At 31.8% G+C, this 72,089-nt stretch overlaps 1 protein-coding gene across 2 annotated transcripts; it reads left to right on the top strand.

Annotated features, from left to right (window-relative positions):
* The first annotated feature begins 15,965 nt into the window (after positions 1–15,965).
* Positions 15,966–70,372, top strand: LOC145257381 (peptidyl-prolyl cis-trans isomerase E-like). Of its 2 annotated transcripts, none has more exons than XM_080115658.1 (12): positions 15,966–16,036; positions 18,891–18,989; positions 21,896–21,939; positions 27,253–27,279; positions 28,882–28,963; positions 31,850–31,944; positions 35,281–35,425; positions 37,823–37,902; positions 44,582–44,687; positions 58,159–58,234; positions 68,873–68,939; positions 70,261–70,372. In XM_080115658.1, exons 1-12 carry the CDS (start codon positions 16,006–16,008, stop codon positions 70,327–70,329), a joined length of 921 nt encoding a protein of 306 aa, XP_079971784.1. In that variant the 5' UTR covers positions 15,966–16,005; the 3' UTR covers positions 70,330–70,372. The 2 variants fall into 2 exon arrangements, with proteins under 2 accessions (XP_079971784.1, XP_079971783.1); XM_080115657.1 differs by having other exon boundaries at positions 35,278–35,425.
* Positions 70,373–72,089: the final 1,717 nt, after the last annotated feature.

Raw genomic sequence — 72,089 nt, 5'->3', positions numbered from 1 at the left:
GTAGCAGTAGTAGTAGTAGTAGTAGTAGTAGTCTTGGCTTTACTGCAATTGTTCTTATGTTTATCAACAGGTTAAAGTTGTTTATTTGTAAGAAAATAGCGACAGTATAGTTGTAATAAAGAATAGTTGCAAAACATCCCCACTCTTCCCATGTTAAATAATAATTTCGAAATAATAACATTAATATTTCAGTGTGCAGGTCAAAATCTGCAAAAAGCAGCGATTTGTGTTTATTTGTTTACGTTGTTATGGGTTAATGTTTATGTGCGCATGCGCAACTGGATGTTGGAAAAAGGAAAGTGGGTTACATCACTCGTTACAAGGTCATTTGAGTTTTATAATTATATAGATAACACTTTTGAAGAACATCGAACATAGTGTCATAATTAATTGCTGAGGGTTTAGTTTTTTGGGGGGTTTTTTTATCGTTTAAACATGAACCATTAAAAAGAAACTTTCGAAAAAGACCAAAATACACTTCTAAGGTATATTTCTCCTAAGCATAAATTAAATAAAGAGGATGAATAAGGGATGGGGCAGAAAAAAAACCCATCAAACCACGCATGTTCAGGCCACGTGGGTCGATCACGTTTTTGCACACACGTATGACGTCATGGCAGAAATGAATTCTCAAAGATGAGTTAAACAGAGTTGGAGACGAAGATAGGAGACAGAGCTGACACAGTCAGAGGAGGGTCCCCTTGGAAGCGTGGTAGAAAGTTTTAATCATGTAGTCGACTTTGAATTCCTGGATGTCATCATCATTTCACCCGGTCAAATAGAATAAAAGAACATCTCATAGTTATGTAACTGCCGCCTTCGTGTCATCATTCTACCAAATTGAAAGTAATGTGAAACCATCGTTATTAATGAACATTATTCCCACTCATCGTTTAATTAACATTGCGTATAACTCATCTAAGTAATGTGTCTCCCCTCTCCATCTAAGAAATGTGTCCCCCTCTCCATCTAAGTAATAACTGTCCCCCTCTCTATCTAAGTAATGACTGTCCCCTCCGGTGTTAAAGAACTGATCACTCTCTCTCTCTCCTCCTACGATATATATATGTTATAAAAAACACAGACTGTAAAATGTTATAAATGTCACTTCTCTCTTCCATCTCCCCCTCATCAGCGCTGTCTCATCAATATGAAATCCCCTATGCAACAACTATGCAAATTAGTTAAACCTTTACTTAGGCATTCGCATATTCATGAGAGGTCATGCATCATTTTCATGAGTCATTTTCTATTTAGAAATTATTAAAACTAACTTCTTAAGAAGTTAGTTTTAATAATTTCTAAATAGAAAATGTAGGCTTTTAATATCAATGTAAGTGCTACGAAAAACTTATATATATATATATATATATATATATATATATATATATATATATATATATATTAAAAAGACATCTTTCTCAGGTTGAAGATTTCAATAGAAAAACAAGAAGTATAAAGGTATGGCGACAAAAGTGGAACTACTTGACTTTGAAAATATAGGATTGAATGTAATTAATTAATCAAACTTTATACACTCCTCAAACAGCTGGAAAAACTAGGACAAAAGTCTGTCGCTTTAAATTTTGGTATTCATGCAGAGAGTGATCCAGACGTAACTCAGCGCACGCCCGGTTTTCCCGAGAACATGACGTCAACAGCCAAAGGAAGCCGAGCGTCGCCGAGGAAATTAAGCTGTCTGACGTAACATAAAGCTGAGCCAATGACAATGTAGCACGATGGTTTTCAATGTGACGCGCATTTGCGTGAGTTGAAAATTCACAGAGCAGACGACAATTTGGAAGAGGAAGAAAAGAAAACAAATTAGTAAAAACAAACAAAAAAACACACCATTGCATATTTTCACGCCAGAAAAAAAAACAAAAAAACATGAATTTTACAGCCTTAAGCGAGCAGCTGAAAACACCAGCCAGAGTACTCGATTTTTGTCAAGAAAAAAATTACTGGCACGGACGAAAACTTGTGTATCATGTGGACACAGGTGTAATCTTATTATAAGAGGAAAGGTAAGCGATGGCTGTGCCTGGAGGTGTCAGGCTACAAAATGCCGAACCTTTACATCCATCCAGACTGGTACCTTTTTGCCAAGTCTAGGCTGACAATTGCCATCATAATTAAAATAATCTCCTTGTGGGCCTTCGAGCGAGCAACACAGAAGTCCGGACTGGTACCTCCAGCGCGAATGCAGAATACAATCTACGGACACCATTAATAAAACAACGGTCTGAGGAAACAACAACAACATCTGTTTTAATATGAAGAAGAAAAAAATATATATCCCACCCAGTTTTCTTTCAACCTTTCTAAAAAAAAATACATAAATAAAATAAAAATAACACCCCAAGAGACAAAAGAGGTTAACCTGTATGGATAGGGTCCCGACGTCCCGCCTTGTTCCGATGCAAGCGATGTCGAGGTGAAAAATTACCCCTTCAATAAAGTGCCGAGTTGTTAACTTAAGAAAAAAAAAAAAACAGTTCAAATAATTAGTATTTTTTACCCCCTTATAAATTCCACAAATAATTAGAATTTTTGGTATACCGAATTTTTTTAAATTAACAGTTCAAATAATTAGAATTAAAAAAAAAATAAACAGTTCAAATAATTAGAATTAAAAAAAAAAAAAAAAAATTCTCTCGTATCATGCGCCCTCGGTTGTATTTTCTTTTCGTTACGACACTGACTTTCATCAATCTCCACAATTATTTCGGGGCCCCTTAATTTTGCTGGGGTTGCTAATAATTTCTTCATGTGAAGAAGGGCACTTCCAACAATAATTTTTGTTCCTTTTTACTTCTGTCATTTGTCTTTGACAAATAACGCACATAGGTCCTTCTTTTCGTAAGATGTTATTTTCTCATACGAAAATTTTTTGCCTCATTGTAACATAGGCACCGCCCAAACTGGGGGGGGGGGGGGCAGGTAAGTACTTTTTGACGGACTGTCTTTTTAAAAATCTATCAAAAATCAGGTAATTATCCAATCAATACGAAATTTTCAAAGATTATAAAGAGAAGAATGAACTTTATAACAGTGTACTTATTTTTCATAAACGATATTTATATATATATACATTTTTTTTTGCTTACAACCCCCCCCCCCTTGTTTTGAGGGGGGTTCCAAATATGCTTAAAATAATCATCTGAAACTGAACAAAACATATTGTCTTGTTGTAAGGGACAGGATTATAGATTTAAAAAACAAAACAAAAAAAACTTGTTTGCATACCTTATTTTGACGTCTGAATATCAGAAATTCGATTGTGTTTAATTATTCCGCTTTTGAGTTTTGAAGTGTGAAATTCAGTGAATATGTTAAGTAAAATAATTAATTTAAGTTAAGCAAAACAAAAAAAAAAATTTTTTTAATATTTATACGAAAAAAGCCATTTTAAAATCTTTGATAAATAAATTAACAATTTTTTTTTAGCGAGCCGAATAATGCATGACCATTATTAAACAGGGACTGCTTTGAAGAATCGATACAAAAAAAAATCGATAAATAGTGTGCCCTTTGTGTTAAAAATGTCATCATTTTTTCGATCTCGTTTGAAAACGTTTGCTGCCTTTCGACTACGGTGGACCGAACGTGCTGAAATAATTTTTTTTCTGCTTTAAATTGCCCCCCCCCATTTTGGGGAGCCTGACCCCCGACACACATACACATTAAAAACCAAACTCATAGAAATGGTCACCTATCTGGTACTGGCCAGCCTCAGCGTTAATAATACATTGAAATTTTCGTCACTGAAAAATAAGTTTTGGGGGGCCTGTTTGGTCTTCAGTAGTTTTGCTTTTTATCAAGTACATATGTAAACATTCTCTCAAATCGACGCGAAGTAACTGGTTCCCTATATGAATAAGTGGAATTATTTGAAATCCAGGAACTTATGTTATAATATTTTTGCATATTCTCATAGAAAATCACCCTAAATCTTAGACAAGAAATAAACAAATTAATTCTTTCAAAAACCTTCTTTTTTTTTTTTTTTAACTATTTATATACGTTTTTTTTGTGCAGGACAAAAAATGTCAATTGTTAACTTTTGGGGAAATTTTAACATTTAAAATTTAATTAAAAATAGTAGAAAAAGTTTTACATTATTCTGCTTTCTATATGATAACATTCAGGGCTTTATCTTTCTGGAAAAAAAAAGTTACTCAGAAATAATGGATTTTAATAAATGTAATTTCGTTTTAAAAAAACAACAACTTGATTTTTCGGCCATTACTTCAGAATTTGCTTTTCCCCGAACTCAGAACGAGGCGGGACATCAGGACCCTATCCGTACAGGTTAACCACAAAGAAAAAAAAATTTTCTTGAAAAAAAAAAAGATTCCTTGAATGTATTTATTTGACTTACCTTTGAACCTTTAAAAAATATATATATATATATATATAGCAAAAAAAAAAAATTAATAATAATAAACAAATATTGTTATAACATTTTTCTTTACAGTTAATAAAACTTAAAATTTAAGGTAGGTTTTCATTTCTTGTTATGCTTTCATCAGCGACACTCAACTTACTCCGGCCGTTGACGTCATGTTCCGGGGAAAGCAGGCCGACCCTGAGGTACATCTGGATCACTCTCTGCATGAGTACCTAAATTTTAAACGTTTGATACAAAAACAAATTTGGTTTCCCCTTTTACCAGATTTGGAGATATCTCGTATTTTGGATTATAGTTTGTTTTTTTGTATATTTATTTTTATTTGGGAAAACACTTATATGTTACAAAAAAGACTGGTAAAGTAATATCCCATGTTTTCTCTAGGTGGTCACATCATTTTTATACACGCAAACAAGATGCCTTGAGAATTTTATAGCTCTTCTAGCAAAGAATCATAGAACTTTCTTTTTTTTGTTTAATTTTTTTTTGCCAGTTTGCACTAGGAGCTTTCACATACTTTTCTGCATGTTCCTATTTACTTGCCTTTCCTTAGGGCAGAGTTAGACAAAGGATTAGTTTTTAATGTAAGGAAAATACAACTTCACAAAATAGGTACTGTATCGGAACAATTTTGTTTTTAATTCGTTTATCTAGAAGGAGTTCTTCTTAACTGATCGATGACAGAATAGACCAAATGAGGATATAGTTTTTAAATTATAAATTAAAAGTTTTTAAATTATATTTACTATACTATCTACTTTTTGGATATCTGTGATAGATTTAGTGATTTCAATTGAATTTCCTACATGCTGATTACCACATCACTCAGTTTTGTTGTTCATTGCAAAGAATATGAACTTCGATGAATTGATAATTACGAATTTTCCATTGTTTCACTCTATTAATAAAAGCTGTGTGTATATGCGTAGAATTATGTTTAGCTTTAGTCAATTACTAGACTACCCGTGACCCGTTGGGTCAGTATGTTATATTAGCTATGGAATTCATGTATGAGTGTGACACTTGTGACGTAAAGAAAATAGTTTTTTTTTTACATAACAGAAACATTTCTATGAAAGTATATTAAAATTAAAAATCACCGACCGATCACTCAAACATGAAAAAACAAATCCTCTCAATCCGTGTAAAGTTACCTATTTTTCCAAATAATCGCTCAAAAAGCGAAAATTAAACATGATTTTCCTATGAATCGAACGCCGATGAAAGTCATTTAGCAGAAAAAACTCACATGAACCCACTGATGAGAAATATAAGAATGAAAAACCCATATTGGAATCCTTCAACCAAGTTATAGAAACTTAAAATCTAAAAAAAAATAATTAATAAATAAATAAAATAAAATAAAAATAATATTGAAACAAATTAGTAAATGTGTCAATAATTTCACCGTTCTCACACAACTATTTTGTATCTAGAAATGTAAACAAAAAATAAAAAAAGAAGGAAGGAAGGAAATAAGACGGATAGAGAGTAGTAGTAGTAGTCTTGGGTTTACTACAATTGTTCTTATGTTTGTCAACAGGTTAAAGTTGTCTAGTTGTAAGAAAATAGCGACAGTATAGTTGTCATAAAGAATAGTTACAAAACACTCTCACTCTTCCCATGTTAAATTATAATTTTGAAATAATAACATTAATATTTCAGTGCGCGGGTCAAAATCTGCAAAAGCAGCGATTTATGTTTATTTTTTTACGTTGTTATGGGTTAATGTTTATGCGCGCATGCGCAACTGGATGTCGTAAACCGGAAAGTGGGTTACATCACTCATTACAAGGTCATAGAAATTTCCCTGATGGAGTAGGAGTAACAAATCCTTCACAGTAATAAGCCTTTAACTTTATCCCAGAGTAATCTGAAGAGTTTCAAGAAAATTAAATGATATTAAATTTAGAAAGAGAGAAACATGTGCTAGGAAAATATCAACTTACATAACAAACTACCCCCACCCACCCACCCATGTTCCATGTTTAAAATTGAAAAGGTCCATTGTTTTTAGGCATGGTCTGAAGATGTTGGTGTTAAATCAATATTAATATTACTCATTTTTGAGCCAGTGCTATTATTACATTTTTTTTTTCTTTGTTGTTTAAATGATGCATATTTTATTGAGAAAAATTACTAATTAAATAGCAAACATAATTTAAATGCATAAAAACTTAATTAAATATTAGCAACAACCGTCAACCATTATGGCAACTAGTTTCTGCTGGAAGTATTTTGATGTCAATCTCAAAAATAAGAATACACCTGTCTGCAAGTTATGTCAAGCCATCATACCAAGGGATGACAAACCAGCAAAAACTTTTACAATGACTAAAACTTTTTACAATGACTAATATATTAAACCATCTAAGAATGGTTCATCCAGAAGAAGTAAAAGTTGTAGATAAGAAAAGGAAAAACACAGAATGTTCGGGGACAGACATTCCAGGATCCTCCAGCAAAACACCAAAGTACTATAGAATGAATATTGGCCAAGAAGAAAATTTGGGAAATAATGACCACAGGTCACTGCAGACCCATTATATGATGAGAGAAATGATTGCTGTTGATATTCAATCATATTCTACAACAGATGATATTGGATTTAATAGGCTCATTGCAAAACTTTGTCCAAATTACAGTATTCTATCAAAAGAGTGCTTCACTTAAAAAATAATTTCAGATATATTTGCAAAAGTAAAGCAAAAATTAAATCATCTGTTCATGAAATTAGCAGTATTTCCTTAACTACAGACATTTGGACAGCCACTAAAAATGATGCTCTCTTTCTGAGTATACAGGTCATTGGCTTTCAAATGACTTTGAACAGTGCAGAACTGTGCTTAGAATTGTTCTATTCCTTACTACACACACGGATGCAAGAATAAGTGAAAAAATTACACAATATTCTGGATGAGTATAAAATCTTCAACAAAGTTTTTTTTAGTCTTGAAGGATTCGGAGCAAATATGATTGCTAGTATCAGAGAGTGTGGTTTAAAGTCACTATTATGCTTCATACATACATTGCAACTCTTAATAAATGATTCATTATTTTCCCAACAGGCTATGAAGGCAATCATTACAATTAACAGAAATATAGTATCTAACTTGTATTGCTCTCTATTAGAAATTAGCAGATTAACTGAAATACAGGATATGCTTACTCTGGAAAAACATAAACTCATTCAAGATGTAACCACATGTAAGAATTCAATATCCAGTAGAACCCCAGGATACAGCATTAAAAATTAGTAACAAAATACAGTACAGTATATAATGCACATGTATATGATCAAATAAAATTATAAATAACACCATAAGGCAGGGCAAATACCGTACCCAAGGGTCGGAAAAACATTCGTAACCTGAAAAAAAAAAAGTATCCTAGGACCACCGTATCCCGGGGTTCTACTGTAGTATAAGCTGAAAATTGAACTTAGAACAAAAAACTCTTGCAATATATGCTGTTGATAATAAGATTCCTACCTTAACAACTTACCAATGGGGTCTTGTTCAAAAAATTGTCCAATTACTGAGTCCATTTGAAAAAAAGTCACCAAATAAGTAAATAACAGAACTTCAACCATATCAATGTACCCACAATTTTAGTCCTAATGTTATTTTTGTCAAAAGCTGTCTAATCTAATTCTAATTCTGATATTTCTTGGTGGAACAATTCAGTGAATTAATGGAAACAAGATTTTCATTCTATCTAAATGATAAAAACTTGTATGTGTCTACTTTTCTAAATACAAAATTCAAATTTAACTAAAAAAAAAAACGACATGGAAAACACCACTTAGAATTGAATTCTACAGCTTCTACTTTCTACTGATGATAATGAAGTAGAATCAGAATATACTTCTTCAAGTTCTGCTGAGAGCCAACTACTCGTAAGAGGTAATGATCCATTTCTGTGATGGAAAAAACTGGTCTCAAAATATTTAAGTACACCACCTTCATCTATGGAGAGTGAGAGTCTCTTCAGTACAGGTGGTAATGTGTATGAACCTATGAGGAACAGGAACTTAAGAGTATTCAACTTGAATTACTGGTGAGTCTATGAGAGAAGAGGAGGCAGACAGCAAGAATAGAAGAGCAGAGTTAAGCACCGAAGTATGCTCTAGTAGAAGCAAAACTTCAGCTTAGTATACAGGAAAGAGAAAAGTAATTAATTGATTGATTATTGATTAATTGATCAATTACCAAATTATTCATTTTAGAGTTGGAATTTATACTTTGTAATTTTTTTTATTTTTGTAATTTCTTTTTTCTCATCTAGTTGTTTAATTACATTCATTTAAGAATTGGAAATTGTACTTGGTAATTGTATTTTGTAATTTCATTTAATAAAGCAAAAGAATGGCAAAAAGCCATAACAGTAGCCTGACACTTAGCAAATGTCAAGTTAAATTGGCAGTTACTGTGTTAATGAGTCAAAGCTATTTGATGTCATTTGGCATTAATGGAATCATTTAAATTTAATAGGAAAGAGAAAAGTAATTAATTAACTGATTATTGATTAATCAACCAATTACCAAATTATTGACAAAGTGACCAATAAGGCAGATTACGGATTCCCTGGTGATTAATCAGTGCACGACTAGTTGGACGAATTATTGGAACCAGTACTTTTAACAGGTTATGGACTCTGAATAAATTGGCTTCATTTCAGTAGAGATTTTTTTTTTTTAATTACATTTTTACCCCAAACAAGGCAAATTGCCACTTTGGTGTAGGGGGCTACTATCAGGGTAAACAACTACTGGGGTACTATGTAGGGATTTGGGCAGCAAGATGTCGGTTCACGTTACACTTGAACTTCTGCACGTCAGTACTGTTGGGGAAGCAGGGACCTGCAATGGAATTCCAGAGTCTAGCGGTTCTGGGGAAGAAACTATTGGAGTAAAAAGATCTTTTACATCTAGGGATCTCTACAGTGTGGGGTGGGATTTAGCAGCCTGTCGGGTTTGTCGAGGGTGCTCACGTCGTGGGGGCACAAGTGATTGCAGTTCGTCAAAGCATTCACCACTAAAATATTTGTAGAACAGGCAGAGGGATGCAACATTTCGTCGATGGGACAGAGGCTGAAGCTTAGATGCCAGTTCAGGGCCTATCAGGTTTGCGACTCTCTTTTGAACCTTGTCAAGGAGCGAGAGACTAGTAGCAGATGCACCAGCCCAGATGTGACAGCAATACTCCATACATGGGCGAATGGTGGCCTCATAGAGGTACAGGATACTTTCGGGTGTTAGTAGTTTTCTAGCACGGTAGAGAGAGCCCACCTTTCTTGCAGCGGCCCTGGCAATGCCTTCAATGTAATTGTTCCAACTCATGTTTCCTGTGAACATTAGGCCAAGGAGTTTGAAAGATGGACTCTCAGATAAAGAGTCGTTGGCCATTGCTATTGGTGGTAGAGAGGGTTTCTTGTAATTATTGAATGAAACTAGTTTAGTCTTGGCAGCATTGAACGTGACCAACCACTTTTGTCCCCATTCCACCACAGATTGGAGGTCTTCCTCTAGTGTTTCTGCCATTTCTTTAGAAATGTGTTCATTCGTCTTCCTGTCGTGCCTGCCATAGAGTGTAGTGTCATCAGCATATATACCCATCTCAGAGGCAATTTTGTCGGGGAGGTCATTTATGAATATCAGGAACAATAGAGGTCCAAGGATAGAACCCTGGGGCACCCCCACATTTATATAATATTGTTTAGATGTACGACCGTCGAGAACAACCTGGATTTTTCTCTTATCTAAGAAGGATTTAATTATGTTAAGTATTCTACCAGTGATACCGTATGATCTAATTTTCCTGAGGAGACCCTCATGCCATACCCTGTCAAAAGCCTTAGATATATCTAGAGCTACCGCTCTGCCCTCCCCCGCTTTGTCCAGTGAATGGTATATACGTTCAGAGATCACAGTCAGGATGTCTGCTGTGGAACGGGCTTGTCTAAATCCATATTGTTTGTCAGTCAGAAGTTTAGCATCTGTAAGATGATGGACTAGAGCATGGTTAATTAAGGTCTCAAATATTTTGGCAAAAAGTGGGAGGAGGCTAATGGAGCGATAATTTGATGGGTCAGTCCTTTCGCCAGAATTCTTGAATACTGGTACAATAGAAGCAGTTTTCCAACAGCCCGGAAAGCAAGTTTCATTAAGGCATTTGTTGTAGAGTTTGGAGAGAACTGGAACTACTTCGGCTGAGCACTTTTTTAATAGCACAGCTGGGATAAGATCGGGTGCACATGCTTTTGAAGTGTCAAGGTTTTTTATGATAGCATGCACCTGAGCAGGGGTGGTTTTCAGATCGTCTAGCGTGGCGTCTGTCCGCATAGGAAAGTCAGGTAGGGGGTGGTTGGAAGGGCCCAGTGTGGAGTTTGAGGCAAACCGACTGGCAAGCATGTTAGCCTTGTCGGTTGCTGAGGAGACAACCTCGTGATTGTTTGTTAGTGGGGGAATTGTTGATTGCCCATTATTTACTACATTGTTTTAGATTTTCCAGAAGTCTTGAGTTCCTAGTTTTTGTGCTTCGATGCGCTTTTTAGTGGTTTCCGTAAATTCTCTCTTAGTTGTCGCTATTTCTTTCTTAACGTTATTTCTAGCTTCTATATACTTCAGTCTGTTTGAACTGGACTTATGTCGGTTAAACCTATGGTATGCATGCTGCTTTTGAGCAATGGCAGTTGCACAAGTCGACGTAAACCATTGGGGAGAGTGGGGCTTACTATAAAATTTCCGCATGGGAACATGCGCTTCGATTGCAGTTTTGAACCAGTCAGTGGTCTTGTTTGCATACTGTTCAGCAGGGAGAGAAAAAATATTTCTCCATGGGGCATCTCTGATTAGTTCCCTGATGGCTTCTCAGTCAGCCTTTTTATAATATCTCATTGTTTTGAGTACTGGTTCTTCAGTTTTGGCACTAGAGTTTAGGGCGATTTCAACCATTATCACTGCATGATCAGCGTTCCCGAGTGGGCTGTGGGCCTTCATTATGCAGTCATCGGGAACTGTGGTCAAAAACAGATCTAGAAGTGATGCGTGTTGTTCTTCCTGGTCAGGGAAATGGGTTGGAAACGTAAAAATTTGTGATAGGGAGTGAGATATAGTGAAGCTATGAGATGTGCTGCCTGCTACATCTGTGTAAGTAGAGAATCCAAGCCAGTTTTTGTGGTGGACATTAAAGTCACCAAATACATGTATTTGTGCGCTAGTGTCAAGGGACAGTGCCGTGTCTATGCTATCAGAGACTTTGTTTATTACGGTGCAGTCCTGAGTCAAGGGAGAGCGGTAGAGAAAATAATAGTAGCTAATATTGTGTTGCATGTTTAGTCTAAAACACATAAAGGCTTCATCATCTGTTTCTAGGTTTGTTTCTCTAGTCAGGGGGAGGGTATTACGAATGTAAACTCCAAGTCCGTGCATGTGTCTGTCAGAGTCCTTACGGCAGAGTGGGAGATATCTAGGCATGTTAAAGTGGTTAGAGGAGATGGAGGAGTGTAGGTTAGTCTCACTTAGTGCTAAGATATCCGAGGTATTTGTTAAGAGAAATGCTTCAACATCAGCTAAATTAGTTCTAAGCCCACGGATATTTGTGAATGCGAGCCTCAAGGGAGGAGGCAAGTTGAATTTGTTTGTCCCTAAGCCTGGTTTAAGCTTATTTTTATCAATTTTATCTATGGAATTACCTTATTAATTTTTTGGTTTTTTTTTTCATATATTTGAGGTTAGAAATTTTTAAATTAGTGTAAATACATGATTTTTAATTTTTCATAAAATGTTCAATGCCACTGCATCTATGTTTTCATCCAAACATTATTTGAACTTCTATTGAAAGCTGGTTACATCCGATAATGATAATATTGAATGCAATTTATTTACCTGTTTCTCACCACAGCAAAGTTATGCAGCATATAGCGCTCTCAAAAAGATTACACTTTAGACAGGTGCAAATATTTAACTTGCCAGCATTTTAAGTGAGAGTGCTTCAGGTCATCGACAATAAATCAATTTTAATGCATCCAAACCCAAGTTTCTATCTTTTCACCACCAATCTTTGATCCCCATTGGGCTATAACTGAAATAAATGGCTCTTGTCTTGAGGACGTAACAAGCTTTGATAAGCTCCTGGAACTAACCTTCACTCCTAACCTAAAATGGATGCCAAGGTTGCTGGTAAATGGTTGAATTATTCTACCACTCGAAAAGGTATCTCACTCTCAATGCAATCCTCTATCTGTATAAGAGCCAAATACACCCTAAAATGCCACTGTAGTCTGATGTAATTTGCATATTAATGAGGCTACACACAGGAATGAGGTAATATAAGGCTGACAGTCAAGATGACGACAGTCGAGTTTGGGAGAACCGGACTGAATGAGTCGTAACTTAGAATGTTCAAATGCTAACACGAATCCATTTCTTTTTTTTTAATTATAAGCTATTTTGGCCTGAAAAATAAAGTCGCTGTGACGAGATGAAATTTGAAAGTGTTGTCAAAAGGAAAATTAAACGAGTCACATAAAAAGATGAAAGTGTCAAGAAAGCGAAAGATTAAACAAGTCACGTTGAGATTTGAAAGCCTCAAGGAAAGGAAAGATTAAACGAGTCACGTCAAACTGGGAAAATTGAAAGTGTCAAGAGAATGGGAATATTAAATGATATGCATCGAATTTTAAAAAATTGAACAGATTAAAATGATTTGCGTCGAACTTTAAAAATTTAAAGCGTTGAGAAAGGGAAAACTGAAATGAGTTGTGTGGAAGAGTTGCTCAAAGCACACTTTTCTGCATAGAGAAAGTTCAAAACTGGCCTTGAAATCTAGTAGATGATACCCTTTTCCTTTTCTTATAACCTCTTTCTCACAGAAGATATCACATGATAAAACTTGATAGATGATAAACAAATAAAATCATGAATTCAAAAGCATACATTCACAAAAGAGATATTTTATATATGTTTAAAATAGAAGTTAACATAGAGAGTTAAACAAAGAATATTTGTTCATATTTTGCAAATAGGTGAATTCTTTAGCTGAGATATTGAAGAAGCATGATTTAAGTCTGATAATTTAAGAGCATTTATGTCTGCAAACTCGTAATCAAAGTTTCCGCACTCAATCACACAAATTATATTAAGTTATTACTAATGTTCATTTGTTTTCACTGTAGAAAGGAAGTTCATTAAGAAAAGTTAGGAGTATTTAAAATGAATAAGATCATTTGTTTTTGATGAGCAGACCATAAAGAGAAAAGTTAATGAGTTGTGTGAATGTGTGTTCATTAATGTCTGCATGTGTATGCTTATGACTGTGTGTGAGTGAGTTGAGATAGCAACCCCAAATGCAATAAATGGGCCATGGAGGGGAATAATGAAGACAATGAAAGGCAGTCTAATTTTACCATTTAATAAAAAAAACTTTACTTGTTATCTTTGTTAGTAACGTGTAGATGCATACAAGAGAGAAATGGGTTAGTATGAGAGGTCAGTGTTCGTACGCACACATGTTTTTATTTTTATAGTAGTCGTGAAGAGTTCCTTATGTGGGGACGAAGATTAGATATCCGGCAATTAGATAAAGGTCAGGTCTGTTGAAGGAGAAAGAAAGAGACAGGTGTTCTGTGTATATATGTATGTAGGAGCATGCGTTCAATAGTAGAGACAGGGCAAAGGGTTAGTGTCTCATGGTAGTAAGAGAAGTATGAAAACAGCGAAAATCCAGGCCAGATATTAGAATTTTTCGTACACTAAGAAAGTGTTAACTTTTTTTTTTAGGCTGGTGTTTTTTTTTTTATATGTAGCCATTGTGAAAGAAAAGATGTTTTTTCTTTATTTTGTTTTGTTTTGAGGAAACATATCCAGTTGAAACGTTTTATCATTTTCCGTGAAAATGTGGGATGTATTTGAAGTGAAATGAATTTCCGCTATAATGTTTTTAGCTTTGTTTATGTGACACGTGTCTTTGAACATGTTTCAGCTTTTTTTAGTTTATCATGTTTGACGAAAATGTTTTGTCTTTCTTTTCGGTGAAAACAAAAAGTCCAGTGTTAGAACAGTACTCTAGAAAATTCTCAAGTGATGGGTAAGCGACACTTGATGGTTGTTTTCGCTCGTCAGTATATTTTGGCAGTTTTTTTGTTTTTTAAATGCTCCTTTCATGACGAGTATGCGCGCAAACCGAATTTTTGAAAGGAAAAAAAAAACTTCGGCAGAGTGAAATGTAGCATTACTGAAAGCTTGTTGTTTTTAAGCATAACAAAAATAAGAAATAAAGATTAGAAGGTTGCATATTCTGGGGTCACAATTTTAGTTAAAAAACGGAATGGGGTCTCATTTTAACATTTAATAAATAACTTTATTTGTCATTTTCGTTAGTAGTGTTAGTTGAAGAAAGAGAAAAGTGTTCAGTGTGCTTAAAGATAGATTTAATATATTGCTGGCTTGCTGAGGCTTGTTGAGGAGAGAACAGTTAATTTCTGTTTATAGCTAGTAGTTGCCGGGGCAAAGCAAGGCGATTACAGGAGAAAGAAAGGGCAAAGTCTTCAGTGTGTTTGCATGTTGTCGTGGGTGAGTGTGAGGTGTATCAATGAGAGTAGCCCTGTAGAATGATAGCTTGTGTGGGTACATCACGTGAAAATAAAGGATAGTTTGAAAAGAGTCATAGCTAGCTTGTTGTACTCACATTCTACTTGGGGCCAAAGCCCCAGGCGATGTCTGCTCCCAGGCAGGGTCAGATTGAAAGAGGATTGAGAGTTTCAGATTCCGCCTTTTATATACTCTGTCACGTGATAAAGAGCTGGCTTGTGATTGGATAAGCCAGGTAGAAAATGGATTTCAAATCTCATCGAGAGAAGTAGCTTCTGCCTGTGATGTAGCGAGTGTCGGCTGCTACAAGGGGGTTAAGGCAAAGTACATCTTAGCTCTGTTGTAGATTTTGACTCAACTGTTTATTGAAGAAAAATCTAGTTTTTTATGCATTCAGGTTGGATCAAAAGCGGCAAATTTTATAAATTCAGATTTACTTAGAATGTTTCTATTTGTTTTTATTAATTCAAGTAAGTGTATGTGCAGAAACCATTTTAAGCATTTTAATTTCGGACACCAAAGAGTAAACTCTGCAAACTACACAATTTCTTGTCAAGTTGTCCTCTTTAATGATCAAAATTTACCATTTCACACTATTATGGTGTTCTTTCGCCGACCATCTGACACTCATTAGTTCTTATCCTTGAGCTGCCTTTAAGTCTTGATAAGCGGTGACTTCCTCAAAAAAAAAAAAAAAAAAATGGAATGGCCACCTACTAGAACAGCTACTACTATTTCATCAAACTGAGATGCCGGGCATTTCCACTTGTTGAAATAGTAGTAGCTTAGTACTAAATAAGTACCAAATATGGAAACGAAATGTATTTTAATAATCTAATCTTGTGTTTTTAATTTCAAAATATGAATTATGAAATTATGTAAGCATGAAATAAATACAAAACTTTTTAAAATTAACAGGGGTTTTTTTTTTTGTTATTGTTTTTTTTTTCATGCCTAGTCCGTCGTTTCGTACATTTTTCTACTTCCGCCATTAATAAACATGGCGGCTAATAAACGTGTTATCTACGTTGGTAAGTGCACTCTAACTGATAATATGCTTTACCAGTCCAAAAATTAGATTCGTAAAATGTAAAAGAAGCTAAATTTATTGATAGCTGGTCTTTTTAAAGGTTACTATATTAAAATACAAATAAACCGATTTTAATTTGACATTATTTTAAAATCGCTGCTTTGTTTTGATGGTACTTCTACAGAATTTAAACCCGACCAAACCAACTTTTGTCAAACTGAGCCTTAAACTTAGATTTAAAAAAAAAATAGCTTGATACAAATTATTGTAGAAATACCGTTTTAAATAAATTCTTCGGTACTTGTGAAGTTTATGAATCTTACTATATTTTAGATAGAAAGGGTTTGTTAAAAAAAATATATAGTCGAATAAGTTTTTAACGTTTTTACTTCAAAACATTTATTCGCTTAGAAAAAAACAAGTAGTATCGAGCGAAAACAAGACAAAAATAGTCGTGATGGGACTCTTACATCTTTGAAGTCGCAATAATGACTCAAAACTAGAATATACTGGTAGAAATCAATCCAGTAAATATTACCGAGATATTTATTGGGTGGTTTGTGTAATTTTCACGTAAGTAAAAATGTTAAAAACTTATTCAGAATGGGTTTCTAAATAATAGCATTATTTATTAACCCATTCTTAACATGAGGAGAGGGTGTTTGTTTTGTTTTTTTTAACTCTTCTCTTCCTTACCGAGATACCGGCTATTATGTATTTAAAAAAGTTGCTTTTTTTTCTTAAACCATAAATATAAAAGAAAGAAAAAATAAATTAATAAATAAAACAACAAAATATACTTGACCATCTGTAGTTAACAGAAACATTTAAATTTTTGTAACTGCTTTTCTTAACATCTAACAAGGTATTTTCCGCCATTTAATTAATTTTGCAATAAAAGAATGAACAATAATGTACTCCTCTTCATTCATTCTATCTTTTCCACGTGTTAATCCGTCTTCATTCTCCTGACGAATATTTAAATTTAGTGCCCTTTTTTTTTTGGTTCATGTGAACTGAAAATTATTTTTTTTTTAAAGGGAGACAACTCAAATAAAACCAAAAACAAATGATTTAACAAGCACTACAGTTTCTGGGCTAGTAGCAAAATGTAGTATCTGTTTTAATACTACAATTCATCTTTTCTGTCTTCTGGCAATGAAAGAGAGATCTTTCTAGACTAAGATAATCCAGAGAATAGGTGCTGGATTTTCCACTCATTAAAAACTGTCCCAAGTAAATGGTGATGCTCCCATTTAATTTCATTAATTCTTTTGCTTATTTAAAAAATACTTTCTTTATATTTCATTCATTATGGTAAAACCTATTTAGTAGCAATTTAGAATAATGTAAGGATCTTAATTTTATGAGAATTTGTAAAATTTAAAGGATGTTTCTATCAAAGCAACCATTAGACAAATTCTATCCAAAAATGAGTTGTCTAGTAAATAGTTACATCTTATTCTAATATTAAAATTGTTGTATATTTTGTGATGTAAGATTTACGATTTTATTCTAGATTAACGTGACTACTTGGTGCTGGCCAATGTATCTGTAATTTATGTAAGTTTCAGAAGAAATAATAGAAAAACTGGTACGCATGCAGAGAGTGATCCGTGCTGAAATAATAACGTTATTATTTAAAAAGCCATTCTTAACATGGGGAGGGGAAGTTGTTTTGTACCTATTCTGTACTTTAACCTTACAATTGAATAAAAAAACATATCATAAAACTTTAATTAAACGTGGAAATATGATTTAAAAAATAGCGTGGATCACTCTTTGAATTAGCACCAAAAAAATAAACAATCTACTTAATAAGCAATACTAATGTATATTCTCACAATTGCTTAAAAAAACAATTCTCCAGTTAAATTCTATTTTAATGTAAGTTATTTAAAGCTAAATGAATTTCAGCATGATACCCAAGCAACGTATGTAGACTTGTTCCCGTAAAAAAACAAAATAAACAGTAATTAAATTGAAAAAGGAAATGTTTTAGACAAACAAAACATTCATAATACTAACTTATCGTGAGCTTCATAATACACATGTAATTTTGAAATTTAAATTTAATTAGATTCAAACAAATTCAGTTTTTCCTTTCAACTAATGACAAAATTTTAAATTACTGATGTAAAAACAAAAATGCATGGGTCTTAGTACTTTATGCAGTTGCATTTTTATTTAAATATAAAGTAAATAATAGATTTCCAACAAAGAAAAAGACAACAACAAAAATTGAATATCGAGACCACACAGTGAAAAATGAGACTATTAGATTTTCTGATGTTCTGCCATCTGAATTATTTATTGTGTAATTCTAAGCAGTTTGTTTTTATTCACTATTGAAAAATACTTCTATTTTAACAATCTTTCTAGGGAGATTAATTAAAAAAAATTTTTTTTAAAAACTGAATACATTTTTTTCTTGTTAAGAATATATATTAATATTTCACAAAAGAAAATGATAAAGCAGAGTCAAATGTTGATTCTTGTAGGAAGAATAAAATAGATTTCTTTACTTTATTGTTTAGTGGAACAGAATTTTTCTGTAAATTTTGATTGAAAAATGTGTAGCCATTAATAAAATACTGATATTTTGGTATTTATTCAGTTGACAGACCATGCAGAAATAACGTTATTATTTAGAAAGTTATTGTTAACATCAGGAAGGAGAAGCTTTTTTATTCTGTACTTTTAGCTAACAGTTTAATAAACAAAAGATGCCATAAAAATTTAATTTGGAAATCCTATCTAAAATAGCATGGGTTGTAAACACCACAAGCATTGCTATTATTTTAATTCATGTCGATATAATTTATTTATGTTTACAAATGAATTTTTCTTTTCAGGAGGACTTGCAGAAGAAGTTGATGAGAAAGTTCTTCAGGCAGCTTTTATTCCATTTGGAGACATTGCTGATATACAAATTCCTTTGGATTATGAAACGGGTAATGAGATTAGCAGTATTTTAAGCTGTTTTTCAATAACTTAAACATTTAAAGGGTGTTCATAATAAATTGGCACATTTTTGGGGAATGGGGGAGAACGTCATATCTTGGCCAATAGTTGATGTATTCTTAAAATTGAAAGTAAATCTCTTAGAAAAGCTTTTACTAAATACAGTTCAATCAAAGAAGCTGCCCTGGGCTTTCAGACAAGATCTAAACCTGGAGCATGTAACCTTCAAAGTGTCACCCAAGCACTAGTTTGATTCTGCCAATAATCTCATCCTTGTTGTTGCAGAGATTGTTAGTATCTTTCTAAACTGCACTCTACACATGATAGTCTATAGATTGCAATTAGGCAAAGGACTTTGTATGGACTTTAGGCTAGCCACCTGTTGTTTTGTGCCTTGTGCAACTGGTGCTTTTCAGTCAACCATGGTCTTCAGTTGTATAAAGCTGCCAATGGAACACAACAATAACTATTTGTTGCACTTTACTCTATTAAATATAGGGTAGAATGATAAAATTGTGACTCTAAAGAAAACAACACTACAGCTTTATTTTAAAACTTTTATTGAAAAAATTAATTCAAGTAACTTGCTTATGTAGTAGAGCTGACATTTATTCAATGTAGCTGCCTTCAGCCTCAATCACTGCCTCAATACGGATCTGGAACTGGGAACATGTCTTTTTCACAAGTGCTGGCAGGAGCTCAGCTAGCAGTATCAGAAAGCGTCATTAAAAATTTCTGGTAAACACTGGAATATTTAGACTTATTGTCTTTCGAAGCTTATAACTTCTTGAAAAATGTCATTTAAACCCTATTTTTTTTTTAAATTAAAGAAGCAAAGACCAAATTTTAAAAAGAATAACAAGTTTAATAGCAAATTATGTAATATTTGTTCTTTTAAATCGGTTTTCTTTAAAAAAGATTTAAAGAAAATCCACGAAATTTTACTTCGATTATAAAAAATATATATAAATTCCAAAAAATCACTTACCTATAAAAAATACTATTCAATGTGTACTTCCATTGTTCATTGTTAAGAATTTATCCATATTTATACTTATATTCCATGTCTTTTTTAAATAAAATACTTTTTTAAACAAGAATTAAAAAAAAAAACGAACTCAGATTTTTTGATTGTTCAAATAAAGGGAGACAAATCTCTGATTTTTTTCTCGTTTATCCTACGGTGGCTTATAAACGTCACAATTAATATTTCTTTCTATTGCGTGCTGTTAACCAAAATTAGTATTTTGGGGCCTCCGTAGGTCAAAAATGCACACATTCACTTATAAGTTTTTGTCATTAAACAAAAAACCTAGTCAACCGATTTTTTAATATTTTTTTTATTCTCTTAATGAAATACGCAAGTTTTTGATTAATATATTTTATTTCTACTTTATTGAGTGAATTTTTTTTTTAAATATCTAAAAAAAGAAAACATTGAATAAAATAGAAAAAATTGTCGTCAGCATCTGATATTTACTTGACAATATAAGCATAACATGAGCTTTCATTTAAAAAAAAAATCAACGTGGTTTTTTAAAAAAAAAGTTTTTACACTTTGGATTTTACAGGTAAATTTCCAAAAAACACACCTTTTTTTTTGTTTTAAATTAGAATATTTTATTTATTGATCTTTTATCTTCAATTTGTGATATATAAAACTTTGGTGAGTAAAGTATTTAAATTTTAATAGACATTTCAAAAGAGGTGTGGGGGGTTGAATTTAAAAAAAGACGTTTATCTAAAATATTATATTCGGTTTATTGGAAAAGCATAAAATTTCACATTGACCCTGAAAATATCGTAAAAATTGAACCAATAGAAAAATTTTGATAAATTTTTTAAGTTGAAAAATATTTACCTTGTAAAATTCAATTTATTTCATTACGTAAAAAAAAAATGGCTGCATGAAGGCAAGCCGGCACTTTGTAAACACTGTTTTTTAAAAAATAATATTTTTATTATTTTTGAAACAACTTTAATAGTTTATTTTGGAAGTATATTCCATAAAGAAAATAAACAACCCATTACGAGTTTTTTTATATTTTATTCGCAGTTTTGTGTTAGGGGTGTCAAAAAATTAAAAATTACCCAAAAATTCTGATACACCTAGAGCTCAGCTAATACTCAGCGGATGGCAACAATCAGGCTGGCTTTGGTGTTGTGGGAGGTCATGTTGGTGATGTTCTCAACGTATGATCAAATGAAGTAGTCCAGTGAGTTCAGGTCGGGAGAAGAGAGGGAGGCTAGTGAGAGAAAGGTACAAAGTCGTAACACTCTTTCTGAAACCCAGCCTGGGTCTTTTTGGACTTGTGGGCTGGTGCTGAGTCCTACTGTCACACGAAGGGTCTGCCAGTGGCCTCCTGATTACACCATAGGATCACCACACTCTTCAGCACATCTAGGTATACTTTGGTGTTGACTTTCAAGCTGACTTCAAAGATGTGAGGTCGTCCGACGCGTTTAGCTGTGCCCTCAAGCATTGAACTGTCCGGATTTGCATTTTCAGGGTGCTGGCAATGGTCCTGTTGTTATAACTTGGATCGGTAGAAAACATGAGTTGTACAGCGGTGCATCTCCAATCTTGATTGTTGAACACTGTGTTATTTACAGACATGATAGAAGGCTCCTATCGCTCTTAGGATTTGTACACAACTGGGCAACTAGTAGATAGTCTGCAACAAAAAAAGAAAACCGGTTTTCATTAAACTGAAATGGAATCAAGTTGTCTTTTCTAGAGTGACAATTTTATCATTATATATATCAGTACTTCTGAAATGAAAGAATTATCAAATTTATTTTGAACATCTATATAAATAGTATTTATGATATGTTGCTGAATATATTGACTATGCATAAATTACTAATTTACTTTTTATATCTTTTTACCTTTTAGAGAAATATCGGGGATTTGCGTTTATTGAGTTTGAATTGGCTGAGGTAAGGACAATTTTGTTTTCGAAATCATTTTAATTTAATGATAATTATTTGATTGTCAAATTTTGTAGTTTATTTATTTCTTTGCTAGGACAGAATATGGCACATGGTTATTTTGTAAAATATTGAATAGTCTTGTGAGAGATTATGCTGATCTGAATTTCAGGTGCTCTCGAGAAAGTTAAGTGAGTTAAGGAGCAAACAGCTGATTCTGAGAGTGGGTATTATGTCAAGAGATTGTAAACAATTTTAGGTTGAGTAATAATATCAATAGACATCCTGAATCATGCAAAGTCTAAATTGTTTATACAAATAAAAAATGAATGAAGGCACACAAGGAAGCAGTGCCATGATGGAAAAATTGAGGGGACATTTTTAGTGTATCAAACATGTGATAGTCCTCCGTACCGTCTTTATTTAGTTTTAAACTGAAAGCTTTTGTATACAAAATTGTTAAAGATATATGTAAGAAATATAGATAAATAAAATAACTAATGAAAAAAGGCTCACATTTTACATAAAGCTATATTGTATTTGTTTTTTCATTATCAATAACCCTTTAAACATTAGAATGTGTTGCACACAGTGAGATGATTTATAGAAATATAAACTGATCAGTGAGGGTTAAGAATATGTGTTGCATAGAGAGACATGATATGGGGATGATACGAAAGATGTGTAATGTAAGCCTTGAAGACAAGCTTAGGCTTCAGATGACCTTGGAAGATTAAATCTAGACAGTATAAAGAGATGCATATGAACAGGAGATTTCATTGGTTTAGTCACATTGAAGGAATGGATGAAAGTGCTTAGTTTAGTAGAACAGTTGAGGTAACAGAGTCAGTTGGCAAGTAAAACATGGGAGGAGGTGATAAGGATAGATTTGAGCAAAATAGGCATAAATAAAGACATGGTCAAAGATAGATTAGTTTGAAAGTCAAGTTCTGAAAATTATCCAACACATACCAGCATGTAAAACAGATATTAATCCGAATATGATGATGATGCATAGAAAAGTTTTCTCTCCTACTCCCTTTTGGCCCTGGATACGACCTTAAACTATATCCAGTGATGAGACCGCAACTTGCGGGCTTTGAGGAGTGTGGAGCCACCCTTTAATTGCCATTGCTCTCAGGTCCATTCTGACCCGGAGTGGTAGTACCTGTTAGAATCCCAACTATGGGTTAAGTAGAAGCTGACTTGAAAACAACAAATATATTCTAGTAAAACATTTTTCTTTAAAATCTTTGGATTCGGCATTAAATAACCTGAAAAAGTTGATATGCTATAAAACAAAAACAACCAACCAACCCACTACCTTTCTCTCAATTCTATGTTCTTTTTTGTTTACTTAAAATATGAGGTGTTGATCCTATCTTGAGTGTTTCTCTAATTTTAGAATTGAGATTTTAGAATTGAGATTTTAGAATTGAGATTTTAAAAATAAAGGGAGGTAGATCATAATCGCATTGTAATGTTTATGATAGATGCTTAACTGAGCTTCAATCTCTGATACTACTCTTCTCCTCCATAAAATAAGAACTTTTAAAGTTACAAGACGCAGCTGGGAGCATAACGCAGAGCTTCTCTATATCACATTCCCTATCACAGACGGTTACGTTTCCGACACGTTTCCCAGATCAGCAAGATCAACAAGCCTTGATCTATTTCTGGCCACAATTCCCGATGATTGTGTAATGAATGCCCATAGCCCACTTCGGAATGCTGATCACGCTGTGATAATAGTAGAAATTGCCCTAAAATCTCGGCCCAAAACTGAAGAGCTATTGCTCAAAATGACAAGGTATTATAAGAAGGCTGACTGGGAAGCCATCAGGGATTTCATCAGAAATGCCCCATGGGGAAACATCTTTTCTCTTCCTGCTGAATAGTGCGTTAATGAGACTCCTGAATGGTTAAAATGGCAATTGAAGCACATGTTCCCACGTGAAAATTCTATAGCAAACTCCACTCTCCCCAATGGTTTACTTCTACTTGTGCAGCTGCCATTGCCCAAAGGCAACATGCATACTGCAGATTTAACCAACATAAGTCCAGTACAAACAGACAAAAGTTTATAGAAGCTAGAAATAATTGTAAGAAAGAAATAGCAACAGCTAAGAGAGAATATTCTGAAACCAGCAGAAAACGCATCGAAGCACAGAAATTAGGAACCCGTGATTTTTGGAAGATTTACAACAGTGTAGTAAATAATGAGCAATCAGTAATTCCCCCACTATCCAATAATCACGAGGTTCTTTGCATGGCAACACACTTGCCAGTCAGTTTGCCTTAAACTCCACATTGGACTCAGCAAACCACTCCCTCCCTGACTTTCCTTTGTGGACAAATGCCACACTTGATGATCTGAAAATCACTCCCTCTCAAGTACATGTTATCATAAAAAACCTAGACACATCAAAAGTATGTGGACCCAATCTCATCCCGGCTGTGCTATTAAAAAAATGCTCTGCTGAAGTTACTTCAGTCCTCTCTAAACTATACAATAAATGCCTTAACAAATCTTGCTTTCCTGACTGCTGGAAAACTGTTTCTGTATTACCAGTTTACAAGAATTTTGTCGAAAGAACTGACCCATTAAAGTATCGCCTCGTTAGCCTCCTCCTACTTTGTACCAAAATATTTGCATCTATAATTAATCAAGCTCTAGTTCATCACCTTACAGCTGCTAAACTTCTGACTGACCAACAATACGGATTTAGATAAGCTTGTTCTACAGCAGATATCCTAACTGTAATCCTGTAACATATGTACCATTCACTGGACAAAGCAGGTGAGGGTAGAGCAGTACCTCTAGATATATCTAAGGCCTTTAACAGGGTTTGGCATGATGGTCTTCTCAGAAAAATCAGATCATTAGGTTTCACTGAACGAGTACTTAACATAATTAGATCTTTCTTAAATAAAAGAAGAATGCAGGTTGTCCTCGACGGTCATACATCTAAACAATATGATATAAATGCGTGTGTACCTCAGGGGTTTATCCTTGGACCTTTATTATTCCTAATATTCATAAATGATCTCCCTGATAAAATTGTTTCTGAGATGGGTATATTTGCGGAAAACAAATGAACACATATCTAAGGAAATGGCAAAAACACTAGAGGAAGACTTCAAATCTGTGGTTGAATGGGGACAAAAATGGATGATCACATTTAATGCTGCCAAGATTAAGCATGTTTCCTTCAATAATTACAAGAAACCTTCACAACCACCAATAGCTATGACTAAAGACATATTATCTGAATGTACTTTTTTCAAACTCCTTGGCCTAACGTTCACAGGAAACATGAGTTAGAACAGATACATTGAGAGCATTGCCAAGGATGCTATGAAGAAGGTGGGCTCCCTTTACCGTGCTAGAAAGCTACTTACGCCTGAAAGTATCCTGTATCTCTACGAGACCATCATTCACCCATGTATGAAGTACTGTTGTCACATTTGGGCTGGTGTATCTGCTACTAGTGTCTCACTCTTGGACAGGGTTCAGAAGAGAGTCATCAACCTGATAGGTCCTGAACTGTCATCTAAGCTTCAACCTCTGTCCCATCAATATAATGTTGCATCCCTCTGCCTGTTCTACACGTATTTTAATGGTGAATGCTCCGACGAGCTACAACAAGCCCTTGTACCGTCTCGACATAAATACCCCAGACAAACCCGACAAGCAGCAAAATCTCACCCCTATACAGTGGAGATCCCTAGATGTAAGAAAACTTCTACTCTAATAGTTTCTTCACCAGAACTGCTAGACTTGGGAACTCCCTTCTGAGTTCCTGCTTTCCCAACCGTCCTGACATGCAGAAGTTCAAGTGTAATGTAAACAGATATCTCACTGCTCAACTCCCTACATAGTATCCCTGCATCTTATGTCCCCGATAGTAGCCCCCTATATCAAAGTGACACTGTGCCTTGTTTGGGGTGAAAATGGAATTAAAAAAAAAAAAAAAAGACATAGAACTCCTCCCCCCCTCTCTCTCTCTGTACCAAAAATCAAGCTGAAGTTTGAGTCATCCTCTTTGATAAGCAATTTCTTCTGCCTATTCCACCCATTGATTCCAGGCGATCATCTTCCAACTGACGATCTCTTTAACCCTTGTCCTCAAGTTGGCCCCAGGCCTTAGTATGTGGTAAAGCATGAGTAAAATAAAAAAGATATAAAAATGTGGAAGTTGAGACCAAGGAAGAAAATCCTAACGCAACCCTTGTTCAAACTTATGAACTGTAATTTTATGGTTAGTTAATGCATGTTTTATATCTTTTTTTAATCTTATTTGTTTAAGGAATATTAGCTGCGCATTGATCAAGATGCTTTTTCTTTTATTTTTGTCTCGCCTTTATTTTTTAAACAATGCTCTTTTTGTTTTGTTCGTTTTTTACCAAATTATTATTTTTTCAAGCTTTGAAAGTTTAATTGATTCTTATTTAGAATTCAACTTAAAAAGACAAAACCACAAAAAATACAGAAAAATCACATAATGGAACGAAGATGTCATATTCCATAAATTATGTAAATTAAGAAAATCAAATTTTATGAGTATCTTTTATGACTGTCTTGCCCACTATTGTGAAAAATAAAAATGTTAACAAAGGGAGATAACTCAAGAATAATTCATAACTACTAAATTTATGTTATAATGCCAACTGATTTCCATTAATCATTGAAAAATAATTTTCTTTATAAAAATAAAACTACTTGATAAATTTATGTGATTTTTGGAATATGACATTTCTGTTCCATGAAGAATGTGTACATCGAAAAATGTTTCTGTAGTTTTTTAATTGAATTCTCGATAAAAACCGTTTAATTATTACAGTATCATTTGGTTATTGAATTAATTGAACTAAGTTATAATAAAATTATAATTAATTTTATTAAGATAACGCTGTGTTCATGTCTATTTATAAAATACTTAGATGTAAATGACTACGAAAATTTTCAATCTTTTAATATTTAAGAATTTATTAAGAATTCTGAGGCTAAAAAATGACTTCTAATCAAACTTAAATGCTTTCAAATTTCAAAAGAACACAATGTAATTTAATCTCTTTTTTTAACAAAAGAAAATTTGTTTCATGTCATGCTATTGCACTTTTTATTTCAATAATCAATTAGTAGTAAATAAAAATTTGAATGTGTAAACATTATGTTGATTATAAAAGTTGTACAAGAAATACACACACATGAAATTGTCTTGTAATTTTATTAAAATAGATGATCATCAAATTAGATTTTTCGTCTGTAAATGTGTTTTTTTCCATTCAGCATATTTTAATATTTGTTCATCTTTTTAGGATGCTGCAGCTGCCATTGATAATATGGTAAGTTTAATTTTTTTTTTTTGGTATTATTTGGTCTTTCTGTTTATTAATTTATTTATTTTTTATAAAAAAATGCATATTTCCTTGTGCCAACTAATAAAAATGTCACTAACAAACAATTACTAAAGATATCAAAACAAAAATATTCAACATAAAGAGGAAAATGTAAATGTAGCTTCCTTTAAACTCTTTACCCAAATCTAACATTTGATTAACAGAAATTGATTTACTTTGTTTTTGATAGTTTATTCAAATATTTTAAATAAAATAAAATAACAACAGAAATCAAACTGATCCACATGATTGTTATAGTTGATCCAAAAATACTAAAGTAAAAAAAACAAACAACAAAAACCTCCCAAAAAACAAGATCCGATAATCTCTCTGATTGTTTTTCTTTGAATCAGACTTAATCTCAAAACGCTTATCACAATTAGAAAGGGAGGTAATTCTGACTACTTTATTTTATAAAGAAATGAATTATCTTGATTTGATTAAGAAAATTTTAGTTTTTGGAATTGCTTGTGCTTCTGACTTTACTGGAACTATTATTAAGTTAAATAACCATATAATATTAAATTAAAGCCGAGTTAATAAGAGTTTTTTTTATTTTAATCACATGAATGTTAAATTTTGGTCGGTTTTGGGATTGAGTTATATTTTTTTAAATTCCATTTTAATTGTTCTAATTAACTATAATTTGCAATTTACTCATTAAGTCACCCATCTCTTACTGAGTTTCTCTCTATTACTCTTATTCTCTCTCATTGTATGTTGTTAGATACTGTCTCTATCATTCTCACTTCTCTTACTCTTTCTCTCCTTATTTCTCTGTTAACACTCAAAATGAACCATAAAACAGAGGATTTGAATAGTCCATTAGTTGTTCCTACCAGAGGAAGTTCAGGATTTAAATTGATGTTATTTTAATAATATTTGAGAAATTACGGAATTAATTTAAAACCAGCAAAATGGAATTTCACAAAATAATGCATTCTAGTGAATTTAATTTCACCAGAAAAGTCATTTTACTAAAGAAAATATTTTTTTTGTGAATTGAAATTTTTATTTTACTAAGTAATCCATTCAAAGAAACTAAAATGTGTTTTATGGAAATTAATTAATTTAGTAAATCTATTAAATCAATTCTTTATCTTAAATATAATTTTAATTTCACAAAGTAATTGATTAAAATGAATGACTTGTTTAAGAAATTGCAATATATTAACGAAAATATATTCTCAACAAACCCGACAGTCATAAAATCCCAAACCTTCACTGTAGAGGTCTTTAGATGCTGAAAAGATTTCTTCTTTTTCCCTCTGGAATTTCATCCCTGTTTCCTTGACTCTATCAATTTGCAAAAGTTTAAATGTAATGTGAATAAACATCTTGTTGCACAACTCCCCATTGAGGATGCCCTTATTAATCTGGCTCCTAATTCACAGTAGCCCCTTTTGTCCTAGAAGCAATGTGCCTTGTTTGGGATGAATATATGTTAAGAAAAAAATTAAAGTAAGGAATTATTTTTATTTTATTTATAAAGTATATGTGTAACAGCTTAATATATACTTTTTTATTATAATTTTTTTTTTATTTTAGAATGATTCCGAATTATTTGGACGCACAATCCGAGTGAATTTAGCCAAACCAATGAAGATAAAAGAAGGTTCAATGCGACCAGGTTTGACCATTGTTTTTACTTTTTTATATGCAATCTCACTTTTTGTCTTTTAATATTGCATCAAATCCTTTGCTTTTAAAATCAACATTTGATTATTATTTTCATGTATATTTTCATATTTTATACAATTATAGAAGTGAAATAAGCTTACCTGCACAAAGAATAGAAGCTATGTTGAATGCATTTGTATCTGTTTGTAACATTTGATCATATGACAAACGTTACGGTGCACCTTTTTCAAGTGTTGCTACTATGATTAACAACACTAAGCTAAATACTCCATCAGACCAGAGTAATTCCAGTCATGAAATCTAACTCTAATCAAACAAAGGCCAATGGAAATAATACTATAACTTAGTTAAACGCCTCATTGAGAAAAATAAATTTATTTATTTGGGTGCCCAGCATTGCCCGGATGTTTGGAGGTGTGTGTGGAGCAAAAAGTGGTAGTAGGCAGGCAGGCTTGAACCCATACCATGAAGGAGGGAAAAGACAATAAACATGAAAAAACATGACGTCTTTGCCATTGCGTCCCTCACCAAACCAGAAGTGGTGAAGTTTTGAATTAAGGCTAGTCAATCGAAAAGTAGGGATGACTTTTGAAAAATAATGATAAAAGCGACCCCTTCTTGTAGAAAAGTGCCTAGTTGAGAGTAAAGGACTTAATGTTTTTGTCAATTTTTCGATATTTGTCGTCCGAAGGGTCAAGCTTCAAAATGATACCAATCTTGTGAAAATCCATCGCCTCTGTTGAAAGTTTTAGGCAGACATACAAACATACATGATCATTGCAACATCTTGTCAGACGAGTGCCACTCCCTCAGGCACTGAAAATTCATGAGCCGAAAATGACTTTAGTCCTGCGGCAAAATTCACATGCTCAAGCAGACATAACACTGGAGACAGTCACATACATACATATATATATATACACATACATATATATACATGCATGCATACATACATACACAATACATAATACACATACATAAACATACACAAGACAGTCAGTGGCATACATACATATATATATAAATGCAAATATACATATATACGCATACACATCTGTAAACATACACACATATATACATACACAATGCATAATACACATGCATACACATACACATACACACACATATACAAATACATACATACATATACACATGCACATATATATATATATATATATATATATATATATATATATATACACACTTACCTACATATACATACACATACATAAATATGCACTCATACACGTACATGCATATACATACGTACATACACATATCCATGTAAAATACACATGAACGAACATCCCAAAAGTCATGAATAGTAAGTAATCAGCAGCTGGACCGTTTTTGTCCCTTTTCCTTCATGATCTTTTTCCTCCTTCCTTTTTGTTTTTTTTGGGGTTTTTTAAGTAAAGTTTGTTTTAGACTCACACTTCTGCAGTACATGATGATGATGATGATGTTGACGAATTCACACATAATTTACCAAATAAATCAACGTACGAATCGACGAGAAACAACAATCCAATTGATATGAATTAAAGACGCTTGGATATTGGATAAACATGATGATTGCAACGTCTTGTCAGACGAGTGCCACTCCCTCAGACATTTAAAATCCATGAGCCCAAATGCCTGAGGGAGTATCTATACAAAGATGATGTTACAGAGTCTTAGCTTTGTACAACAGCTAAGTCTCTCTCTCGGTTCAAAATGTTGAGATCCAGCAACAAGCAAGAGCAAGATAGCCAGCAACAAATTAAACTGCAGACCAGCTTAATGCGGGTACTGGTCTCCCGCTTTATGGTTTTTTAAATCAGAGATTTGCTTCTCCTAGAAAGGTTGCCTTCACCACGGCTTACGGGAGCCCTCTCCACCCCAATACACATATACACACACACAAATATACACGGTGCTAGTTAGCCGTTGACCCAGAAAAAGAGTTCATTCGCCCTTTGGAAAGTCTTGTTTTTAATCCTCCAGGGAGACTAGCCGCCCTCCTCACCAAACAAGTCTGGTGGGGGAACCAGTTTAGTCGCCGGTGACCCGACCATGAGGCAGGTAGTGCTGGATTACATGGTACCAGTAGCATATGACATGACCTGGATAAACATACATACATACATACATACATACATACATACATACATACATGGTGATTGTCACTTCTTGACAGAAGAAGACCATCTTTCCCTTGCTTTATTGTTGATTACTCATTCATTTTCATGTATTTTTGAAATATCTTCTTTTTTTTTTTAAATTATATACACATACATACATACATACATACATACATTTAAACAGACAGGTTGAATTTATATTATAGATTACTTACTCCAAATATAAGAAGTGGGAAACAAAAAAAAACTGTATTCAGTGTTCAAATACATTACTCTACCCGAGCACAAAAAAGAATAGTTTAAAAGATGGGTTAAACTAGTAAAATTATTCTATGTCCATTTTCCATCATTTCATATTATTATGAAAAATAGTTGCACATATTATCCAAGAATATTTTTACTTATATTTTTTTACCATTTTTTTTTAACAAATTATTTATTTTAAATATGATTTTAAAAGTTAAATTTGATTATTACATTATTGTTTGGTCATTACATTATTAAACCTACAACTAATTTTGTTAATGTAATGAGTTTTTAAATCTTTATAAAATTATTTGATGAAATTTCAACATTTCTACATGAAAATTTGCTGATAATTTTTAAACAAGTAATGATTTTCTATTCTACAGTTTAAATACTTCCAAATTCTTTTATAGTCTGATTGGTCACAAAGTAATCCATTGGTTTTTTTTTCTTCTTTTTTCTAATTATTAACAATTTTCTTATGATAATTTTTTTTGTTTTGATAGTTTGGGCTGATGACAATTGGCTTCGAGATCATGCAGGTGAAACAATTACAAAGAAAGAAAATGAAGAGGAAAATCCAGCAGAAAATCCAGATCCTGTGAGTATTTTGGGAAACCTCTTTTCATTTCAAAGATTTTATAAATGCATCTGAAAAAATATGGAATTTATTTAGTTTTTTTGCTAGTATATACAAACTTTTCAAACCTTTAAAAAAAAAAGTTAAAATTACTCATTTTTTGTATATTTGAATACTATGAATAAACAGAAATGGGTGATTTGTAAAATTTAAAAAACTCAAATGAATAAATACAAAAGTTAGGCTCATTTCTCTCACTAACAGTAATATCAAAACATCTATTTCAAGTTAATTCAACTTTACACAGTAAATGCAGTATCTATTTCTATATACTGCTTATATATATGCAATATCAGTCACAAAGTTAACTAATTTGCATAATAGTTTTTAAAAAGGATATTTGATTAATCTACTGTTATTTATTATTTTTTAATATAATGATCATTTTGATTTTAATATTACAAATAGTTCTGTTTCACAATATTGTTTCATTTTCTGGAGAAAGCATTTGCATTTAAATGTCTCTTACTTTAGGGAGATTGACTTGATTTTCAACATGTTTGTTAAAATGTTTTTGACTCCTAATGAGGTATGACACCATTGATTTTGATGATCGTTTTTATAACCACAAGTTATAATAACCAACCAATGAGAAGCTTCCAAAGTTACTATAAAAATTGTCAAATTTTGGATTCAATCAGTCCGCCGTCATCTCCGTCATGAACCTGCATTTGATTCTTCGCCGCCATCTTTGTTACTAGGAATTACTTAACACTCAACATTGGAACTGCACTGATTCTTCACCGCTATCTTTGTTCAACATAATGTCTCAACACTTAACAATCTATTTCTAAATTACAAGTGAAAAGAAAAATTGATTACTTTTTTCCCTTTTTTTTTTTTGGTCAAATTTAAAAGATAAATAAATTTGTATCAAAATTACCAAAATGTTAATATTTATCTATTTGAATAAGAATGAGAAAGATTTTGTTTCATATTTACAAAAAGTATGAATAAAATGTTTATTATTTTTAATTAACGCTTCAAACATTTCAAGTAGTGATCTTTGCAAAATGACAGCGAGCAGGCAAAGCCAGCTAGTTAATAATTTGAATAGTGGATGGTATGACAAAAGAAGAATGTTATCTTGTTTCGCAAATCTTCATACTGGATAATGTCACAAAAGATGTAGCATCACAAAATTATGAAATCATCCATTAAACTAGAGAATCTTCATAACTTCTAAAAAAAAATGACATCATTTGCTAAAACAGAGAAGGAGGTGTTATTTTATATGATCATGTCAAGATTATAGGTTGGTTAATAAGACAGATAGTGAGAAGAAAGATAGGGGGCTCAAAAACAGAGAGGAAAGAGAAAGGGTACAGAAAGAAGAAAGTGAGGAAAGTCCATAAAAAAGCGATGATTACTGTCAAGAAAGAAATATTTATAATTACTTAAAACTGGATTATATTATAAATGATTAATTATAGTTTTTTTTATTATCTAAAGTGCATTTATACAAATTGCAACATTTCGTGAGATGTCCAATCGATTTTAATGAAAAATTGATTTTTTTTTTAAATAACATATATTCCTCCATGTACTTTCAAAAGATGTAAATATTTACATACAAAAAATATTTTAAGGAGACAAAATAATGAGGTAGAGGTTAACTAAAAAAACAACACTCCCGGGCAATGCCAGTTAAATACAGATAGTGTATATATAAAATAAATTTATAAAATAAAGTTAAGCATATATATATATATATATATATATATATATATATATATATATATATATATATATAAAAGTGAAATTGTTTGTCTATGTCTCTGTGTGTACATTTCCCTACCAAACTACTCTGTCAATTTTCAGTCTACAAACTCGAGACATTGACATGAGAGGTATTGAGACTTGTGAAAATCTTTATAATCGGTTTTTGACCAGAAATTTGTCTATCAAGGAGTTAAAATTCAACAATTTAACCTTTAAAAATTCTACCAAACTCCTCTGCCAATTTTGGGTCTAAACACTTGAAATTTTAGATGTAGGTTACTTGGACATGGATCAAACTTTTTAATTTGATTTGACCTCAAACAAATATTAAGGGGTCAGAATTGGCATCAAATTTAAAAAAAAAAAATTTGACCTCTGTGATCTCTACCAAATTACTCAGCAAATTTTTGGTCTAAACATTTGAAATTTTGCATAAAGTGTATTCAGACATAGCTTTTTAATCGGTTTTTGGCTGAAAATTTGACTGCCAAAGGGTCAGAGTTCAAAAGATTTGACTTTTGTGGTCTCTAGCAAACTATTCAGTTGGGTCTAAACATTTGAAATTTTACATAAAACGTATTCAGACATGCAGCAAGCTTTTTAATCAGATTTTGGGCGAAAATTTTGCTGCCAAGAGGTCAAAGTTGAAAGAGTTGACCTTTGCAGACTCTACCAAACTCCTCTGCTAATTTTGGGTCTAAACACTTAAAATTTTAGATATAGTCAAACTTTTGACTATATATATACATATGCACATGAAGTTATGAACAGTACATAGGGTCCGAGCAAAGCTGCTAGTATATAAATAAAGTCAAAAAGTAAAAATTAAGTTTACAAGCCAAAATCCCAACCAAATAAAAAAGCTCAATAACCAAAATATGAACTATAGCTTGTCATAGAAGAACACCATATAAGACTGTAAATTAATACTTTATATGAATTTATTGTTCGACAGGATACTCAAATAAACAATTCATAAAATGGAGAAAAGTAATGAAAAAAAAGTGAATTAAAAATTAAAGATCAAAAATCCAAATGAAAGGATATGGAGTGGTTAGGTATTTTCAAGACAGTGATAACTTCGTCTTGAAAATACTTAATCACTCCATATGCAGGCACATTGTTATTTTGAAAAACTTTAACATTCTGGAGCGTGGCTACCCCCCCCCCTCCTTCACTTAGTCCTCAAAACTTTCAAAATAGGCAAGATGCAAAAATTTAATAGAGAAAACAATTGTTATGCATCAACTTTTGAGTTATATTGTTAAACGTTAACTGGACCGATCAATAATATGGATGTGTGGTTAAAATCTTAAATCAATGAACCTATCATTATGAATAATGAGATACATATTCTAGGCAACATGGTGAGTAACATGAACACATTATCATTTTTTTTTTCCCTCTAAGTAAAAATTTCAATTAAAAATTATATACTTATACGTCTGTATACTAATATTATATGTATTGCTTATGCCTGTTGTACTAGGACTAGCATTTTGCTGGTAATGCATAATTTAAGCTTTCTATTATCATATGAAACCAACATTTTTTATATATTTTAATTTGTAGCAGCAACATCCAGAAGTGCAGAGTGATGAACCTCCAAAGAAAAAACCCAAATCAAATCCACAAGTTTATTTTGATATCCGAATAGGGAATAAAAACACTGGACGCATTGTCATAGAACTACGTGCAGATGTTGTGCCAAAAACTGCAGGTAAATTTATTGATTTTCACTTTTTGTTTCTCCACTTACTTTTCCGTTTTAAGCTTTGCTTTGGTTTCATAACATATCAAGCCTTTTTATGTTAATGCTAAAACACAAAAACTATTGTAAAGTGATTCATTGAATACAACTTGCTATTTTACATATAGCTAGGTTCATATCTGTTTTCATATAACTGAACACTATAAACCTGAGATGGTTTCAATTTGACATAGTCAATTTTATAGTTTGAGGTGGTGTCCGTTAAGTACTCAGCCACAGCATTTTAAGAAATCATCATAATAGTTATCATGGCTGGTTTTTCTGTACTGCTAAGAACTGACAATGTAGCCAAGGTGATCTCCCATCACCACCTCCACCACCATCTAATTTTTATTTTGCAAAATAATATACTTTTATAAAAAATGCAAATCTGAACGGTTCAACACTTGAGGGCACAACTCAACGAAGTTCCCGTCCACGGTTATGGTCTTTGGTGTGGTTTCAAGTGAGGACCACATTATGCCACCTCACATCTTCAAAGTGGACCTGAAAGTCAACACCAAAGTGTGTGGTGCTCTCCTGGTGCAATCAGGGGGCCATAAATGGACCCTGGGTGTGACAGCAGAACTCTATGCCAGCCCACAAGTCCAAAGAGACCCAGGCTTAGTTCAGAAGGAGTGCTGTGACTTTGTACCCTTCACTCACTGCCCCCTCCACTCCTCCCCTGACCTGAATTCACTGGACTACTTTGTTTGGTCATACGTTGAGAACATCACCAACATAACCTTCCACAACACTAAAGCCAGCTTGATCACCACCATCCGCCGACTATTCGCCAAACTCCTGTTGGAGTTTGTGAAAAACGCATGCTCCCAGTTCCATACTCATATCAAGGCAGTGATTGAGGCTGAAGGGAGCTACATTGAATAAATGGCAGCTCTATTACATAATCAAGTTAACTGAATTGATTTTTCAGTAAAAGTTTTAAAATAAAGCTGTAGTGTTGTTTTTTTAGGGCGACAAATTTATCGTTCCACCCTATATATATATATATATGTATATATATATATATATATATATATATATATATAAGACATACAAAGTATATATATATATATATATATACTTTGTATGTCTTATATGTTTATCCACTCTTTGATTTTGTAAAACAACAGAAAATGGTAACATGTATAAGTCTTATTGTCTCTATAATGTGTTCCAGCATAGAGATACATATTTGAGTGCAGAATTGGAAAAAATATTCATTGTTACATAAGAATGCTAAATTCTATCAAAATTGCTCCAAAACTGCGGAAATGGTTAAGAAATTAATAAATTTTTTGTTGTAAATTGTTAAATTGTAAATTAGTATGTTTCTATATAATAATGTCAATTTTCTGAGCTTTAAAATCTGATGATTGTTGGACCATTAGGGACATTTGTGTAATTCAAAGTTTTGAACTCCATTTATTGAGCGCTGTGATTAAAATAACAATAATCTAAAATAAAAAAAATGATCAACTGAGAATACTAATAAAAAAGGGTGAATTAATATTCAACAACAAACTTTTTTGTTGTTTTTGGTCAGAGTTGTCTTGTGGCTGTTAGAGTAGAAGGAAAGTAGAAGAGGAAAGAAAGAATAAAGAACAAGTACTAGGAAGGAGTGAAATAAAGCGAAAAACAAAGCAAAGGTCTCGCCCTTTTGAGTGGGCCACACTAGGCAGCATCTTACCAGCTTATTGTGTAGTCTAGTCAAAGGGTTTGGCATCAGTCAGCTTACTTACAATCATATTGCTTCTTGTACGCTTGAGCCAGGTCTTCTTTGGTCTATGATGCTTCTTAATGCTTAATACACACAGACGCATTATGAACTTGATATAAAAGGTGACATGCTGTACACGTCCAAGATGCCAATTCATAATTTCTCAATACCAAGTTTCTATAAAAACATGATGGACAGGATCATTCTTCCATTGATCATAATGCAGAAGCTGTTGCAAATCAGAACAATTTGGGACTGATATCTCACTGTCGTATAAGATGACAGAGTGAACATAGGCTGAAAAGAGTAATAGTGGGAATTGCAAAAGAAGAGAAGTAGTCTTATCTTATTATCTACAATTTGCTGACTGTTTTCCTTATTTCTGTTATTGCTATTGCATTTTTTTCAGGTGTCTTAGATTTCTATCCTTAGTATTCTATTTTCTCATCTTGTCATTTCTTTTGAAAGTATCGATTAATAGAAAGAGTTCTTTATATTTATTTTTCATTTTTAACACATTTTGCATTAGCAAGAATACTACAACTTTTAGTAAAAAATATACATTTTCTTCTTTATCCATTTGTGAATATATTCCCTCTTCTTTTTCTTTTTCTTAAATAAAAATTTGTATTTTTTCTTTGCAGAGAATTTCCGCTGTCTTTGCACACATGAAAAAGGATTTGGCTATAAGGGGAGCAGTTTTCACAGGATTATTCCACAATTTGTATCCTTTTTTGTGGATTGAGATGTCTAAACAAAACATTTGATTCTAGCTGGAGGTTTATTTATATTATCAGGGTGTCAGAGGTATTTCCTTTGTAAGAACAGTTCAATATCATTTTCAGTACATTTATTATTTTTAATATATAATATAATCGAACATTATTTTGCTTGTCTGCAAGTTCGTCAATCTTTTTTTTTTTACATTTTTCACCCCAAACATTGCCACTTTGTTGTAGGGGGCTACTATCAGGGACATAAAAGATGCAAGGATATTGTGTAAGGAGTTGGGCAGCAAGATGTCGGTTCACGTTACACTTGAACTTCTGCATATCAGTACAGTTGAGGAAGCAGGGACCCGGAAGGGAATTCCAAAGTCTAGCTGTTCTGGGGAAGAAACTACTGGAGTAGAAGACTCTCTTACATCTAGAGATCTCTACCATGAAGGGGTGGGATTTAGCTACTTGTCGGGTTTGTCGGGGGTATTTACATCGAGGGGGCACAAGTGCTTGCAGTTCGTCAGAGCATTCACCATTAAAGTACTTGTAGAACAGGCAGAGGGATGTAACATTTCGTTGATGGGACAGAGGTTGAAGCTTAGATAACAGTTCACGATCTATCAGATTGGTGGCTCTCTTTTGAACCTTGTCTAGGAGCGAGAGACTAGTGGCAGATACACCAGCCCAAATATGACAACAATACTCCATACATGGGTGAATGGTGGCCTTATAGAGATATAGGATACTTTCGGGCGTTAGTAGCTTTCTAGCACGGTAGAGAGAACTTACCTTCTTTGCAGCGATCCTGGCAATACTCTCAATTATTATCATCATCATTATAACTGTTTTACATTCTGTGGGATGATTATAGACATTGACTTATAAACTTACCTATCTCTGGACAGGTCTTTATCATTTTCTCAACTTCATTCTTATCACTTCTATATTTTCCTTTGCCTTCCCTTGCCAACTAAATCTGCCACTTCAATCGTTCTTTGTCAACTAAGTAAAAAACTCATCCACTTTTTCAATATGGTCATTTCATCAAAGTTCTGCTGTTTTGCACGCATCTCTCTATACTGTTCCAGACTAAATCTTCCTGTGAGGTCAGCAGATCTGTCTGTCTTTAAGACTCATTTTATACATCCATCATATCATTCTCATGTCATTTCTCATTTCTCTCCATGCAACACATGTCCTCAACCCTTACTGGCCAAATTTCACTTCCATGCATCATGTTACATACACATGCCTGATAGACTCTCATTTGTTATATATATATATATATATATAACTACTTCATTTACTCACATAAAATTAATATACGAAAGTATAAATTTATGCATAAACTTTAAGTATTTACTTCAAAAGTGCTCAATACATAGGTAGAGCTAGTTAGTAAGTTATAAAATATATATGGTGATTAAGCTACACTGAATATTCCGCGTTTCATCCACTCTAGGACTCTTCAGGCTGAGTGGATGAAACACGGAATATTCAGTGTAGCTTAATCGCCATATATATTTTATAACTTCCTATATATATATATATATATATATATATTTCCTTAAAACCTCTGGCCTTGATGGAGGGGAGACTAAAACTTGCTGCTGGAGACTTGATTCCAAATATTCTCATATGTTATATCTCCCCTCTTTTGGAAATAGGGTACAATTATGAATATCTCCAGTATCAAATAATCCTCATACACTGTAAAATTTACTTTATGTATGGAAACCAAAGAAGGAAGATATAATATATGAGAAATAATTTGAATCAAGTCTTCTGTTGCTGTTATTTCAGATCATTTGAAACCATAGCAGCAAGTTTTAGCCTCATTTCCATTTTGGGGGAAATATCAGATATTTTGTAATTCATATGTAAAACAAAGAAAACAAATAACTATGATTGAAATATTGGTAAAGGTGCAGTATCTTTCCACCCACAAAAAAATCCTTTTAAATTACCACTATTATAGGTTTTCGAGGGTGATGAAAATGAAAATAACAGTTAAAATCCCAGAAAACGAGTAGTTTCCAAGAGATGAAGAAATTATTGCTTTAAAAAGTGGGGAATCACTTTTCTATATTCGTTTAACGTAAAATGAACATCCACTTTATAGCAACCTTTTTTTTTGGGGGGGGGGGGGGGTCTGTTATTTTTTTTTTTTAGGGGTTGTTTTTATTTGGTAATTGTGGCCTGGTAGACCAATACAAAACCTACCTTAAAAAAATGTTGCTTTCTTTAGATTTTTGGGTGTGCTGAAAACCTATAGGAAATAAGTTTTTAAGGTAGGTTTTGCGTTGATCTACCAGGCCACATAAACATCACCCCTAAAAAATAAGACACCCCAAAAGGTGACCATAAAGTGGGTGCTCATTTTATGTTTAATTTTTTTTTTTTACATGGTAGTCACCACTTATCAAGGCCCAGAAGCCACTCGGGGATAAGGGTTATTGCGTGTACAGTAATCAATGGGATAATATCGTAGTAATCCTTAGTAATGGAGATTTGATAAAGTGTCTTACTTAGACTCAAGGGAGCGGTTTATCAGGAATTTGTTTATTTTGGACTTGAAGACATCCAAGTTGTAGTCAGGTGGGAAACAGGCAAACGGAAGAGAGTTCCACAGGTGCGCACTTCTAAGAAAGAAGCTTTGTTCATGGAATCTACGTTTTGATTTAGGCACAGATAAAGAGTGGGGAAAATTATTGACAGTGGTTTCAGCTAAACGGGTGTTTTTTGTGAAATATTGGCGAGGGGGGGGCAGAGATTGGAGCTCAGCCAAGCACTTGCCATGGAAATAACGATAAAACAAAGACAGGCTCGCAACGTCTCTTCTGTGGGAGAGAGGTTGCAAGGAAGAGAAAAGAGCATCCCCCACTAAGCCACAAAATCTATTTTGTACTCTGTCAAGGCAGGATAGGTTGTTTTTAGCATCTCCTGCCCAGATGTGTCACCAGTACTCCATCCTTACATGTACTTGGCTGTTATATAGATATAATTACATCAGCAGTGAGATATCTTCTGGAGCGGTAGATATAGAAAAGTGATCTCCCACTTTCTGAAACAATAATGTGCAACCTTAAGAGCAAATGTCACATAGTCAACTACACAATTTAGGTCATTAACTTTCCAACGAGCTTTCATTTGTTAAATTCTGATCAATAGTTGCCAAGATTTGGAATTTATAAGATTGCTAAAAAGATGGTATATCTATATGTGGATGTATCTATACTCGTAATCAATTTAAATATTGAAATGCTCATATCTTTGGTTCTATGGGACAAAACTACATGAAAATTTGCAAGTTTTTTGAAGGTTATAATACTTTTCTATGGTTAAAATCTTATGACAATTGGTGAAAAACGAACCTAAACCAATAAAATATGACCAAATTTGCCTACATTTTTATATATAGTGTCTGGCAGGCAACATCGGTTTTGCTGCTTTGGTTGTCTCCCCTACATTTGTTGGTTTTGTTGCTCTGATTGTCTCTTCTACATTTGTCAGTTTTGCTGCTTTGATTGTCTCTCCTGTGGCCTTACCAGGCCACTAATATACTAGCTAGACACCCAGCATTGCTCAGTCGTACGATACTCTTAAAAATGATATTTTAATTTATGCAGATTGTGTATGTATTATTATAGAATCAATCCTCTATTGATTATTATATATTACAAGGAGTAATTTGCTCAATGGATTAATTTGCAAAAACAATTTTTAATTATGATGATACTTTCATTTGTCAAATTCCATCTGTATTAGTTTACAATATCACGTCAGCTGATATTTGGGCTTGATGATAAATGCCCAGGAAAAATCACTTCTGATTAATGTTTAGTTTTAAAATATGCAAACAAAGAAATGATTTGTGGTGATTTTAAGTAGTACCACCTGTTTTATCATAAATTGAACTCATTAATAAGAAAAAATTAAAATAAAATGGTGAGGTACACTTGGACAGGGGATCATTTGATCTGTAGTCAAATGCTCCAAATGATAATATTTCTGTATTTTTTAAGAAGAAATAATTTACTGAGTCTTTATTATCTCCCTTGCTGGTGTAATGTAAAATATTCCCCTGTAAAAATTCTTCTTTTTTTATCTATGAGAGAGAAAAGGCTTCTTTTTTTTAATATCGGAATTTTCCAATTTTCGATACTTATCGGAACGAAACATATCTAAAAACACTGCCAGACGTGTAAATTGCCTTTGTGTGAAATTTGCAAAAAGATAGGCTCAGTGTTTAGGAACCCATGAGGAAGGAACTCTCTCACACACACACAGTGATTTTTATATAAGAGTAGAAATGCTACTAAATCTCAGATAATCAGCATTTGCTTTTATAAACCTTTTTTATTATGTTTTTTTAACAATACAAAATACATGCTAAAATATAATTTAATTCTGGGATTGAGTTATGTTTTGAAAAAAATTCTTATTTTAATTGTTTTAATTACCCATGAGTAAACAAATCACCCTTCTCTCTGTCTTAGCTATCTATTTCTTTTGCCTTTTCTCACTTTTTCTTTTGAGCATTTTCATTTAATTTACATGTAAACCACAAACATTTATGTAAATTAGATGGAAAAATAAGCCTTCATGAGCGATGTTTCTGACAGTGGGGGAAAAGTTGATGCTTTCTGGGTCAGAATCTATCTAATACTTATTGCTGGTTAATTTTTTTTTACTTTAAAGTAGTATATTTTTTTAGTTTCTTACATCAAATGGCTTCATACTTTGGAATGATTTTCATAAAAAATAGAATAATAATAATAATAATAATAATACTTCTAAATAAAAAAAATGTAGAAGTAAAGAGACTTGTTACTTTTAGTTGTGCAAAAAGAATGTCTTAATAGATATGTTACAGTTTGTCTTTTGTGATGTCATACATGATAATAACAAGCAAGCAGAATGATAAAAAACAACACAATTTTATGCTTAGATATACCTGTGACCTGATTGATTTCAACTACTATTACGATTCTATTTTGATTTCATTTGCAAATTCATAAACTGTGATCCTCAAGAGAAGTAGTTGGTAGAGGCATATACAAATTATACTATCAGGAAAGAAATATGCATATATTTACTTTAAAATGAACTTTATTTTTTCAAAAGTTGTCAAAACTACAATTCATTTTCTATGACTTCATCCATTTTCAAATAAATAAATTTAAGAAATTATACATTTAATAATAATAATGTATAATAAATACTGACCTAAAGTTGTCACATGGTTTAGTAGAATATTTATCCTTGAACTCCATCTTTTAAGTAGTTAAAATTATCACTAAATAACAAAAGTGGCATTAAATGAAGCCTTTTCATTGTTTAAATAATCATTTTTTTTTTGCTTAATTATGATTTGGCAGTATGAAAATATATAGCACAAAACTATCATGACTTTGACCATCTAATCTCAAGTTAGGATTGTTGCAAAAATACCCCAAATCAACCATGATGCATTGAAAGAATATCTTAGAATTTAGTAGTTTTTATTGTCATTATTTCTGATCTTTGGATTACCTCCCCTTACTTTCTTAATTATTGATTCCAATGTCATGTTCATGTATCACTATATATGGGCTCTTTAAGATGGTCGGAGTATAGTACAGCTGGAACTTGTGAATATACAGGTACAAAGTGTAATAATGTATAGAAATGAAATTTTGCAAATGAAAGTTGAAGACATGTGTTGCATGGAAAGAAATTATTTAAAAATGATATGAATGTAAGTCTTAAAGACATGCTTAAATCTGATAAACTCAGAGGATAACTAACTCTGGACAGTATAAAGAGATATGTTCAGAACTTTGTTGGTTTGACTACACTGAAAGAATGAATGAGAGTGTTTTGGTTAATGGGTGTAAAACAATTAAAGTAGGCAGGTCAGTTGGCAGAAGAAAACTAAGAAAAACATACAAGTAATAAGGATGGATTTGGGAGAAAGATAAAGATCTGGGCAAAGATTAGTTTGGAAGTCATCTAAAAACTATCCGACAGATGCCAGCATGTAAAATCGGGTGTTTAACCAATGATTATGTTAATTATCATCGTCATTTTAATGTTTGTTTACATGCTGGCATGTGTTATTGGTTTTTAGAAATTGACTTCTAAACCAACCTATCTCTGGCTTGATTCCTCTTTATCTCAAATCCATCCTTATCACTTCTTCCCATATTTTCCTTGGTCTTTCCCTCTCAACTCACTCTGCTACCTCAACTGTTCTATATTTACTAATCCAAGAACTCTTATTCATTCTTTCAGTGTGCTTATATAACAGAAGACTTCTGCTTTGCATATATCACTAAAAAAGAACTGATATAACACCTGCAAGATGCGTACAACAGTTTAAAACATGTCAGAAGATTTACTTCCAGTTATTATCCATTTTCTTTGATATCTGATCAGTTTAATAATTTAGAAGTTGTATCATCATCATCATCACGTATCAGAAGCGTAGTAAACAACTATCTCTTATTCAGCAATATGCAAGATTTATATGATTTCATTAGGAGCTTGCATTTTTTTATATTATGTTTTATTTATATGCATATATATACATATTTGAAATATCAATATGGTTTTATGCCCATTTAAAATTTTAAAGGGTTCAATTCTAAAAATTAAACAAAAATGAATTCAGTGTTATTTTCTGTCTTAACTTCCATTCAGATGTGTCAGGGTGGGGATTTTACAAATCATAATGGAACTGGAGGAAAATCTATATATGGAAACAAATTTCAGGATGAGAATTTTGTTTTAAAACATACAGGTCCAGGTGAGTCGACTTTTAAAGTTTGCTTGTTATGATTCTAATAAGATGATCTCCTGTTTTTTTTTATTTTCTTTTTCTTTGCCCTTTTGCATTTAGATCTTTTGCCTTTCTATCCTTTTTCTGTCTTTCACTTTTTCCTTTTTTATTTCTCTCCTTTTTCCTTTTTACTTTTTATGTTTTGAAAGCTAAGAATATTTGGTATCATATTCTATCAAGATTAGCACCACATGGATAGAGAATTTAAACTAATTCTCTAAGCAGATTGAGTATTACTTTAGCAGTACCATACATGCCATAAATAAAAGATGGTAAAAAAAACTTGTGGTTAAACTAAACTTAACATTTATTATTCATTTTTGAACATAAACTACAAAAGTCATAAATGAGACATAAAAAAAGTTTAGACAGTCTTATAAACAAAAGAAAATATTTAACTCCTATCACATAATAACAAAAAGAAATAAATAGATATTATGTTTTATAAAATAATACAGTGAAACTATCATGGAATCAATGCCAACATTAACAAACTACTGCTATTATTAACAAATTTATGTCTGATCATTGTTTGTTTTCAAGAAACATTTATAAAAGCAAACGACAGCAAATTTCTGAAAGCAAATGGCAAATATAAAAAAAAAAAACTTTGAAATATACAACCACATATATGACATTGGAAAAAAGCGCTTGTGGAGGTACAGTAATCCTGATTAGGACCCATATACCTCAAGAAAGCCACATTAAACTTAATACCAGTCTTCAAGCAAACACTATCAAAGCAACTCTACATTAAACGTTAACTATCTGTTCTTATAGCACTCACCACAAGACTCTATCAATGAAAATGAACTTAATGACTTAATAAGTCAACTTCTGAAACTGATCAGTCTACTGGGAAACTTTAACAGTTGGAAAAGTTACATTTTGGTAAGTTAGATGTGGTTTTTTTATTTTTTAAACTAAACAAATAAAAGAAAACAACAAAAACAATGTCTTATTTTCAAAACAGTCAATTAAAGGAACACGTTGGTTTTTAAGTTGGAAAAAATGAAGACGGAATGAAAAATTATCCAAATGTAAGGGAGAAGAATGAAGAAAATATGACCACGCATTTATTTCTGGTGTGAGTCTCGAAGGTTTCGCACTAAATCAACCCCCATGTTATAATTTAAGGAAAGTAGAAAGTGGTTTACTTTTGGCAACCCCGTAACTCTCACTTCCCTTATTTTGTTCTTTAGTCCTCACATTCTATGAGCGATGTTTCTGACACAGATAGAAGAATTGCTGTTTTCTGGGTTAGAATTTATTCCATCTAATACTTATTATCAGCAAATTTTTGGCCTTGAAGTAGTATTTTTTGCTCCTTACATCAAATAGCTTTACGCCTTGTCTGAAACGATTTCCATAAAAAAATCACTATACAGGGATGTAAAAGTACAAATAAAAAAAGCAGAATGTTTGAAAATATTAGCAACAACTTATGCCTTTTCAACACAAAACACCAAATACACTTTGACCCATTTACTGACTCTTACACTGCCATAGATTTGAGTATATGTAAGCCTCTATTTTCTTGGGTTTAACACTTCACACAAATTAACAATTCTACAGAATATTTCTCATCAAAATAACAAATAAATGCATACAGAAATAAACCAGCATCACCCAAACAAAACAGACCATAGTTCAACAAAGAATGTAGACCTATAAAGTAAAGCCTGGCATAGATTTAATAAAGAACCCACAATTACCAACATGATCTCCTTCAAATACTATAGAGTAAAACCATGCAAAGAAATTAAGGAGACTGAAAGAAACTTCTGGCAAAATTATGTAAGCCAACTCTACCCTTTATCTAAAAATAAAACAATTTAGGATACAATCCAGAAAATCATAAGATACATTTCCATGAATAACATTGAAATAACCATCAGGAAAAGTATTGAAGATGTGATTACTGATTCCCTTGCAAAAAACTGTTCTGTTTGTGGTAATGAAAATTTATAAAACTAAAACAAAACTCTGAGAAAAATAAATTACAATTTCTACCTAACAACTCCAAAGAATGCAAACCATTTATGATGTCAGAGCTAGATATAAAAAAGAACTCATAAGACATCTGTTGCTCTAGATGAAATCCACTATGCATTGCTATAAAGCTTCCTCTGGATGTATACAATGATATATATATCGATTAACAATAAATTTTAAGAAGCATGGAAAGAAGCAACGATTATCCCTATCCTAAAATCTGGTAATAACCATATCAACCACAAATAAATACCATAAATACCTGTTGATCACAGTTTCAAAACAACAATCTGTCCACTTTTCCAAATTAAACAAAGGATTGTTTTAGAAAAGAACAAACCGAAAACACATTTACTCAGAATAGTCACACATACTTTTTGTTAAGGAATATATGTGTACAATTCAATTGCTTCCTTAGGGTGTAGACGGACATAAGTCTTCCTCATTTCTGAATGGAATTCATTGTAGTAAAGGTAATCATTGTGTGCATACATTTCTTAGTGCGTCTGTGTTTGCTTTGCTAGTGAATAACAAGTTCAACAGGTTCTTATCGTTTCCATAGAAACAGGTTGTGTGTAACAATGCAGATTCTTTATTTTCCAACTTCTTTGAATGAACACATATTCAAAAGATGGTGTTATATTCAACTTTTAAAGATAAACACCTTCGCTTTATTTTGTTAGGATGCAGAAAGATGAGGTTTAAGATTAGCTGGTGTCAACAAAAAATGCTTTCCACCATTATAGCTCAAGAAACATAACAGTGTGACCTACCTGACATCCAGTTGTAAGATTCTGCTGGGAGATGGTTTATTATACAATGGAACACAATGAAGTGTGTAAATATCTCCGCTGGACGATCCGTAAAAAGTTGATTATCAAATGCAGCAGCAAGTGATGGGAACAGTTGGAAATAAGCCATACACCATCCACCATGACTGTGTAATTCCTACAGCTACATACTGAGAAAACTGAGTTATTAAATCTGACCTAGTGAAGAAGAAAGAAGCAACCTTAGTAGAAGTTAATGTCCCCAACAATGCTGGGTTAAATAAAGTTGAGAGGGAAAGAATACAAAATACCAAGTTTTATGTTTGACATGAAAAGAAATTGGAATCTTAAAAGATCTCCATTATTCCAGTAAAAGGAGTAGAAGCAACCAGATTCATGAAAAAGAATTTCAAAAACTACTTGGCAAATGTACCTGGTGAACCAGGTGCAAGAGATATTCAAACAGTTGCGCATAAAGAGACATCTCTCAGTTGGAATGTATGAGATAGTTGGTGAATGTCTGACATCTAGTAGGATACCCCAACCCCAACTAGAATGAAGTGATAAGAAAATTGGAAAAAAAAAAAAAAAAGGGGACGTATTCTTTCGTATTTAATGTATCATATTTTTTCCATTTTTTTTCCATTTAAAATGTAATTATTTTAAAATGTAATTATTTGAAATAAAAATACTATTTAGAAATATCTATTAAGTCAGCCATTTCAATGAATTACTCTGTAAAATAAAATTCTTATCTATAAATAACTTACTTCTGCAATGAGTTTTATGTTGATTTCAATCATTTCGAGCTTGTATCAAAGTGCAGTATCTTTCTTGTCATACAGGAGACACATTTTTGTCATGCCATTGCATTACGATTTCTTAAATAAAAAAATTAATCATTCATTTCAATAATTTAGTTTTTAAAATAAAAATCTTATTTTACAAATAATTTATTCACAAAAATAACTTTACTAATAAAATAAAATCTTTTAGAATATATTTGGGTTTCTTTAGAAACAAGTCAGGTATTTGAATGAATTATTTTGTAAAAATAAAATCATATTCATCACAAATACTTTTACAAAGAATTATTCATTCATTTAACTAAATCCATTCAAATACTTTTATTTGTTTCTTAGAAAACCATTTTAATATTTTAATTAATTATTTCATGAAATATTACTTTTCTGACCAATTGCTATTATTTATGTATTATTCAGCCATCATTCACTTAACTCCTGGACAATGCTGGGTGGGTAGAGCTTTTCATGAGATTGGTATCGTTTTGAAGCTCAACCCTTAAGACAACAAATATCGAAAAATTGGCTAAAAACATTAATTCCTTCACCCGCAGCTGGGCACTTTTCTACAAGTAGGAATCGCTTTTGTTGTCAATATTTTCGAAAGTCATCCACTCTTTTTGATTGACTAGCCTTAATTTAAACCTTTGCCACTTCCGGTTTGGAGATGGACGCAATGGCAAAGACATCACATTTTTTTTTTCATGTTCTTTTCCTCCTTCGCGGTACGGGTTCAAGCCTGCCTACTACCACTTTTTTTTTTTTGCTCAACACAGGTAACACCGGGCACCCAGGCTAGTTTCTAATAAAAATAAAACTATGTGCTAAGCACAAAAGCATTTATTTACATTTCCCTCATGCTAACAAAGTTGAAGTATTTTCTTTATTACCAAAGTGCTCTAAGCCTTTTTGCCAACTCTAGTCTATAATAATTTCTTCCACGGAAGATAGCTGATTTTTGGCCCTACATTTTTTTTTAGTCCTCTATTTTCTTTTTCTTCTCTTTCCTTTTTTTTTTTCTATTTTTTTCTTCCACTTTTTCTTTTCATTTCTAGTAAACTAAGGGAATACCTGTCCCAATATGGGTAAAATTAATTCCTCAAATAGAGCAGTTTGGCACCACTTTTATATCTTCTTACAAAGATCAAAACATAGTACTATTAAATCTTATGTTTAGTATCCTTATTCCAGTTTTGATAAAAATCCATTACATGATTTAAATTTTTTTTAAAAATGTCTCAAATTTAATATTTTAATCGCAAGAAGTCTTAAAAAGAAATTGAAATTCAGGAAATCTTGCTTAATTGTTTTGTAATGTTCATGAATTAAATTTAATACAAATCTTAAATATTTAAATGTTTAAATGGGACGTTTTTCCTATTTTATACCCTCTAAAAACACTTTACAATACCCCAAAGAACCTGAAATTTGGAGACTATTAATTATTGTCTTAATATCTATTGTTAACATTTCACAGAAATTGGGGGTACCTGAATAAAAATTTCCCACCCTCTCTTTATGCCCTTTGTATGAAACTAAATAAATTAATTAGTTAATATTAGCTAGCCTAGCAGGTGTGCCAAAATTCATGATCATTTAGTTTATGAATGAATCTTGTGCATCATTTATCTCTATATAAATAAAATGAACTCATTTTTTCCCGTCTGATTTTGACATTAATAGGATTAAAAATCAAGATATTTCATGCAAATATAATATGCACAAACGGCAGAACAATATCTGAGGTGTGTTATAGGCTTATTATTTCTCAAATTCCTCGATAATCTTAGATTTCTATACTTTTTCTGCTGAGAAGTCACGGCCAAAATCGGTTAAGATCAATGGAAGTGATAAAATATTTTCTCTCTAATAAATTCCTCCTCCCCCTGCCACCATTTAACACCGTTTGGGGATCGTTCACAAGGAACAGTTGAGAAGAGAACACCGGTTTGGCTTCGTAGTTCTTTCATGTGAAGTTATTTAAAATCACTAAACTAAGCTGCAGTGCTCTGTGGCGTAGTGGTTAGCATGCTGGACAATTCACATTATATTTTATTATATTTTCACGTTCGTGCCGACCTACCGTAGTCGGTTTTTTTTTTTTTTTTTTTTTTTTTCCTAAACAACTGGAATGGACTTTTCTTGGTGGCCGAACTGTTAACGTTGCAGATGTTTTTTTTTTTGTTTTTTTTTTCACACTTCATTTTCCTACTTTTACTCATGACTCTGGGTTTGATCCTTCCTACTTACCTACCATAACATTTTTTAAAACTCCCCCCCCCCGTCCCGGAAACAAACACTCGGGCAACGCCGGGTACCCCCGCTAGTAAATTTATATAAATCTATTAACATTTTATACAAAGATTTTATACAAAGATTTCTAAAACTATATTCAGTTTATTGTCAAATAAATGACTTCATTTTTTTCAAATACATTATTTTCTAGAAAAATGGTTCAGAGACCAATGAAAATGCAGATTTCCTTTTTAAATATACATTTATTTATTTAAAATTCAAATTACCAATCCATATAAGAGTTTTTATTAGAGAATTCCAGACTATATCTTTTTTTTTACATGACGTTATTAAGCCATATAAAGTCTTCTGTTGTTATTGAAGATAGTGTTTTTTTATGACTAAGCAGTGGTTAGTGCCTTGGTAATCACAAGTAATTAAGTCTTATAAATATTTCTACTCTTTGTAAGTATCGTAATTGAGGAAATATAAAAGTGGATCAGAGACCAACCAAAATGCAGATTTCTTTTGTTAAATAAACATAACTATTTTTATATTTCTTCAGTTATGATGGTTTTAAAAAAAAAAATTAAATATAAGTTTTGTTAGTTTTTTCTGATGAAGACTTTTACACAAGACAAAATTTTAAATAATATGTTTATTTAAAGCCAAGAAATCAATAATAAAATTTTAATAATATGTTTATTTAAAGAAAAGAAATCTGTATTTTGATTGATCTCTGAATTGTTTTTAGATTTTTTCAATTTATATTGCTTTCGTACACTGGAGATACTTACAACACATTATTTTCTATTTCTTGCTTTTAAAACATCTTTCAGGCAACTTCATAATTCCATATTAGTATTTTTAATCTTTCATCATGCAAGAAAAAAACTCATAATTCTATTTTTATATTAATAATCTAATACATAAAGTTATCTTATTGGATTTTTGGGAGATTATCATATAGATAGAAATTAATCTAATGGATGAATATTTGATTCTGATGAGCCTATTTTCCATTAAATAATGTAAATATTGGACCATGTTCTTTTAATTTTAGTTTCTTTAACTTTTATTTCGGTTTAGAAATTTTCTTAAACTATTTTTGACTAATAACTATCAAAATCATATTTACAAGGATTGTTCTATAAGTAATCTATCCTATTTTTTAACTAATAAAAAATTAAAGTTAAAGAGCTATGAAGATTTAAACAGAATACCGTTTGTGCTCCAGAATTTATTTTTTTACATAGTCACCACCATTCTTAATGCACTTTTGCCAGTGATGAGGTGATAACTGTGCATGAGTGCCCAAAGGGAGCTTTGTCACATTTCTGTTGCCACTCTGAAATCAATGAACCCTTCTCCTTACTGTAGACATCAACTGCATCGGCTTTTTAAATATTCAACAGGCACCAGTGAATGTTGATCAGTTCAATTTTTTCTACATGGAGGAATTTAATGACACATCTCTGCTTCTGACACACGTCCATGACAATAGTTGCTTTCTTAGTCTTACACCATATCTTGTGCAATATCTGCAACAGAGAGATGAAACATTCAGGTCATAAATGCACAAGTTCAATCATCATAACAATGCAATTTGCAATCCCCTCTGATCCATTCAGGTTGAATAATAAAATAGATGTTACTATTGAAATATCCCTCATACACCAAATAATTACATTAATGGAAACTGCATACTGTTCACCAAAGTGATTTTTCTCTTGTTCATTCTCGCCCCTTCTGCTTGGATCAAAGTGTAGTGTAGTATCTGTTTTGTTCTTGACTATTAATATTTACAGAACTCATACAAAATATCATAAGACAACATTATTATTGTCTTCTTAATTAATATGTACTGCATTTTACTTGCAGACATCGGTACATATTCTGGAATGAAGACAATGTTTTGATTTCATATATATGCTTAAAAATGTAAAATAAGTTAACAAATATAATGAACATTCATGGATGGATCAAACCAACTTATGTGAATACTTATTCATGTATGTATGTGTTAGAATTTAATTCTTAAAATGTAGTCTTAATGGAAATAAACTGAAAGATATCAATATTTACATAGTAAGTGTTTTACACATTTGGAATTTTACATTTATAGTAATGAAGCATTTTGATTGGATAATGATCTATATTGACTATCCAATGAAAATAAATGGTGCATCCTGTATGCAATGACTTCTACTGAAAGAATTATTGAGTCGGATAGAATATGGAATTGATTGGAATTTTCAGATGTAATGTTATTTTAATCTAACTTGGAGAATCCAACTGACTAATCTTTCTCTCAGATTTGTTTCTCATTTATATTCAGATAATCTTTTTTCTGTTGTTTACTTTGATTTAACTAGCATGGATTCCCAGCGTTGCCCGGGTGATTGGAGGTGTGTGTTGAGCAAAAAAAAAAAAAAAAATGTGGTAGTAGGAAGGCATGCTCACTCGTACTGCAAAGGAGGAAAAGAACGGGGAAAAACCATGACGTCTTTGCTGTTATGACCATCACCAAACCGGAAGTGACATAGGTTTAAATTAAGGCTAAACAATCGAAAGGAGGAGATGACTTTCAAAAATATCGGCAAAAAAGGCAACCCCTCCCTGTAGAAAAGTGCTCAGTTGAGGGTGAAGAAATTAATGTTTTTAGCCAATTTTTCGATGTCATCTGAAGGGTCAAGCTTCAAAATGATACTGATCGTGTGAAAATTTGTTGCCTCTGTCGAAAATTTTAGGCAGGCATGCAAACATACATACATAGATTTATATATTGGTTGCTCAAATTTTCGACCCAAACTGATTAAAAAGCTTGCCCTATCTCTGAATCCCCTTTATGTAAAATTTCAAATGTTTAGACCAGAAATTGTCTGAGTAATTTGGTAAAGACTGCAGAGGTCAAATTTTTTTTAACTTTGACCCCAATTATGACCCCTTAACATTTATTGTTTTGGGCTCAAATCAAGTTATTAAGTTAGATCCATGTCCAACGAACCTATATCTAAAATTTCAAGTGTTTAGACCCAAAATTGTCAGAGGAGTTTGGTAGAGTTCTCAAAGGTTAAATCGTTGAACTTTGACCCCTTAACAGCCAAATCTCTGGCCGAAAACAGATTAAAAGATTTTCCCAAATCTCAATACCCTATATATCAAATTTTGTAGTCTGTAGACTTAAAATTGAGAGAGTTACTGTGTAGGGAAATGTACACACACACAAACATGTTCACTTTTATATATATATATATATATATATATATATATATATAGATAGATAGATAGATAGATAGATTTCTTAGTATTTCATCATTTTGAATTTTATTTATCCTGTTTTATATTTTATCCATATTGTACCACTTCTACTTTACCATTTCACACCACCCCAGTAGTCATGCATTCCCCCTCTTTTGTCAAAACATACATTTATGATAAAACACTATCACTGTCAACTTATCATAGGGCAAAGTTTTGCAATAAATCTTTTACAATTTAAGTTTATTTTTACCTTGTTAAAAATAATTTTAAAAAATTAAAAAAAACAAAAAAAAAACAGGTTTTTTTCTTTTAACTTTTACACAAATTTTCACAATACCCACAATACAAAATGTACCCTGGTTTTACAGGTTTTACAACTAAATAAAAATCAGTTCTTTCTTTTATTTTAAATGAATTTGCAACAAACCATTTTCTCTTTCTGCCAATATAGATAAACGTATACATATGAAGTTTTCTCCATGTAAAACAGCAACTTGTAAGCAATTCGAAGACAACAATGCCTGGCATACTTTCAGTCGCCTACAACTCTACCTAACTCTGTCTCGTCCTGAGTTCATAATAGGTATGAAAATCTGGATTTATCAGGCACTTGTTCAGATGATCCTTCTCTGTGGCTATGAAACCTGGTCAATGAGAGCTGCAGATCTCAAAAGGTTGGTAGTGTTTGATCTATACTGCCTCTGCTGAATTCTGTTGATCTGCGGGTACCATTTTGTCTCCAATACACAAATTTGTATGAAATGCAGGATCTTTCCCCTTAATTAAGCGCTTTTAAAGAGGAGACTTTGTTCATCTGGCCATACTATCCACCGCAACACAAGTTCATCCATGATACAATAGCTCCAGAACTACTCCAAGATTGGCAAAGGCGCCCATGAGGCCATCAAATATGACATCAAACCTATCTCCAATCCATAGATTTATGGTGTTTGCCACTGGTCTTGGAATTGGCTGTCCATAACTATCTTAGCTGTTGCGAACCGCCGTATGTGGTCTGTATTCATCCAAAACACTGCGTTCTACGGAAGAAGCAAGTCGACCCATCCTTGGTGAATACCACCAAAGTCGTCAATTCGAAGACAATGTATCATTTTCTCAACTAAAAAAAATTATTGTGTTTTGACGGATTTAACTTCACTTTTAATTTTTACTAGCATGGCATTGCCCGGTTGACATGACATTCCATTTGACCACACCTAAGAATATTAATTTCATCATGGGCAACAATTTCAAAACTAAAAGAACGGATAAAAACATGTAAATGTAATCATCCAAAAAAAGAAGTTCATGATACCCTATTTTGGCAGAAGGGATACAAAGAAGAAACTGTTCTCTGGATATTGAGCACGTTTTGTTGTCCGTGTTTTAAAAAGAGACCCCCCCTCCCTCGAAAAAGAATTAATAAAAATAAATCAAAACAACTTTTGTTTCAATAAAAATAGCAGCGAATGACCGAACAGTTGAAAAAAAAATTAACCAAACGTGTGCGTAATATGCATTTATTTTATTTTTTGTAAAGGGGCTTTTTTTCACTGGCTTTTTTTTTTTTTTTTCGTAAATAAAAGAAATTTTCGATTTGCTTTTTTAAGGTGGGAGAGCTTTTTAGATTTGCCTTTTTTTGAGGGGTTGGGGCTTTTTTGTTTCTAAAAATGTGGCTAAAGTTTAAATTTGAAGCTGTCAAACGAATGAAATTTTCCAGTTTATTCGAAATGTTTTATTTATTTATTTTTTCTGTCTACACGGAATTATTTTTTCAAGCTAGAAACTTATTGAGATTACAAAATTATTTTATTTGGTGAAGAGTTTATTCTTATGTTTTGAAGTTAGTAGAGGGAGATAACTCTACGTCTTTAAAAAAAAGTCCATGTCGGAAATAATTCCAAATAAATCATATATATTATCAAATAAATTGTTATTTAATGTTTATTAAATAACAATTTTAAATAGAACACTTAAAACAGTTCTCTCGCTAGAAACATTAATTAACATACCGCTATTTAGTAAAATCGATTTTCCTTATTACAATATGCAAATGAGTTGGCCTCTTAATTGTATATTTTGCAAGAATCATACTATATATAGAAATAAATGAAAGAGTAAAGTAGTGGACCTTTTCTATATATTTATCAAATTGTGAACAAACAAACAGACAGACAGGAATACAAATTTATATATATAGATTACACACAATTTTTGATGTTTTTATTTCCATTAAAAGTAATGTTTTAAGGATTTTGATTCATCATCATCATATTTCATTTAATATCTGTTTTACTTGCTGACATAGTAATAATAAAGTATCATGCGTAGTAAGTTAGTCAATCCAAAGTGCTCAGTATCCTGGATAGAGCAGCTTTGAATGAAGGCCACATTGCCTGGGGAAAATAACATTACTGTTTCTGTTATACTATTTTATACAAGAAAATTTCTTCAGAGTTGCCTGGGATTTTAATAGTAACATTGCAGTATTTCATATGGGAAGCAGTCTATAATAATCAAAAAGTGCTTAATATTCTAAATAGAGTAGGTGTGATTAAATTCTGCATTGTTTGATCAACATCATATATTCCAATTATTATATGAGAGTGAAGACAAGAAATTAGGAAATTCTAGGGAGCATTAGTTGTCAGTGTTGTATGGAATCATTAATTGTAAGATTTCAGTATTACTTTTAGTAAAGGATAGTGAATCTCTCTATGAACTATTGACTTTATCAACATTACATATCTTCTTCTTAATATTGTGACACTGAATTGGGGAAGAGAGTAGGAGTTGAGCAGAATTATTTGATCTACTCAATGTTGTTGAGGATCATAAATTGTAAGATTGTAGAAATAATTTTGCTAAGTGGTATATATTAAATCTCCTTTTATCTTCTTGACATCATTTATCTTCAGATGATTGTGAAACAGGATGGGAATTGGTTGTGACCTTTTGTTTGACTTTGCATTATCTGGGATCAATAATCATTATCAACATGGTTTCTTTTTATACTTTGATTTTAACCATATGTTTGGCAGTGTTGTGAAAGCTGCCTTACGAAAATTACAGAAGTATATTTGGTATGTGAAAGAGAGGCGTAATAGGAATTTTTGTTCTACTTTGCATTGTCCAATAAACTTGTCAGGAGGCGGATCATAACAGAATTTTTTGTTCTACTTGAAGTTGTCTAGGAGTAATAAATGCAAGATTATAATTACATTTTAATATGTTTGAACTATTTTCATTATCAATATCATTTCTCTTCATATCATTGTGAAATTAGGTATGGGAATTGAATTACCCAGCATCAAGAATACCATTGTATTTTATACTCGACGTTGTTAAAGACCAATAAATGTAAGATTATGGTATTGCATTTAAAATGGAAAGTTCCAGTAAATGGATTACGTTATTATTTTTTTTTCTCTCTCTTTATCTTTCTCTTTTCCTGTTTTTCTCTTCTCTCCATCTCAGCTTTATTCATTTGGATTTGGCACACATATTTCAAATGATTTATGATGTAAGTAAGAAGATATATACACATGCATGCCAGCAGCATTCACTCTAGGCAGGGTCAATTGGCTTCTTCCATAGGAGAAAGTATCAAGGGAATATTAAATTCATAAGTGGTCCCTAGTTGCAAAAGAATAGTCAACCTCTTGTGTATCAGCCATGTTTGTTTTTTTTTATTATTAGCTCTCTAAATAAACTTTGAACATTTTTTATGCACAAAAAGCTAATTTTATAAAAGTGAATTTAAAATATATCAGTCAATGTTTTCAGGGTGAAAAAAAAAGTATTATAGATTAACACCTTTCACTATACATATATCCATCCCCAAACAGAAATGCGATTCTACTTTTTTTAGTTGATTATGTAAGAAACTGGTAATACATCAGGAGGTCAAAGTTTAATCCTCTGTTCAGTCATAGCAAAGACTTAAAAAGAAAATAGTACTTGATAACCCCCAATCAGCATTTGAATTAAAAAAAGAGTACCAAAATCTTAAAATCAAACAAAATTACTCACATATTATGAATTATCAAATTCCACACTAAAAATGTGTTCTCAATTGTCTGATTCAGGTTCAGCAGTTTCTTGGGTTCTTTAACAACTAGTTCAAAATAAAATGGCATTAGCATATCTATTTGGTCCTTGATCTGTATATTTCACGATTCATACAAGACATTGGAAGAATGATAGCTGCTTGTAGGAACAAGTCCTGACAAACCACTTGGATTATTCTGTATAATCACAATGATTCAAACAAGCTACAACACTCAGTCATTTTATATTTTTTGAATGAATTGCAATTTCAAAAGTTCAGTAAACAAGAATCCATTTTTATTTGCTCCGTTTCTTTTTCAGGTATTGTTTCGATGGCAAACTCTGGTCCAAATACAAATGGGTCACAATTCTTTTTATGTACAGATAAAACAGACTGGTAAGTAAATTGCATGAATAGCATAAATTTCTATCTTTACTAATTTTTATTTTGTATCTGCAAAAATGGAAACTTTAAAGGTTGTAAATAGAAGCTGGCAGTAATCAATACTTTTCAAGTGAAGTTTAGATGTAGTTCACTGTGTGCAACTGTTTATCTGTGATGATTCATAACAGATGAATCTAGGATCAGCTAAAACACCATATGAGTAGATATTGCATGGAATATTTTACTTTAAATCCAGTTGTTGCTAGAATTGTAGTTTAGCTACACATTATTTAAAGTGTTGAGAAACTGAAGAATGAAAAATGGGAAATACTAGACATCATATACTTATAGCTATTGTTTTGGACATATAACAACAAATAATCACCAGTCACTTTTGTATTTCATCTGCGGTGATCAAATGATCTCATTTATTAAAATGGGTGTGGTTGATGATAACTTACAAACCAAAGTGCAGGCATCATACAGATTAGATTGAATCAATATCTTCAGGCAACGTAATTATTAAGATTTCTGAAAAAAGCTTATCTCAAAGAATTAACTTGATATTTTAATCTAGTCTAAAATTAATCATTGTCAATATTTATCAAGAGATATAGTATTTAAAGTTCCGAATTTTTTTAGATGAGGACTGATTGTTTATATTATTTGTATTGATCGGACTATTGTTCTCATCTTCAGTGTTATTTATGCAACGTTTCCGTCAGATTGTTCTTCGACCACCCTTAGAAATGTTGGTTGTTGTTTAGAAAAGAAAAGAGAAAAGTTACTGGTTTCATAGATATTTTCATACTCTGTATGTTAGTCTTTATTTTATGGTTATTGTTTCGAATTTGTAAAAAAAAAATTGGTTGACATGAGGGAGGCAATTCTAATAAAGATCAATAGAAGATTATCTCGTTTCCGTCACCAAAATTTTAAGGGTGTACAATGTTTGTTTTTCTCCAATTAGAGGCTCCCAAATGCTACTAAAAGCTAGGCTTGGTCTGCTTAATAATTTTTTTTTTTAGCATATGTGCTACCTCCTTAAGTTCTTGATATAGTATTTACTGTATTGTGTTCATAGTAATTATCTATTCTATAATAAAGACCGATGTGTATGTGTGTGTTTTGTTAAAATGTACACTTTTGCAAATATTTTCTAGTCTTTATGTATAGCAATCCTTTTTTTTAATCAGAAGCTCTATTAATGTGAAGATATAATAACAGAGCATATATAAATAAGTAGCGCGATTTTGCTATGTTCTAAAGTTCAAGGGTTTATTAATCTTACCAGGGTTTTTTTTTTTTTTCAAAATAAAAACTTTGCTGCATTTTACAGATCTACTTTGTTCACACAGGATAATCAATATTTCTATGTCAATATTGGATATTTCTTCTATGGACTAAAATAGCAGAAAGTTTTCGAAGAGAAGAAATGCATAATGGTGTAATATGTAAAATTCAGAAAGAACCAAAACAATCATTGCCTGTGGGTTGCCATCTTGCTTGTTTTTCTGTCGAATATTAACATGCTAATATTGATTGTTATCTATGAACTAAACATCTGTAAAATGTACCAAAGTTTTTATTTAAAAAAAAAAAAAAGTGATTGGTAAAATGAATAAAATCTTGGACTTTGGAATTAGCAAAATTGTGTGTTTATATATATATTTGGAATTCTGTTATTTTGGGAGGTGGGTTTCTATGAATATTACATTAAGTGTTTTAATTTTCTGTTTTTGGATTTTACATATCTTCCCTTTTTTCTCCAAATTATTTTTTCTTTTTTTCATTCCATACCTTAAACTTTGTAGTAGTTTTTGAGGAATATCTGTTCGCCGCTGAAGAGTTTTTAGTGATATGAAGAAAATACCTTCCACTATCCAATAAACACATGTAATTTAGGCATCTGTCTAAAAAAAAAATTATGAGTGTGAATTGATTCCATCTTTTGGCATTTGGAACGAAAGCTAATGGTATCTATATGGCTTAATCACATTGACACACTGGTTCTAACCAGATCATTTAAAGTTAAGCAATGATGAGCCTGGCCAGTACCAGATGTGTGACCATTTGGGAATGTTAGATGTTGTCTGTGCCGAGACATAGAAATTTCCAGGTTGATATCTAGGAGTGCATTTAATTAACCGAGAGATATGCACCCTCAGTCTTCATTAAGACATGCATCTAGGCGAAGGAAAAACTCTGCTGTAAAATATGAAGTCTACTGGCTGCTCTGTCTTGTGGCACTGACTGAGATCAGCAGTTGTAACAATGCCTTCACTGCTATAAACAAATCATCTGTGTGGATTGCCAAACAAAGTTGTTGTAGCAGACCCCATCTGTCAAAATCGACAGGAGTATCTATCAAATATACACCCATGCACTTCCCTCCAGTTACACAAAAGTTAGTGAATAAAACAAGTGCATTTTCTAGCTCCTCCCTCAGTTGAAACTGTTTCAAATGGCAAGAGGAAGCAAAAAAACAAATAATAAGACAGATAATGACCTCAGACTTATCTCATCACTTAAAATGAACTTGAGAAAAAATCCATTACTTTAAAATAACAATTGTGGATGTTTTTTTTCTTTAGTTCATCAGAAATGATTATAATAATTTATGAAAAACTAAATTCCTGATGTACATTATGATTTTATATGAATAATTCTAGTAATATATCTAGATAAATAGCAAGTGCAAACATTGCCAAAACATTATTTTTCAGTTGATTTTGATGTAGAGTATATAAATAAACAAATAAACAGGTAGTTACTGAATCGATTATTGAAATTTCAACATTTAAATATTTATAAAAATTGTACTTACAATTTAATATGAGCATAAAAATAATGAAATTATATTATTTTGACTATTATACCATGGCCACCATATCCTAAGCAGGCCATTCTATTAAAGTCACATGATCTGCTGACGTCATGGAATACATGAGGTAATGTTTCTGTTTTAATTCTCAAAGACGCCATGTGATTGCATTATACCAAATTGTTAAGGAAATTACAAAACTGGTCCAAAAGTGACTGTATTTTCTTTTCCTAAAAATAAGGAATTATTTTCCATTTGGGCACATGCAATTAAGAGAGAACTTCTTGGGAAATCCAGTAAAGTAAAAGATAATTTTAAAAAAAATGTATTTAATTAAAATCAATTTTCAAATATATTTTTAAATGAGTTTTATTTTTTTACAATCCATTTTCTTGATAATATAGTAGACATTATGTTGAATTATTTTTCTTTTAACTGCATATTTTCTTATAAGGATCTAGAAAGATGAATTTTTGTTCAGAAAGTTGTAAATTAATTTTTTTTTAGTTCTTTTTAACTTGTTATATAAACAAATAATTTTTACATGAGATTTCCTTTCAGTTTGTTCTCTTAATAATAAATAATATTTTTTATAGAGTATAATCTATGTATTTTGGATATATCTTCAGTTTTCAATATGGGGAGGACAATAAACTTGAAAATTTTAACCCAATCATGACTTTACAATAAGAGTTTTCATTTTTTAATTTATTTCTTTTAAGTTTATTAAATTCCCTGAAAACTTCTTTTTGTTTGTGTGTATAATATAAAAGAATGTTTGAAGTTCATTGTTTTTGTCAGGAAGATTTTATTTTTTTGTTTAATATTTTTCAAAAGTAATTCCAAATCATAATCATAAACATATTTTATAAAAAAACATTCATTTATTTATATAGTTATTCTCAAATAGTTTTGAATTTTTTGCATCAACAAGTTTTATAACACTAACAAAATTGATTTACTAACTAGTTTTTGGTATTTATAAAAAATATGGTTCGTGCTGAAAAAAGAAAATTATTTTTTAGAAAGCTATTTTCAACAAAATTATCAAACAGATTTTTCTATAAGTTTGATTCCAAAAAAATATTTTTGCATTAGTAACTTAGATTATTTATTTGAATTTAAATCATTTCATTTCTTGTAATTTATTGCTGGTATCATTTTTAAATTATTTATCATTTAATTTCATTTTTTTAAATTATCATTCATTTCATTTTTAAAACTTATTCAGTTTCATTTTTAAAACTTATTTCTCGTTTATTTTGTTTTTAAAACTTATTGATCATTCAATTTCATTTTTAAAACTTATTGTTCAATTTCATTTTTAAATCTTATTCAATTTCATTTTTAAAACTTATTTCTCGTTTATTTTATTTTTAAAACTTACTGATCATTCAACTTCATTTTTAAAACTTATTTATCATTTGATTTGATTTTTTTAAATTATTCATCGTTCGATTTTAATTTTTTTTAATTATTTATTATTCTATTTAATTTTGTTAAATTATTTATCATCTGATTTCATTTTTTAAATTATTTATCACTCAATTTTAATTTGTTTATTCCCTAAATTCATAATTTAGTTTTTGTAGTTTTTGATTGTCTCCTGCTTTAAACAGGCAACATTTTGCATACATATTGTTTTTTTTAATTTATATTGAATAAAGTTCAGTTTCAGTGTAAATCGAATCATGTTCCTTTTTTTGTTAATGTTTCTTCCTTTTCTTTTTTAAATGCAATTTGTTAAGTAAAAAATGAACCAATTTTAGTCTTTAAAATCCGTGAAACAACATGTTTCTTTACTTTTAACATGTAAACATACAGCTTTTCCTTTTGAATTCTTGTTTTCCACTTTAATATTGAATAAGTTAGGTTTCAGTATAAATTATGTTCCTTATTTTCATCCCATTCAATGCAATTTTTAAGTTTTCTAATGTTTTTTGTAAAAAACTTATTATCGACAATCTGACTGTTTGACGGATCATGCTTATTTTGTGCATGATATCATTTTCAGTGATTAGGCCTCTCTTTTTACCACAGCCATGACTGTACTCATCTTCAATACTATTCTTAGAATGTTTCAGTCAATGTAACCTCCGATCTTCTTCAGGTGTATCTTATTGAACTCTGAAATCTGTATGGAATTTCAGATGAAACATGGTTGTAGCTTACTCTCGTTCCATCAACCATTACCGAGTAGAAGCAATTTGTAATTGTAGTCTTAATATCACCCGCACTGAAATATGAGCTTTCATCATTCAGAAGACAGTCACTTATTACTTAGCACTTTGTCCTTTCTAACACAGGTCCTTATGCTCATAATATATTAACTTTTCAAAAAGCAATTTGCCTAAAATATTTTTTGGTGATCAAACATGATTCTTTTCAAAATACTTAAACGTTTTCCCCTCAATATTTTTACCCTGCTATCTTTAAAAATCTATTTATTTTTGATTTTTTTAATCTTGAATTGCTTTCAAAATGTGTTTTTGCTTCAGAAAGCTTGGGTTGAAAATTATTTTTCTTTTGATAAAATATTTGTTATTAAAAAACAATAAAAATAAATTTTTGAATTCTGATGTTACACCCACACACACCTTGGAAAGTCCAAGCAACTGATTTCGCTCACAGAAAAAAAGGATGCCAGGTTATTCCTGTCTATATTCATGTAGATAGCATGTATGAGTCCAATTTTTATTTCATTTCAATTTGGCTCAGTATAGTATATGAATGTATTTTCATCTATCATGGACTTGTCCCAATTTTTTGCCTCGTATATCTGTTTCTCTGCCACAATTAAACTGTGAAGTCTTTTTTTTTCTGCTGACCCAAATTTTCTTTATTTATTGTATGTATATATTATTTTTATCATTGTATTTTGGAGCATTTGATTTTATTGTATGTATTTTATGTGAATACAATTGAAATATTTCTGACGTCCATAAATTATGGTATTAAATAAGCTTTCTATAGATGGATTGTAAAGTTTGGATAATTTTGTGCATATGACTAGAATAAATGTGAAGTTTAGGTGACTGAACATAGTTGTAAACTGAATTTGGGGTCTTACTGAGTTTACATGGTCCAGTAATGTTTGACTTATTTTAAAGTGTTTTCTTTTTAGTTAAATTTTTTTTTAGTTAAAGACATCACACCATTTTTTTAAAGAAGGAAAATTAAAATGGTGATCTCAATTGTGCCATAATTGAGCTTCAATAATCACTCAAAAATTGTAACTTAATCAAAATATTAGTAGAACATTATATTTTTGCATGATTGGTGATGTTTATTCGTCCCCCGATTTATCAGAGAGGGACCTATATTTTCCATGGCATCCATATGTGTGTCCATTAGTCAGGACGATTGCCAGATAACCGTCCATTAGATTTTCCTGAAATTTTGCCACAAATTATATTTCATTAAATAGAAGTGCACAGTAAAAAAAATTTTTGCGAAAATTCCCGTTGCGTCCGCAGAGGTTCAAAAGATGTAAAAAATGGCTTAAAATGACACGTTTTGCCCCATAACTTTTGATCGATCAATTAGATTTTTCTGAAACTTGGTCAGTATGTGGAACCCATTGTTCTTAATATAAATCTAGTATTGGTTGCCCTGGCAAAATTCTGGTTTGCGTCCCTGGGGACTTTCAGTGCTAGAAAAAACCCTTTTTGTGGCTCTTTTTTCATATTTCTCAACAAAAACTTGATGTCTGACTATATATAGTGGTTTTTCATATTGGTCAATTCAAATATACATGTTAAGGCCTGAAACGACACTGTTATCAATTTACACTGAGATTCGGCATCCCCAGGCGCTCAAAAGAGGTCAAAAATGGCCAAAAATGACACTTTTTGCCTCATAGCGTTTGATCCATCCATTAGATTATCCTGAAACGTGGCCAAAATGTGGAGCCATTGTTCTTAATATTAATTCAGTATGGGTGACAATGACAAAATTCTGATTCGCATCCCTCTGGGACTTTTAAAGCTAAAAAAACATGCCCTTTTGGAGTTCTTTCTTCATATTACTCAAAAACTTGATATGTATGTCTATATAATGGTTTTCATGATGCTGAATTCAAATATACATGTCTTAAGTCATGAAACTGCATTGTTTGTCCATTTTCACTGGGATTCGGCATTCCCAGGAGCTCAAAAGGGGTCACAAATGCCCCCAAAATTGCAAAAAATGACACTTTTTACCCCATAACTTTTGCCCCATCCATTAGATTTTTCTGAAACTTGGTGAAAATGTGAAGGCAACGTTGGCCCATCATACTTCTCACATTCATCATTTTTTCACTATTTCTTGTGGTGTCATCTCACATGCCACACCAGAGAGGGACCATGCACGCGCAACTTGTTAAATGTGTTTCTATCAGCATTTTATCTAATTTTAGATATTTGATTGATTATCATGGCTTGAATGAGATTACTATTTTGTTTTTTTATTTTCACTTGGCACTAGCTTTATTTTTAATTAATTTTAAAATAAGTTAAAAACTTATCCAGATAATTAGAAGAATAACTTAGTTTGCCTTTGATAGAATTTATTTGTTATATTTTTTCACTTTTTTTTTTTTTTGCTTTGTTGTCTATTCTGGAAAATCCCCGCCAGTTTTCAAAATATTGCATATCTTATTTAGTTAAGAGAAGCACACACACAAAAACACATTGAGTAAAACATAAAAATATAAATATGCTAACTTCATATAAAAGTTGTAATATTGTATCTGTCTGAAAATTATAAAGGCAATACTCAATGAATAAGCACATTCAAGTATTAACAATAGCAATCTCCACATGCTCGTTGTTTTCTGATGATAAATTACAATTTTAACCACAGGGGTTCACAAAAATAAGAGTGGAGTTTTTATTTGAATTTCTAAAATACATCAGTGTTATTTTATCCTATTATTTTACCTGAAGTAATCTTCAGATTTTTTTTAAATTTGAATTTTAAAGAATCTTCTTTGAAAAAAAAACTTGAATGAATTTAAAACTAATTGCTTCAAAAATCAAAATTAATGTGAAAATTAAAAATAATTTAAATATGAGTATAACTCCAAAAAAAATGAAAATATTAAGACATTATATTGTTATTTTTTAAATTACTAGAATTATAAGCCTATTAATCGAAATTCTAAGATATATTAAAACTTCTTGCTTTAATGTCAATAGGTAGTTAAGCAAAATAAATTGTTTTAGACTATTAAAATAATCTCCAATGTTATTAATAATGTTTACTGATCTATTTATTTTTTATTATCATTTGTGTTTCCATTCATGTTTTGAAACCTGACATAAGTTATAAATCTATGACATCACACCATTTTTTTAAAGTCATGTTTTCAGTCCAAATAGCTCAGTTGGTAGAACCTTAAACTGAAGATCTCAAGGTTCAGTTTTGATTTCTAGTTTTGTTATCCAGTTTGCTTAGAATTATTTACTATTAATGCAATATTCTCCATTCCTAAAATAAGATATTTCAAAATGAGACAAATTCCATGAAGTATTAATACTATTATATAACAGGAATTTTGTCTATGTGTGTGAGTTCGTTCCTTATGGACTCCTAAATGACTGGGCCGATTTTTATGAAATTTCACATGAAGGTACTTTATGTGCCTAGCAGTGTTCTTAGATAGGTTTTGTATGAGAATGTTTTCAATAAATATCGATAATCGAAATAATCTGATGACAGAAGGAACAGCAATTTTGACCAAAGCTAACACCTAACATCACAAGAGCATTTGAGAAGTATTACCACACAAGAAGAATAGCCCAGCATATAAAATCAACAGTATGTCCTTTAATATAACAGGGGTGCATTCGAAAGGAATTTTTCTGTTTAAAACACAATTGCACCATCGTACTTGACTTTTTCGTTTTAAACTTAAATTAAAGCCATTATCACTGCACAAGCACTAAGGCCAGGCATATAAAATCAACAGTAGGTTATTTGATATGATAGGGGCGCATTTGAAATGAATTTTTTTTCTTTAGAGCACAATTGAAGCATGGTACTTGACTTTTGCATTCTAAACTTTAATTCAATAATTTTATAAAATAAACCGTAGGTTCTCTACAATGTAATGTAGACAACAATGTATTGTGGACTAAGTCACTGCAGCTAGGCGTGTGGAGCTTCCTCCCAGTGCACTGCAATAGGTCCCCTAAATTTGATTGAAAAATAGGTGATATAAAGATAGATAGATAGGTGTGTGTGTGTGTATGTATGTAGGAGGAAAGCAGTCAATAAGAGGAAAGTTTCACACGCCTACAGTTCTTGAAACTACTGAAATAGGAGGCTTTTATGGGTCTTTAAGTAGTTAAAATAGTTTTGAAGAGTCAAAAATGGGTCCAAATTGAAAAAATCCTTATACAATTTGTACATTCATCATCTTGGTTTATTTTTATTTTTTAATCAGTGGATATGCGGGTCACGTTGGTACAGTGGTAACATCACCAGCTTCGAATGCTAGTTTTGCTTTTGGTTTCGATTCTAGCTGATGGCACCTAAATACTTTTTTTTTACTTTTGAAATCACAACTCTATAATGATATATACGAAATCTGGACAAATTAAAATGTCATATTTAAACATATTTTACACCCGGGCAAAGCCCCCCCCCCCCCTAGTATTCCTAAAAAAGACAAACTAGCAATATCACGTGAAAAAGAAATGGTGGAGCCAAACAATTGCAGATATGTTTCTGCATCTTCTCAAGGGGAACTGAAATTCACTGGATCAAATGTGACAACAGTAATCTATACGATGGTTCGATAGTAGACTTGTAGAGACACAGAAGAGTTTCAGGTGTAAAAAAGTGTTTGGAGCAACAGAGGAAACTGAGTTTATGAGAAGTAGAAAGAGCAATAGTTCTAAAGTTTGAATCCCCAAGAAATATTTGATGAGAAGAATGATGAAGAAGTCTCTCTCTCTCTCATCATTATTATTTGTATTATTTTATATTATCAATATTACCGTTTTTACTTTTAGTATTATATCGTATTAGGAATGTGTATTTATAATAATACCTTGTTTTTCAGGATAGTAAGTTTAGAAATTTAATTAAAATTATATATAGTGATTACATATACATTGCAACCATATTGTGGGTTAGTTCTTTTTTATGTTGTGTGTAAGTTATGTATGTAGTATGCATTATTGTATCTATAAATATATAGTATGCATTATTGTATACATTGAAACATGTACAGCACAATCAGGTTGGCACACGAGTTCCTGTAAGGTCTTCAAAGTTAAGCAACATTGAGCCTTGTCAGTATTAAAATGGGTGGCTATTTGGGAATTCCCAGTGTTATATGTGCTCTCCGCTTATCTCAGCATTGTTTCCAGTCATTCTTGGGTCTTTCCTTGCCACTGGACCCAAACAATGCTGATTCAGGAAAGAGATCACGCAACCCTTGCCTCACAATTACATGTGCAGCTACCCTTACAGGGGTGTCCATTGTCTCCTGAGACTAAATGGGGACATCGATCAAGGTTATATAATACTGTTACATAGATAATCCATGTTTTCTTTCCACAAAACATGGTCACAAATCACCCAATTTACTGCAAACGATATCATCATCATCATCATAATATTCATTTTACATTTTGACATGTATTTACTTACTCTAAACTACTTGTATGGCCATAATGTTCGTGTGTCAAATTTTTTAGAGTTACTTATAAACGCAGTAAATATTATGAACCTAAAAACTATTTTTTTATTTCAGTCTAAGTATTTTGGCAATAAAGGTACACCATTGATCAAATAATAACTTGTTTTTATTACTTTGTTCTCCATTTTTGTAGGTTGGATAACAAACATGTTGTATTCGGAAAAGTCATTGAAGGAATGGATGTTGTGCGCAAAATCGAGGTATCATATACATAAATGTTCATTTTTAGTCTTGAGTTTTTTTTTTTTTTATTCTTGCATAAAACAGTTTTACTCGGAAATATTTCACACTTTATATTAGCAGGCATACCCAGCGTTACTTGCAGCAAAAGTGTAACCTGTTTCTATTAAAACTTCTATCTCTTCTCTATCTTTCCTTATCCTCCTGTTTTCCCTCTCCCTTTCCCTTCTACCTCTCTTTTTTCTGCTCAGCTTATTCCTTTCAGTGGATATATACATACGCATACATAAATCGTTAGGGAATTAACTCCTTGATTAAAAAAATCAGAATTAGTCCCCGTTTGTTTGTATATAATCTGGCTGGAAAACTGCCCTTCCCTGATGAAATCTGCACCAATTTAAAGTCGAAGAATATAATTTTTCCAAAATTTTATAAATGTAACTGATAAAAAAATACCAACTTTGTGTGCATTTGTTTTGTTGTTTTTTAGTTTTAGCTGGACATACAAACATACACACATATAACTGCCCTTTCATATGGTAGATTATTTTTTTTAGAATTATTAAATAATCTGCAGACAAATACTTTTTTTAAATTGTCTGTTAGATCTCAAAGGTATTATTACATTTAACAATCGTCTTTTAGTTTTTTTCTACTGAAATGCTTTTTAAACATTCATTGTAATGAACATTTGTGCATTTTCCTGGGACAACCGACTCACCTTTTCTGTACAACTCATTAATGGCCTCATCCATTCTCAGTTGCTCAGATCAGGCAGTCTGGTGGTACTGGTTTCCTGACCTAAAATGCATTAAACATTGATGTTATTGTTTTTTCGTTTCCCTTAGCAAAACTCAATCATGTTCTGCAAAGTCAAAAACAAAAACAATTTTCTTCTACAAAATAACCAAGCCAAACACCATGAATAAAGATATAAAGAACTTGAAGCATTAAAAACTTTTTCCAAAATTACTGGATTCATCAGTAAATAACCTGAAAATGGTTGATATACAAAACAACCAAACCATTTTCAGATAGATACATTTCGCTGAGCCAATACTGATATCTGCTTAATTTCAAAATAGTATTTGCACCAGCATAAGCCAAGCAAAAGTTTGAAATAGTATTTTATTTGCTAAATATGTGTATTAAGTGGATACATCCTTAGAATATAAATTTTTTTTCAATGACAAAGCCTGCAACTAATGTTGGTATGTACATATTCTGAATATATACAATCAATTTTAGACATTAAATAGTGTAGCTTTTAATTGATAAGATGTACATATCTATCTTCAATTTCACTTGAACATTATTACAAATTTTTGTTTTTCTTTTCAGAAGTGTGGTTCAAAGTCTGGAAAATCATCGGAGAAAGTATCGATAGCAAATTGTGGAGAATTAGTTTGAAGTGTTTTTAATAAATTTAATAAAACTATTACACCATTTATAATGATTTTCTGAGTTTGAATTTTGCACTGGACATGCATGAACAGCCATAAAGAATAAGAATAAAAGTATATGGTTCTGGATTGGGAGTAAGCGTACACAGAGGTTTTCATTCATTTCTGAATCACACGCGCAGATCATGATTTTATAATCATAAGATCACTCTCACCGTTTTGACATTTATACTTTATATAAATGTTAATTTTAACTGTATTTCTCACAGTTAACATTGACCATGTGTTTTTTTTTCCTTGCTAATGGAGTCAGAGATGGCTTTGTAACCAGGTTTGAATCTCTCAACTGGCTGTAATTGCAACTTTCTGTACTGATGATTCCTAGAAGGATGTATATATATATATATATATATATGTTATGTAATGAATGGCTGGAACCATCATACATAACTGAAAAGAAAAAACTTTAATAAAAGATTTAAAAGAGTGGGCATCGAATAATCGATTGTCTACCGGTTGAAAAGAGGAAGGGCTTACGTCATAAACAGAGAAATCGGACGACGATTTTTTTGTTTACAAAACAAATAAACGTGACATTCCTCGTAAGCTCTGGAATTACAGATATTGGCATGAGTGGGTAATTCACGTGTCGCTGCGTTGAAGACAAAATCGAATGATTTTTTGAGGTCAAAACGTGACTTAAGAACACATGTATCAACCGATTGACAGGACGCGTGGATAGAAAAAACAAAGCGACAAAATGCCAATAAAAACGGTGAATCAGCAGAGCAGAGCAGAGAGAGAGGAGACACAAGGGACAGAACGTCGCTGAAGACTAGATTGTTGAAACGTCATTTTCCCTCCTCAGAGCACTGTGAGAAAACTGCTAACTGTGAACTTCAGAACCACCAAAAGAAAAAAAGACGATCTGTTTTAAATTGTAACTATATTGTAAAATATAATTTTATACAAAAACAAACACAATTGTGACTTACGTCTTTTAATGCATGTTTTTAAGTTACAGCTGATCGTTCTAAGTCGTCAACCGCTTTGTTTTCAGGTTCAACGTTGTTATGACATTTTTGACAATTGACGAGAGGCAAGATAAAGAAAAAGTGCCAGTCTAAGGTGAGATAACTCACTAGTCTTAACTCGTTGTCATCACAACCGCTTAGTAAACAAGTGAACCTACGGACGATCGACGTAACTAAAACTGCTATGTACCGCAGCCAGGGAGTCCTACGCACTATTACGATTTCCCAACCTGGGAGCCACCCCATAATACAACATATATATATATATATATATATATATATAATTATATAAAAGTCACGTTGTTTGTGTGAGTTCCTTCCCCATAGGTTCCAAAACGGCTGAGCTGTTTTATCTTTTGCAAATTTCACACAAAGCTAATTTATATGTCTGGCAGTGTTCTTAGATATGTTTTGTATAGAAATTCATCTAATAAATATCGAAAATCAAAAAAAATCAATTCTTAACAATAGCTTTCCTCTCTTATAGATAAAAAAGAATAATTTTTACAGGGGAATATTTTACATTGCATCAGCCAAGGAGATAATAAAATTTCAACAATCATTTCTTCTTAAAAAAAAACAGATTTATTATAATCTGGAAATATAACTTAGTGCTAGAGCATTCAAATACAGATTGGATCATCTGTTCAAGCCCATGTGCATCTCACCATTTTATTTTAATTTTTTTCTTAATGAGTTTAATATCGATAAAATAAGAGCTACTATTAATGAT

This window comes from Euprymna scolopes, chromosome 3 (assembly GCF_053919585.1).
Source record: "Euprymna scolopes isolate OS-2025 chromosome 3, ASM5391958v1, whole genome shotgun sequence".
NCBI lineage: Eukaryota > Metazoa > Mollusca > Cephalopoda > Sepiida > Sepiolidae > Euprymna > Euprymna scolopes.
This window is presented reverse-complemented; position numbering and strand designations above follow the sequence as displayed.

Bases quoted from the DNA above. Each gene is read 5' to 3' on its own strand.
- LOC145257381 (XM_080115657.1), top strand. From the start codon at position 16,006: ATGGCGGCTAATAAACGTGTTATCTACGTTG. The intron at 27,280-28,881 runs GTAAGTTTAATT...TTTTTATTTTAG, and splicing joins CAGCTGCCATTGATAATATG to AATGATTCCGAATTATTTGG. The intron at 44,688-58,158 runs GTGAGTCGACTT...TTTCTTTTTCAG, and splicing joins TTTAAAACATACAGGTCCAG to GTATTGTTTCGATGGCAAAC.